At 36.3% G+C, this 72,089-nt stretch overlaps 1 protein-coding gene across 4 annotated transcripts; it reads left to right on the top strand.

The window, feature by feature from the left end:
- The first annotated feature begins 33,531 nt into the window (after positions 1 to 33,531).
- LOC18445708 (lysine-specific demethylase JMJ29) lies at positions 33,532 to 44,971 on the top strand. Of its 4 annotated transcripts, none has more exons than XR_002282937.2 (15): positions 33,532 to 34,976; positions 35,139 to 35,252; positions 35,514 to 35,632; positions 36,866 to 36,965; positions 37,209 to 37,341; positions 37,689 to 37,752; positions 37,861 to 38,599; positions 39,857 to 40,186; positions 40,697 to 41,434; positions 41,515 to 41,587; positions 41,739 to 41,824; positions 41,983 to 42,102; positions 42,184 to 42,254; positions 43,237 to 43,548; positions 44,265 to 44,971. XR_002282937.2 is itself a non-coding variant. In XM_020674495.2 (14 exons), the coding sequence occupies exons 1-14, from the start codon at positions 33,981 to 33,983 to the stop codon at positions 43,319 to 43,321; spliced, it is 3,768 nt and encodes a 1,255-aa protein (XP_020530154.1). In that variant the 5' UTR covers positions 33,532 to 33,980; the 3' UTR covers positions 43,322 to 43,785. The 4 variants fall into 4 exon arrangements, 2 of the variants coding, with proteins under 2 accessions (XP_020530154.1, XP_020530157.1); XR_002282938.2 differs by having other exon boundaries at positions 44,203 to 44,879; XM_020674495.2 differs by lacking the exon at positions 44,265 to 44,971 and having other exon boundaries at positions 43,237 to 43,785.
- The last annotated feature ends 27,118 nt before the right edge of the window (positions 44,972 to 72,089 follow it).

The raw sequence follows: 72,089 nt of genomic DNA, 5'->3' as shown, positions 1-72,089 counted from the left end.
GCTTTATTCTGACCGATTCACCCGATTCCCGATCCAGATCGCCGATTCGCCGATCCGGATCGGTTTTTTGAAAGCCCGATCCGGGTCACCGATCCGTTTTTTAAACCATTGCTCCGACCCCAAAACCCCATTTGTAGAGAGGGGAGAGAGAGAGAGATGGAGGCCGCGAAAAAAAACATAACGGAAGAATAAAAAAAAAACCTGTCCCGTATTCAGTTAATCGGAGATGAAAATAAAAAAAAAAAAAAATGCCTTTGGTAAGGGGTGTGCCACCCATAACTTGGGACAAATGTGATCTCATTCTGTAATTGACCCTCCCCAACCCAATAAAGTTCGTACGTAAATTTCTCCAAAATTTGTCCCAAGAGATAAGGTGGAACATGTGAGTTATGGAGTCATAATACAAAAAAAAAAATCTGCAAATCACTTTTTCTATCATGTCGCATACTGCTGCAAGCATACGAAATAGGGACATCTAGTATACAGGGATGTTAGCTAGGATGGCTTTAATAAGAGTAAGCCTATTAGCTAGAGAAAGAAACATGCCCTTCCATCCCGCCAATTTACGATCTACTTTGTCTTGGATGTGAGACCAAAGGCTCTTTCTAGGTTTGCTTACACAAAGAGGAAGTCTGAGATATATTGAAGCAAGTTCTTCTGCTTCACATCCCCAAAGATCAGCGAAGCCCTTTACTGTAACCAGTTATGTTGCCACCTCTAACATTTTTTACTTCTTAAAATTCACCTTAAACCCAATAGCGAATTCAAAACATTTGAGGAACCAAAATAAATTATCCACCTCTTTTGGTATAGCATTATAAAAAACCAACGTGTCATCGGCATATTGTATGTACGAGACTATAGGGCCATTTCTTCCTCTAGTGAAGCCATTCATCATGCCCGTCGCAAATATTCTTCAAATAGAGCAACTAAAGACTTCTGCCGCAATGACGAAAAGGAATGGGGATTGAGAATACCCTTGTCATTGTCCCCTAGAGGAGGGGAAGAACCCTTTTGGTGCCCCATTAATTAAGATGGAAAAATAAAGCTGAATAAAACAAACCATCATCCATCCTCTCCACTTACTTACAAAACCATTATAGATTGGGTATCTTCCAGAATAGCCAATCCACATGATCATAAGCCTTTTCCCTGTCTAATTTGACAATTAACCCTGGGTTTTTTGTTGCATATCTAGAGAGGATGCATTCATGGGCCACTAAGTCCCCGTCCAAGATCTAACGATCTTTGAAAAAAGTGCTTTGAGCGGGTGAAATCACCAAAGAGAGTACTTCCTTCAAATGAGAGGCTAAAACTTTTGCAATGATCTTATAAGTCGAATTGATCAGACTTATGGGACGGAAATCCTTTAAGTGTTTGGCCCCTTCGATCTTAAGGACTAAGGCTATGAAAGTAGCATTCATGGTTTGGTGAATCACCCCTCACGAATGAAATTCAAAAGAGTGCTAGGAAGTTAGGTTTGAAAGAGTCCCATAACTCTTTGAATGGTGCGATAGGGAATCCATCTGGCCCGGGAGATCTATCCGCTGCCAAATTAGAGATGGCAGATAAAATTTCTTCTTCTGAAAATGGTCTCTCGAGCTAGAGGCCTTTGTCATAGGGAATGGTCCGAAATTGAAGGTCCAACATTTTTGGTCTAGGTCAAGAGGGTGCTGTGAATAGGTTTTTGAAATAGGAGATAACTGCATCCTCTATCTCTGAAGGTTGATCAAGGATTATGCCCCCCACTAAAAGATGCGAGATAGTGTTATGCCTTTGTCTGCAGTTGGCTATCCTATGGAAGAACCATGTGTTAAGGTCCCCTGCCTTGAGCCATTTAACCCTCGACCTTTGTGACTGGCAAATCTGCTCTTTTTTCACTATGGAATGGTAGAGAACTTTGAGATTGGACCGCCTTAGAGATTCAGATGAAAGGAAGATTCTGGATTCCTCTTCCACATCTAAGTGTTTAATTTCCTCTAAAGCTTCATTTTTTTGGGATGAGAAAGACCTAGGGAGGGTCCTGCTCCAAACCGTTAGGTTTTCTTTCAATAACTACAGTTTCCTTTACAGCCGAAAGCTTGGCCACCCAAAGTTTGAATTTGATAGAGATGTCCACCAGGTCGGTAAAAGGGAGAATAAAGAACTTTCCTAAAGCCAAGAAAGTTCGAAGTGGAACGGTTTCGGACCTCTGAAAGAAGGGTTTGTGTTAAGTAACAAGGGACAGTGGTCTGAAGTGGGTTTGGGTAGAACCACCACATGGGTACCAGCAAAGGTGGTATCCCAATCGACTGCGATCAAGAAGCGATCTAGTTTACAAAGAGAGGGAGAAGATGAGTGGTCAGACCAAGTAAAATGAGCACCTTGGTTTAGAAGGTCCAATAGGTGGTGGTCTGAGATGAAGTCAAAAAAGAGGTTCATTGCAGGAGAAATTCTAGACAAATAATTTCACTTATGTGACCATCTAGTAACATTGCAGTCACCCCCTAGACACCATAAAGGATGAGGGAGCGATGCTATATTGTTTAATTCGGTCCAAAGCTAGGGTCTAAAATTGTCTTGAGTAGGTCCATAAATCCCCAAGAATTTTTAAGGGAATCCATCAGAGACCCTGGTTAGCAACACTGAGACTGAGATTTCAATTTAGTGAGTTTTCGGTTGGGTCCTAAATAACCCAGATGCCACCCCCCTGAAGCCCCATCAACTGGTAGATTTTCCCACTGACGAGGCCTCCTACCCCAGACTTGTTTGACCTATTGAAGGGCGGTAAGGGAGTTTGGTTTCGATGAGGACGAGGATTGCTGGGTGGTGTTTTTGACAAGGGTCTCTATCATATTGTTTCTTAAAGGTAGATCCCAGACCCTGAATGTTTCAAGATAAGATCAGCATTAAGACTTAAGAGTGAGAGAGTAAATCCTACAAGAGCATCGAACTACTGAGCCCCTTGGGGAGAGGGCCAAGGGAGAGCTCGAGATAGCAAGAGGTACATAAATAGGGCGATCTAGGTTGGTCCCTGAAGTAAGATTAGCAAGCTCACGATTGCCTTTTCTACTTACCTTGAGACGAGATTGGATATCTGCCTTGAAAAATTCTTGGAATGGGCCATCTGTACCTTTGTGAGGGAAACCCATAATCTGCATGACTTGTTGAATTTTTCCTTGAGCTTCAGTTACATCTATACGATCTACAAAAGAAGATGTCACCGACGGAGGGGAGCGATGGCCTTCGGATGAGTCTAGTAAGGACCCCAAAGTTGAGTCAGTTAAGGTCTGCCCTGACCCTGTGGGGCCGTGAGAAGCCAAAATCTTAGAAGAATGTTGGAGAAGGCCTAATGGAGGAATGTCATCAACTGGAGTTGGTTGGAAGATTGCCACCGTTGAGTCAAAAAGATCTTCCTTGGCCTGGCTTGGGGTAATGTCTTCATATTCATCATAGAATCCCAGAGGATCTTAGGGCTCTTCCTTTACTGGAGATGGCTTTGTTACCGCAGGTAGAGGGGCTACCGACGGAGCAATGGCAAAAGTTCATGATGGAGAAAGGATTAAGGCTAGCAAAAGGGGAGAGCCCTGAGAAGGAAGCGTAGAGGGAGGCAACTTCTTTTGGGGTAGAAGAGAGGTGAGGGGCAAGGACCAGAAAGATCGCCACAAGAGGAGGAGCCTCAGGTAACAGGGCATAACCCGAAGGATGATGGTAAGGCCAGAGGGGGAGGGGAAAAAGATACAAATGCTAAACCTTTCATCGAAAGAGATGACGGGAGGGGAGAAGGAAGAGGGGACTGTTACAATGACTAGGTCATCGCTCTAGGGGTCAGTGGGGATTCCTACTTAAATAGGGATGAGAGACGGTTCCACAGGGAAACGAGATCCATAAAAAGGGATTGCTCTTTGGGAGGTGAACAAGGGAGATCTTCCTCAGCAAGGAGAAGTTGAGGATTTGAGTGGAGGAGAGGGGAATGAATAGGAACAGGGGGGAAGTGGGTCAAAGTCAAAGGGGGATCAGAGATGGAGAAGGAGGAGGACACGGAAGAGGGGGATAAGAAGTAGATGGAGAGGAGATACCAGGAATAAGGGGGATCTTAGGATGAAGAGTTGGAGGAGGTGACGACGGACAAGGCAAAGACCACTGAGCCAGGTTACCGAGAGATGGCAGGGCATCAAGCACCAGAAGAGACCTGAAGGAGATGGCCGGGAGAGGAGAAGAGAACGAAGGAAAAATAACCACTGGCGGTGGAGGAGGAAAAGTTGAGGGAGCAAGGCGAGAAGAGAGTGACCAGGGAGACGGAGGAGGAGGAAGAGAAGAGGAAGGAGGGAGGAAGGGAATGGAGAGGGGGTCTTCATCAGACGGCAAAAGGCTGCAACCTTCCGTACCAGTGAAGGAAGGGTCAAGGGGGAAGGGCGGCTCTGTAACTACAAGTTCGACGGCAAGAACAAGAGGAGATCGCAAGGGGACAGGGGGTATGGTTTCAGGGATGGGAAAAGGCGGCGACGTAGGTGGGCTTGCCTCTCGAAGATCTGCAAGATTGGCTGAAGGCTGCGAAGGTTCAATAGATGCGTGGGGAGTGTCGAGCAGGTGGAACGACATGGTAGGTCGGCTCACCTCACGGTAAGCAGTATGGAGGACAGGTGGCTGAGAAGCTACTGAAGAGGAGAGGAATGTGTCAAGAAGGTGGAAAGGGTTTGCTGAGGATCCCAAATCCCGAAGGGTCGCGAATCTCTCCCGAACAGGTCCTCGATGGAGACGCGGGTTGTGGCCGAAATCGATGGCCCTCCTTTTTCTATCTCGAAACCACACTCCACTGATTATGTCTCTTCAAAAGTTGTAGCTCCAACTTTTGAAGATTGGGTTCCCCCCTAAAGACGTCTACGAAGCAAGGAGAGGAGGAGAGGCAACAGACCAAGATAGAAACATCTGATAAAAACAACCTCCAATCTCCAACCAGAGAAAAGAGGGATCGAAAGTGGATCCCAAACATCAATGATGATGAGAGTAAAGCCCAGCAGAAGATGTTCCAGGGACTTCTAGTGTACTACAACAAATAATCCACAAGCATTACCGATGGCCTGAAAAGTTTCACAGCTCCAAGAATGAAGAGAATGATGGAATTGTAAGCCAAATATTTTGGCTCCTAAAAGAACCCAAACCTGCAGATCATCTGGAGAGCGAGAGGGAAGCCCCACAAAAGACAAGGGGGGAAGAGTGCAATGCATTGAGAGCACTATCTTTAGAAGAGAAAGAGAATAACAACGAGCCATCATATTGTTTCCTGCAAAGCAAAGAAGAGTCTCCCCAATAACCTTTCCCCCATCTCTCTATACCACAAAGGTCATCACGTTGGAGATTAAAGACCCCAACTACAGAGGTTTTGAGCTTGTCTACAAGAAGAAGAGTGGGATTCCGAGAGATTGATATCAACCTCAACAAAGGAGAGAGGGAGCAGGGGAAGGGTTTTGGGAGGTCAGAGGTTATAGGATCCATTCAAGTTAGCTTGTCTTGGACAATGATGACTCTTAGGACTAATATTTCATGTAAGTCAAATGAATCATATTGCGATTCCCCATTTCTCTCACACATAAACATGTCGATGAATTCCATTTGTGCTTGAGAAATTGAGGATATATTTGTAGGTCAAACGAGATCCTACAAGAACTCCTTAAGTAGCATTCTAGTGAAAGAACTGAATATACTAGCTTGAGTATGTATTTTTTATGGATTGCCTTTTTGAAATGTGCTTTTCTCATGTACACATGACCAATAACACACCATTTCCAGCCTCACCAAACATCTATCTCCCCTATAGGTGCCAATATCGGATCTTACGGGCAAGACCGTGTGCCTCTAATTTGTAAGGGAAACTTGACAGGTAGAGAGGTTGATATAGTCAAGAGAGATAGGCAAATGTAGAGGAGAGACTATGAGCAAAGAAAGAGGTTGACGAGCGACAGAAAGAAAAGGAAAGACATGAGAGATATAAAAGAACTAAAAAGAAGGGAGATATATCATGATGGAAAAGAGAGCAAGAAAAGAAAATAGACATAAAAACTTCTAAGATATTTCCCTTTTTTTTTTTCTTTTTTTCTTTTTGTCTTTGTCCTTTTGATTTCCCTTATTCCTTGAAATCCTCCCTTTTCTCAGTTTTTTTTTTTTTGGTGGGGGGTGGGAGGGGGGGGGGAAGAGAATGGAGAGAGGGAGTGAGAGAGACATAGTGAAAGGAGAGAAGTAGAAACTAGAGAAAGAGGAGGGAAGTAGAAAGGGTCTAGAGATAGGTGGTGCACCTGTTACATTGAGAGCTCTTTCCTTAGTTAATATGTCTACCTAGCTGTTGGCTTCTCAAAAAATGTGCTTGAAAGTAACTTGGGGAATGAAGCTGCAAAATAAGACAAATCTTAAAAAATGGGGGAAAGTCTCCAAAGGGGTCGATGCTGTTGAGTAGCTCAAACAATCAAATTACAAGAATATGATTCTACGATCAAACCTAGGAATTGCATCCCCATGTTAGGCACCAGCTTAAGGCCTTCTAGGAGGGCCTTAGCTTCAGAAAAGGTTGAGTCTTGGATTCCAATGAAGTGGGAGAAAGTAAGAAAAATTTCTGTCAAACTCGCTAAGGTACCTCTATTCTTGAGGGCCCTGGGCTACCAAGAGATGAGTCATTAATGTTAAGCTTGAGGAATACAAGTGGTGTGAACGTCCACACTGCTTTAAGACAAGAGTGTGGGAGCGAGAAATGGAGGTGAAAGATGGAATAAGCTTAGCCTAGAGAGAAATTAAGGCGAAAATCAAGTCTAAAATGGACTGATTACTTTTAAAAGTGCCTTTACATGTTCTAGAGTTGCTTTCTAACTAGATGCTCCTAGTTGTAGTAGTTGCTGACAACTGCCACTGTTTCTTGTTTGGTTTAGTGAAAGGTGGGGACAAGATGGCTAAGAAGAGGCTATCTAAAGAGGGGGGGTTTATCCATTGTAAACCAAAAAGCTTGAGGACGGAAGACCAAAGGTGTGAAGAAACCTCATAGTGAAGAAAGAGATGGGGGATGGTTTCCTCATGATGGTGACAAAGGATGCATCAGTTGCATAGGGAAAGCCCCCTGCGCTGCAATTAATCTAAGGTAAGAGTTCTTTAATGAAGAAGAATCCAAAGGAAAGCCTGTGTGAGGAGTGGAAAAGTACTAGATTTTATTCAAAACAAGGGTAAGGAGTAAAACAAGGAGCAAACAGGGGTAAAATGAGGAGACGGTGAATGATCCTGAATGGTTGGGGCACCAGATTATGGAGTCTTAGAGAGAGAGAGAGAGAGCTTAATACATGGGTTAGAGTCTGGAGGAGAGATTGAAAAGAGTGAAGTTTCTGGTCTGAGAGATTTCTCTTGAAGGTGGGAGATCAAACCAGGGAAGAGGCCTTTAACCTCAATATAATCCACAATCAGTGCTTCCTGATTGAGAGCCACAAGAAAAAGAGAGGGGAAGATTAGGCTGAAAGGGGATTCTCCCTACCAAAGATCTAGCCAAAATTAAATTCTAAGACCATTGCCCAATTTGAATCTAACAATATTAAGGAAAGTAGCTTAAATTGAAGAAATGCATTTCCAAGCCCCAAACAATCTATGTGTGGGGGTACGAGACCACCAGCCCTTATTACCGATGCCATACTTGGCCTAGATTACTTGTTTCCACAAAAGAGGGTGGGGGGAGGAATATCGACACCACCATTTATCTTACAAAGCCAGGTTCATGGTTCTAAGTCTTTTTATGCTTAAAACCCCAACACTTTTGGGAGTGCAGACTTTAACCTAGGTTACAAGATGGAATTTATGAGTTTCTGAAGAACCAAACCACAAGAAAACTCTCATGAAGTTTTCAAAGCGGTTGATAGTAGAAAAATGAATAAGAGTGACATAAAGTAGATAGGGATGCTCCCTATGGTGGCTTTAATGAGAGTAAAGCATCCCCTTAAGGATAGGAACCTACCTTTCTAGCAGGCAAATTACCAGTTAAACTTCTCAATAAGGCTATCCCATAGGTGTTTTTTAGGTTTTCCTAAACAAAGGGGCAAACCAAGGTACGAGGATGGAAGGTCATCTTACAAACTAAATGCTAGGAAAGGTTGTGGAGTTCCGAAGAATTGACCATTATCTCTCTCCTGGTTATGAGCTAAATTAATTTTTGAACTTAACCCACCCTATGATTAAGCTTACATTCTCATGTCATGAATGACTATATGTTGAATAGAGACGGTTGGATACGCCTCTTGCAGTCTCCTTGAACCTCTTTCGATTTGAATATTTTCAATGTACCTCATGTGTTTTCGCCTGCAACTGAATCTTCTATGCATCTGCATTGGTTAAACTAGAAAAAGGATATCAAAACTTAACTCTCAATGAAAAACTCTAATAGAACTATTTCTAATAAGAGACCTTACTTAGAACTTAAGAAATCTCAATTCTAATTGAAATAGACGCCCCAATTAAAATAAAATTCATATAATATTTTGGGAAAAGTTTATATAGAGCTGAGGCTCTAAACAATTAAATTTGAGCCTACCTTAAAAAATTTACTAGAAGAGGTTGTTTTGATGTCCAAATAGCATCAAATTGATTGTCTCAACATCAAGATGTATGGACATGAGAAAAAAATAGATTTCAAGGTTTGAAAACAGTGTATTGTGTACTGCATTTTGACCTTTAATTTTCAAGTTTTCATAGATTTGTTGTTCTACACTATTTTTGAAGCTTTAAACTTTATAAATAAAGATGAAAATATAATTTAAAGCTATCACAAACATTTCCAGTATTGAAACTACATTTCTTAACACTATTTGAAAGTAAGCTCTAATTTGATTGTTTAGAGCCTAGGCACTATACAAACTACACCCTAATATTTTTACCTTTGATAAAAACAAATACTTCTATGAGCACTCTAACTACTTTTCCATACAATTCTTACGATCCTAAAAACCCTGAAAATCCAACAAAAAAATACAGACCTAAACTTAGTAAGAAAACTTAAAAACTAAGAGGTATTTTATCCTGCATCATCCACCTTGTATGGTCTCACAACCCCTCGCATATCTTCTTTGCCTCTTGCTTTATGACCACTATTACATTAACACCAACAGACACATTGGTGTCTAACATGTGTGAGAAGTGTCTAGTGCAAGAGGCAAAAACCCATTTGTCTTTTCTTTATCATTTTTCTTCTTTTTTTTGCCATATGATTGAATATTCAGGCTTTATACAGCTTTTTTCAGCCTTTTCATGCATTAAATGATGGAAAAATTTCATGTTTTTGGATCATGAAAGTTGCAGGTTTTAGGGTTTCCGCTTTTCCTTTTGTTTCATGCCAAATAGGACATGAATCTGTGAAAAGTTTGAGGCATATTGATTGTAAATGTGTTCATTAGAAATTTCTGTTACGAATTTGTGATTATCTTTGAGAAAAACAGATTATTTTGGAAATTGAAGCCACGAGTTCGCGAAACCAGGTTAGAACTCTGCGTTTTTTTTTTTTCCGCCATTTGATCAATTTCAGTCCATATTTTTAAAATAATCAGTTCAATTTGTAGGGTTTTAAATCTTTATTGTGTCTTCTATCATTTACCATATTCAATTTTATTTAATTTACTCAATTACAGCATAAGTTTTTAGCAAAACACAGTGATGTCTGTGAAAACAAAAAATCTGCTGTTTTTTTTTTTTTTTTCCACCTTTTGATCTATTGTTCATGATATATTATAAATAATGTGTTAGATTTCTATGGTTTTTAATCGTTATAGTCTTGTTTATAATCAGATGTATTCAATTTGATCTAGTTTATTCAATTTGAGCTTCATTTTCTAGATTCAATGATTGTTGTCTGTGAAGAACTGTGTTTTTTTTTTTTTTCGCTTAATTTAATCGATATGATTTGATTTATTGATGATAATGTATTCGTAATTTAGGGTTTTGATTCCTTATAGTGTTATTTATCAAAATATGTACTCAATTTGATGTAATTTATTCGTTTGGAGTTGCATTTTTTAGTTGAAATGGCTGATGTAAGGTGGCTCTGTGAAGAATAGAACTTCTTTTTCTTTTTTCTTCTTTTTTTTTCTTTCTTTTTTTTTCTTTTTTTTTTTTTTTTTTTTTTTTTGTAATCCATGATCGAATTTGTTGAAAATTTGTGATTTTTCGAAAAGATGTGAAAATCGTGACAAGGTTTTGATTATCATGAGGTATTAAACCATATTGTTGATTTTTATTGTTTGAGTTTGCTGTACTACTTTTTTTCTTTTTTTTTATCCATGATCGAATTTTTTGAAAAATGATGATATTCCTAAAAGATGTGAAAATCGTGACTAGGTTTTGATTATCATGAGGTATTAAACCATATTTTTAATTTTTATTGTTAAAGGTTTTGTTGAAAAAATTGTATGTTGATAGATTATTTATGTAAACAAATGCATGTTATCATATTTTTAATGCAAAACTGTATTTTTTTAATTTGTTGTTAACGCATTTTTGAGTTGGAATGACTAATGTTAGGTGGCTCTGTGAAGAATTGTTTTTATTTGTTTTTTTTTTTAATACATGATCGATTGTTTTTGAAAAATCGTGATTTTCCGAAAAGATGTGAAAATAGTGACCAGGTTTTGATTATCATGACGTATTAAACCATATTTTTAAATTTTTTATTGTTAAAATTTTTGTTGAAAAAATTGTATGTTGATAGATTATTTATGCAAAAAAATGCATGTTATTATATTTTTAATGCAAAACTGTATTTTTTTAATTTGTTGTTAATGCATTTTTGAGTTGGAATGACTGATGTTAGGTAGCTCTGTGAAGAATTGTTTTTATTTGTTTTTTTTTTTAGTACATGATCGATTTTTTTTTGAAAAATCGTGATTTTTTGAAAAGATGTGAAAATAGTGACCAGGTTTTGATTATCATGAGGTATTAAACCATATTTTTAATTTTTATTGTTAAAGTTTTTGTTGAAAAAATTGCATGTCGATAGAATATTTATGCAAAAACATACATGTTATTATATTTCTAATGCAAAACTGTATTATATTTTTAATGTAGTTTTGCATTAAAAATGTATTTTCAATTTTTAAAATTTTGAACGCAAAAAATACATGTTGTTAAATTGTATTATCGTGAGGAATTAAAGTGAATATCATTGTAAAAAAATCGTGGCATGTATGACAATTATATTTTCTTTCATTTTTTCAATTTTATTATTAAATTTTTAAAACAAAAAATGTATGTTCTTGATAATTGAGTTGTAGCCATGTTTGGAGCTTGCATTTTGTATTATATTATCCTGTATGTTTGTAATTGATATGTACGAAAATATTATTGTCAATATAAGTATTTTGCAATAACAAATAACAACAAATATAAATGAACTACCCCAACATATTATCACTACACATGGTGATTATTTTTCTTGTTGAACTGTCTGGTTAATTTTTAACTTTTTACATATTAAAATAGTTGAATCATGTCAAGATCTGCAGAAGACCCTGCATGGCAACATGGGGTCAGACTTGATCCCAACAAAAAAGACAAAATTATTTGTAATTACCGCCAAAGAGTGATAAGTAGTGGGGTATATAAGTTCAAGCAACACTTGACATGGGTTAAGTGAGGTGTTTCTGCATGCAGTAGTGTCCTTAGTAATGTAAAAAAATATATGGCAGCATTTCTTAAGGCTAACAAAGGTAAAAAAATTGTCAAACATAGGATGAATGAGGAGATAACTAGTTTATATATGTCATCAAGCAGGAATGATCCAGAAGAGCAATATAATAATGACCTAGAAGAGCAATATAATAATGACCTGGAGATGGCCACAAGAATGAGTTTACATGAACAATTTCAGAGGGAACGTGGGTTTAGAACTCCTGGTGGTTATGACATAGGCATGCATGGTGGGTCTAGCTCAGACATGCATGGTGGGTCTAGCTCAGACATGTATGGCGAGCCCAGCTTAGACATGCATTGCGGACCCAAGTCGAGCATTTATGGCGGGTCCAGCTCAAATATGTATGGAGGGGTTGGTGGCAGTATGTGTCAACAAAAATCAAACGTCGAAGAAATAGTTCCTAGCTTATCTAGGAGTGCCAGTATTGCAGGTCATGGTCGTATAAACTCATTTCTCTCAAAGCCTAAGTCACAACAGATGACCCTAAAAGGCATCGTTAAAGGTACAAAAAACATGTTGGGGAGATATGTTGGTAAATGGTTCTACGATAAAGGGATTCCCTTTGATGCAACCAATAGCTCATATTTTCCACCTATGGTCAGTGCCATCCAGAGAGCCGGGCCCGAGGTAAAACCCCCGACGGCATATGAGCTTAGTTTTCCAATATTAGATGAAGAGGTGAAGGAAGTTACAAAGTGAATTGAAGAATATAAACAGAGTTGGCCAATGACAGACATTACTCTCACGAGTGATGGTTGGTTGAATAAAGTTAGCAAAAAGGAGTTTTTAAACTTATTGGCCTATTCCCCAAAAGGTACAGCTTTTTTGTCTAGCAAAGACGTATCAGGGACGAAGAAGGATGCAAACTTCTACGTACGACTATATGATCAGATGGTGGAGGAGGTGGGAGATAAGCATGTAGTCCAATTTATTACGGAAAATACGCGTACATGTGTTTCTGCGGTCAGATACATTATTGCAAGGTTGGAGAGAAACCATGGAAACCAAGTAGTAACAATACAAGAGGTATTATTTAATGTTTGGGTAAGAACTTCATTGAGTTATTATATTTGTGAGGAATAATGCACTAAAATGAAATATACTTGTTTTAGCTTGCTATGTATAGGGATGCTATAGGATCCTTTGGAACTAGACTTGCTAGAAATTCTCGAACTAAGATGGATCCAGGTTATCCCCTAGCTAATATTTTGTTCATTCATATATTTAATCTTATGAATTGTTCTTGTCCTTACAATGCTTTTTTGCATTTTAATCCAACTGAATGGTGGAAGATATATGGTACTGATGCACATCATCTAAAGAGGATAGCAATCAAGGTGCTCTCCCAGATATGTTCTGCCACTGGCTGTGAGCGCAACTGGAGTACGTTCCAATGGTTGTACAATACTAGGAGGAATCGACTCGCTTCGGAGAAGCTTCATAAAGTAGTCTACGTTCATTACAACTTAAACCTTCGAGAGCGACAAATAAGAAGGAAGCTTGAAGACTATAGGCCGATAGACTTAGACACAATATTTGTTACAGACACCACAGACCAATGGGTAGTAGAAGAGGAGGAGCCAGTGTTGCACAAGAGAGCGTTCTTTGAAGCTATCGATGAGGAAGATCTTGAAGAAGGTGATGAGAAGCATGAAAGAGGAAGCAGCCAACCAACTTATCCATAATTCGTCAAGATGTCGGTGATATTTCGTCAAGATGTCGGTGATATTGCACCTAATGAGGGAGCGTGGGAATGGGGTCTAAGGGAAAATGAGAGAGATGATGATTCTGAGGCCACCCTATCTCAGCCACATTATTCACATATCGAGTCCCAACAGCAACAGGGTAGGGATGAGCACGACAGTGTAGGTGAACATGAAGGATGGACAAGCTTCGGGGATTTTGGATTGGAAACACAACAAAACACTAACACTCAGGGATTTGGGTATAGTCAAACGCTTGCTAATATCGATGATTCGTTTTTAGATCGAATCAATGAATTGTCAAACGAATTCAATCAATAGCACCAGTGTAACCAAGAAGAAGAACGACGTCGTCTGTCATTTTACTTTTAGATTGTATGTTACTAATTGTATGCTTTATTGTAGTCTGTGTATATTGATATACTTATTTCATGATAATTCTATGTTTATCCTTTTGTGTGATGTAAATTAAATGGTAAATAGTAGTTCATGCAGGTAAAGAACATATCAATATTCGTATATTCATGCAAAGAAATGAAAATTTTTAATGGAGTTCCCTCATTTCTTATTGAATTCCTAAAAAACAATATTTATAATGAATTTTAATAATTTTTTTGGATTTTTTTGAAGCTTTAATCTGACCGATTCAACCGATTCCCGATCCGAATCGCCGATTCGTCGATCCGGATCGGTTTTTGAGGTGGTCCATCGGGGTCACCGATCCGCTTTTTAAAACCATTGGTTTCCATTGATGGCTAGTTGATGGAGTCCGGTAAACCTTACCTAACCATGTGCGTGTTTGAGTGTAACATATGGGGGTATAAATTTATTTTCGATAAATTACAGAAATATTAAATTTGTACTTTTTACGCATCTTTCCTCCAACACTTTTGATACTATATGATTAATCTTAATATTTATTTATTTTTTAAATACTCCCCCAAATCGAAATTTTATTTTTTTGACCAAAATACCCTAAATTTAACCCATGTTTGCACAACGTGACACCCAATATTTATCAGTCCGGCACAAAAATGTGCCTGACTGGCTCTATACAAGTTGTAGAATGTGTCGGACTGGAACAACGAGCCAGTCCTGCATAAAAATTGTGCCAGACTGGCTCTTGTTCACATCGCACCGGTCCGACACATTTTGTGAGTGACCAACGTAGAGAGAGAGTGAGAAATGTAGCAAAAGAGGGTATTTTAGTTCAAAAAAGTGTCAACTTTTGTACTAGGGGTGAGGGGTTGTGAAAAATTAACAGTTTTTGGGTTAATCGTGTTGTATCAATTTTTTAAAATGTGGCCTATTAGGCTTTTTTCTCTCTCGATAATTTTTTTTCAATAATGATACAAAAGCCGTATTGTAGTAAATGTGAAATCCCATGTAGTTTAACATGAAGAAATACTATATACTTTTGTCCATTGTTTAGGTTTAATAAGATATTGCATTGGATGGAAAACCTAGCGTCACTGGAGCGAAAACCAGTGGTGTGGTTGGATTCCTTGTTAGAATTGTTTTTTCTAAGGAAAAAAAAAAAAAAACCCAAAATGGACTTTTTCGCACTTTACCCCCACCCAAGTTTTCCTAGCAAATACCCCCATACAAAAGTTCATTTTTTTTGGACAAAAATACCCTTCCCTCACATAACAAATTATTTTAGTTGGAGAGGGCGGTCCAGCATTTGAACAGACAATCCGGCAATTATTTTGCTGGAATGGCCAGTCTGGTGTTTCATGGTGGCGCTCCGACGTTTCATGGTAGCGATCCGGCGATTATTTTTTGTTGGAATGGGTGGTCCGACATTTTGTAGGGGCAGTCCAGCGCTTTGATATGGCGGTCCGGCATTTGAAGGGGCAGTCTGGTGTTTTGAAGAGCAATTCAACATTGTATAAGTGTGGTTCGACTTTTCCTTTTATTGGGATTCGAAAATGATTTGTTACATGAGGAAAGGGTATTTTTGTCAAAAAAATAAATTTTTGGATTGGGGGTATTTGCTAGGAAACATGATTTTTTGTGGCAAGTTGCTAGGAAAAGTTGAGTGGGAGGTAAAATGCGTAAAAAGTCCATTTTTGGGGGGAGGGGGGGGGGGGGGGGGTTGGTTTGCAATGTCTCTTTTTTTCTATACAAAGCTTATTGAATTTCTAAATATCTTTATCAAATCGTAGGAATGTTTGGACGACTAATGACAGATTTAACTCATTACATAGTATTAACAGTTTGCTAGAAACCTTTTAATCCTAATTAGTTGCACTTAAATAAATTAAGGTAGGATATACACTTCTCAACTCCTATAGACCATGAATGTGAGAGTTACAAAGGAAATTTGTTCTCTATAAAAAGAAGTTAAGTCCTCTAGAAATCATAGAGAAAAAATGATAGAGAATGATGAAAAATAAATAAGTAAGGTGAAAGAGATTCACCAAGGGGATTTTCAAGGTTGCCTGTCACTAGATAGCTTGGTCTATTGGATTTGGTATGGAACCTTAAGTCACTCGTGTGATTTAAAGATATATTCAAGTAAGTTATATATTGATTTATTTGTTTAATATTTTTTTGGTATTATTTGTGTTGTTGTCTTTTTTATTGGGTCTAACATTGGGGAGGATGCTTTTAAAGTACAAATTGAGGGTATCCATAATTTTTCCTAAATTTTTTATTAATAATTTACCATGTCAAACGACTCGAAGAATATTTTTGAGTACTTAAAAATTACACTTTAAAATATTTTATCTAGAAATGAGGCATCTTCAATAATTGATGTCTATAAAATATACAACTAATTACAAGGGATATTACATAAATTTTTTGAATTATAGATGAAATAACCAAATTTCAAATCATATAGTTTAATTATTAATTTTTTAAATACTACTAATTACAAGGGTTAAAAATCCTTGTCTTGAACTTAAAATATAAAATTCATATTAGAAATTGATTTGGGAAGGAGATCCCGGTCGCTTAATGTCGGGAAAATATGATTCAACAGCAGAAGCGGAAGCAAAATAAAACAACCAGAAATCGGGTTTCATACTTGAGTGCTCATACAACAATTTTGATGAACGAATGTGGAGATAAAACAATGAACTCACGTAGGCACGTTCGACAACTACTAGAGCTACCGAAATCTATTCCACACCGTAAATCCCAAGAGATGTGGAAGCTCATGAACACTCTCACAAAATGCGATATGAGCCGTACAAGCTCAACTTTTCGACAACTCTTTATCTCTCAGGGATGGATCTCTCCTTAGATCTCAAATGGGAGATAGATTGTATTCTCTCTCTCTCTCACTCTTTCTCTCTCTCAAGAGTTTAGCTCTCACACTTTCTCATGTGTGTTGTAGTATTAGAGACCTCCACCCCTCCCCCTTTTATAATGAGAGAAATGGTCATCTCATTCATGTGGGAGTAACCTCTTCATGAATGGGCACCCTTATGGTGCATGGTGCATATCATTCATGGGAGGGTAACCCCCTCATGAAGAGATGCAACCTCTCCCCACCTCCCTTCATGTAATAACGTAAGTCAAACATGAATGGATGTGGTCCACTTGAGTGTACCTTCATACTAAGGATACACTCTCATGTCTACATCTCTCACTCATCTCTCACTCTCACTCACCCAAATAAGAATTGTTGTTCGTTATCACATCGTGAGTAGTCTTTTATAAAAAGGGAAAATGCGGTGTGCGACCTACTAGAGCAAACATTATGTTAAAGAGAACCATACCAAGTTTTCAACCGATTGGCATGGAATACCTCATCTCTCCAATACCTGCAAAACAAAAACTTCTCCACTTGCCTTAGACCCGATTTGACCATACCGGACTAAGTTCTCAACTAATCCCTCAAGAGCCCAGTTCAAAAGATTACTTAACCCATCCGTACACAATTAATTTCAATGCTCGCGTAATGTGTACTATTTTTTTTGTGGCACCAAAACAGAGTGTGATATCAACATACATTATTCTACTCTGACCTTGACCATTGTCTCAACAACGTCCTAGACAAGTCTCATACTTGGCCCTAAAGAGTACATGTCAAAGTGAATAATCAAAATAAAGTTTTCTTATACAGTCTAAGGTCTATGAGGGCATCATGGGTCACCTACTTATTAGCTTCGCACAGTGAAAAAAAGGAAGATGATCATCTTTTTCGACACAAGCAGGTGTTTTTGGTCACTAATATAACATGTGTGGTATGAATCACACGTTATGGTGGATTACATCAAATGTGCGTAGGAATCTACACCATGCAGGTTATTGTCTTTTTGCAGCCATGCAACTGATCGGCACTTAGCACCCCACAGTCACATATATGCGTCAACTTGAACATCCCTAATGTTCATCCCTGATTACTTACAGACTACATGATCTTCGGTATATTAATTTGAATTGATCATGTCAATTCCCTTATAGAATTTCATCTCGAACCTTTGGTTGACGCGATAAATACACCATGTGTATATTTCATCATCCAATATCCCAGATATTGAGGGTAGCTTGTGCGAGTAATAAGTTGTGACCTACCGACGAATTAAATGATAATCTCACATTATTGCACACCTGTGTGCATTAAAGTGCACAAACCATGCATTATAACATAAAATAACATTTATATTCAATATAATAGGGTACCAAGATCCTATAGTGTAACATAAACTCATAGGGTCCTGAGGCTCATAGTTCTTATATAAGTTTGATGTGTGCCCTGACAATTGCCTTAGTCAAGGGATCCGTCACCATTTTAGTTGTAGAAATATGAGTTAACACCACCTGTCGATGTGAAACAATGTCTTGAATATAGTGATATCTAACATCAATATGTTTTGACTTTCCATGATACTTTGGCTCTTTTGCAAAAGCAAGTGTCGTTGTATTATCACAAAATACATTGACAGACTCATTGCCAGTCGCGACAACACCCAAGTTCCTTAGGAATCTTCAACCATACGGCTTCTTGTATTGCTCCACTACAAGCAATTCATACCCCATAGTGGAGAGAGAAACACATAACTGTTTCTTGATACACCATGAGACTGCACCGCCTCCTAGCAAGAAGACATAACTTGAAGTTGATTACGATCATCTAGGTCTACTGCCCAATCAGCATCACTATATCATCGTAACCGCAAATCGGTTCATTGGAAATATAACATCTAACTCGAGGTTCCCCGAAGGTATCCAAAAATCCTCTTCACTGCTTGCCAATGAAATTATCATGGATTACTCAGGTACTGGCTAACGAAACCCACTGCATAGGCAATATTTCGACACGTGCAGAGCATCGCGTACATCAAACTACGAACTGCACTTGTATATGGAACACGAGACATTTTGTTCCTCTCAGCTTATGTCTGTGGATACATGTCAAGACTTATAATATGCCCTTTTTCGGCTAGAGTATCTATGGGTTTTGAGTCTTACATATGAAATCTCTGAAGAATCCTTTAGATATATGCTTCTTGTGACATAGTAAGAAACCTTTGAGAGGGATTTTGATATATCTTAACACCGAGTACGTAACTCGCCTCACCCATGTCCTTCATCTCAAATTTGGCGGACAACCCCTCCTTCATGATAAGAAGTTGCTCCAGATCATTCCTAGCTAATAAAATATTGTCAACATACAAAGACAGTATCTAGATGGTTTTCTTATACTTCTTAACGTATACACAATGGTCTTCTTGAAGCATTTCAAAATCATAAGTCATTATAGCCCTATGGAGTTTGATATACCACTGTCTTGATGACTCTTTGAGACCATATATGGACTTATTGAGCTTGCACACTTTACGCTCAAGGCCAAAGGCTATGAAACCTTTAGGTTGCTCCATATAGATATCTTCCACCATTCAAAAAAGAAGTCTTCACATCTATTTGGAAGAGTTCCAAGTCCATAAGTGTGACGATTGCTAGGATTAGGCGAATCAATGTCATTCTCACCACCGAGGAGAATGTCTCATCGTAGTCCACTCCCTCAATTTGGGTGAACCCTTTTGCTACTAAGCGGGTTTTATACTTATCTATAATTCCATCTGCCTTCTTCTTGATTTTCAAGACCCACTTGTTTCTAATTAATCTTCCATTACGCGGCAGATCCACAAGTTCCCAAACTTGATTTTGCTCCATAGAACTAAGCTCGTCTTTCATAACAGACATCAATTGGTCCATAACAAGATAATTCAAGGCCTCTTGGAATGAGCTAGGCTCATAAGCATCAAGTGAAATGCATATGAGACCATCTACTTAGAAGTCTCTACGAGGAACTTTCCCACATTGACTCCTTTGAAGTTTGACCTACGATTTATTCTCAATATGTGTCTGTAGCATAGCCGGTGACTCAATATGGGTTGTAAGCTCATTCTCAACCAGTGGCTCACTCCCACTATCATTGGTAAACATGGGAAAACTCCCACTGTTACGCTCGAGTAAAGGAACTATCTCAATGTCTGTCTGAGATTCAAGCTATACATAGAACTTTTCAGACATACGAGACCGCTTCCTGTTAGGGAATTTCATCTCTATAAAATATACATTGTGAGATTCTATTTCATTCATCTTGCCACCATCACGTTTTTACAGAACACATATCCTTTCAAGTGCTCAGAATATCTGACAAATACATACTCAAGAGACCGCCTGTCTAGTTTCCCTGTCAATTGAGAAGGGATATGAACATGTGCAGTTGACCCCTAAGGATGTAAGTGAGAAAGATCTGGCTTTCTACCTGTCCATAACTCATAAGGGGTCTTGGGAACGAATTTTGATGTCACTCTATTTAGGACATACATTGCAGTAAGAAGTTCATCTCCCCAAAATGATATTGAGAGGTTGGCGTGAGCCATCATAGACCTCATCATATCCAACAGAGTACGATTCCTTCTTTCTGCAATACCATTTTGTTGTCGAGCGTAGGACATCGTCTCTTGTCTTCGGATTCTTTTATTCTCACAAAGCTTCTTAAGTTGATCAGATAAGTATTCACGCCCTTGATCAGTGCGAATAACCTTAATTCTTTTGTCCAACAGATTTTCAACCTCTAACATAAAATGGCGAAAGCAAATATTGCTTGCGATTTATGTGAGATTAGGTATACATACCCATAACGAGAATAATCATCGATAAATGTGATAAAATAATGGGAACCGTTACAGACCATCTCATTAAATGGACCACAAATATTAGAATGTATTATATATGGAAGATCGGGTGCTCTCTTTGCTTTAGAAAATGACTTTCTAGTTTATTTTTTAGCTATGCATGATTCACAGATAGCCATGTCTATTTTGGATAAAGGCAACAATCATTCTTTGGCTAATCAGATCATTCTATCTTTTCTTATATGAGCAAGCCTAGCATGTCACATTATAGAGTTGTGTGTAGTAGAAGAGGTGGAAAAGGATGACAATGTCATATACATAGAAGGAAGGGGAAAATTAACATCATCATTATCCAAAATAAACAAGTCATTAAAAATCAGGTCATAACAACGAAAGCCATCTGGAAATGTAAATGTAGAATAATTAAGCATGAAACTGATAAAGTAACCGTCTCTAACAAGATATAGAATTGAAAGCAAACTTTTTCTCATTCTGAGAACATAAATGACGTCATGGAGAAGAAAGGTCCGTCTACTTTGGAATCGGAGTTGGTAAGTTCCAACCCTTAGCACATCCTCTGATGCGCAATTCCCCATGAAGATCTTCTTACTTCCAACCGGTAACGTTTGGAGCTCACTTCTCGATCCCTTGTTGTATGCCTTGTCGCTCTTGAATCCATAATCCACCCAATAAATTGTGAATGAGAAACAAGCACCTGAGTGTAAACATTTGCATAACTAAGAAAATCAGTTTATACATTTTTATGTTCAGGGCATTCACGTGCATAGTGGTCTTTCTTCTCACAATTGTAGCAAGTTATTTCAAATTTGTCCCTTGTGCATCTCCTGTATCTATACCTTGTCTTTTTTATTTCCTCAACATCTTGCTTAGGTTGCTCCTTCCTTTGAGGTACCCAATTCTTAAACTTACATGGAGGTTTACGGCCTCGAGGCTTGCTTGTTTAGTCAACTAGAGCGGTTCCAACTCCAAAAGATGAACAGAACTCAGCCTTTATCTCAAAGTAATAAGAAAGTTGGGAAAAAGTTGTTACAGTTTCATTATGCAACATCAATGACTTTATGTTTTTCCAAGATTCTGGAAGAGACCTAAGCAATCCGAGCATCTGTTGCTCGTGGCTGAGTTTGTTTACAGCTGCCTCTAGGTCATATATCATTTGAGACATTTTTCAGACATGGTCTATCATTGACACATTTGGAGGCATTTTGTATGTCTCAAAAGCCATAGATAAGATACGTAATCGAGCAGCGAAAGTACCAGCAGACTTCTGCTGAAACGCATCCTACATGGCCTTCACCGTGGTGAATCCCTCAAATTCATGAATGAGGTCATCAACCATAGCACTTAGCAAAGTAAAGTGAGTGTTACGGTTAGCATTGTCCCATGCCTCATACTCATAGAGAAGTTCTTTAGTGACACCTTGTTCAGATTTTTGCTTAATAGTAGTTAGGCGTTCAAGAGTACCTTCTCATTTAGAAGGTATTGCATTTTCTTATGCCACATAGGAAAATTGCTCTCACTCAACTTTTCACCTTGAATGAGATCCGCAATCATATTTTTAGAAGCCATTCTCAGTTAAAACAATAAAACTACACCAATTAATACAGATGTCTCATGGTTTGTTTGATCCATGATTACACTTAGATTATCATTTTTATGCGTGTTCTACTTGAAAAAATAACTTGACCCTTAAAAGTCTTGATATGAAAATTTTGTGTGGTCACATTGACCTCTTGCTTGAAATTAATACCAAGTTTCTTTCTTGGATCTAGCTGTTTGAGGTTATTTTCAATCACATTATCCCCGATACGAATAAAGAGAGAGCAGTTCGCGACCTAGGTCTGCGGGTACCAAAATGCATGTGGACTATGGAAGTTGTAGGTCAATAAGCCCTGATCTAGAAGTGAAACTTTCAACAGTCTCAGAATGGTCCAAGAAGGTTCAAGATTGTCCCAAAGAGTCTCCTAATAACACCTGCCAAGTTTTGCCACGATCCGACAAGTTTAAGGCAGTGCAGACGACAAATAGTTTGGGAAATTTTGCCTCTTTCATGCTGAAAATTGAATTTGAACTATAGCACTATTATCAGAGCGTCAAATGATCTCCAGACCATCGTCGTTGGATTCAAAACACTTGAAAACCCCTGGGTACCAATTTTAGATACATTTGGACGCTTTTGGAGCAAGATGGCCAAAATACCCAAAATGGGTAGGTCGTACGCTATTACGATGCACCCTCAGTGAACCGGTTTTCATTAATAGAAACTGTGCTTTACAATTTCAAGGGCAAACTTTTAGTGGTCGTTTCTCCCTCATCCCGAGTCGGATCGAACCTAAATTTCGAAAGCATGCTCGTCTCATCAACCCGGTCGATTTGATATGTGGTACGCACGATGACACGGTCCGAGCCGAGAGAAATAGAAGAGATAAGTTTTTTGGAAAGTTTCAAAAGTAGTAAAGAATTTCCAGCAGCACATCCCTTCGATTGAACGGCCACATCACGACGCTCGCGCGTCGGATCGACCTCAAACCATACCCATTACGAGCACGAGGTCAAAGGCTTCATCTGAGCAAAACCCCGCACATGATGGACGACCAAATTTGACGCATGATGAGTACGAAGTTGCTACAAATTCCAGCCACCGGAATCCAAACTCCGGCCAAAGTTTCCAAAATTTGGAAAACGGTCGTCCGGGCACCAAATTGAGCCGTTCTTTTTGCAGAATGATCGTGGCAACTTGCTCACCACACTATAGTGAAGAAACGACGAAAAACATGAGAAATAAGCTTAATCCTAAATCTAAGGTCGCACATTTTCCCATGTTTTGGTTGCATTATGATCATGGCCGAGAGTTCAATCCATGGCTCGAAGTGGGTATCAAAACGACTACCTTCCCGAGTCGATCAAGAAAAGAATAATCTTTTGACTAGATGAAGACCAAAAGGACCCCGAACGGATCCCAGAAGCTCGTGAAGATTGCATGGCCATTACAGGGACTGATTTGAAATTTCACGGATTGTTCGTGTCGGGCCAGAATCATCATTTCGCCCTATTTTCTTAGAATTTCTTTAATTTGTCTTGGAATTTGGGTATCCACCCATGTTTAGACCTAAAATCTATATAAGCAAGTGATGTGCTCATGTAAAGGACCTTCTTTCATCCATTAAAAAGTCCCCTTTTTGCTTGAGTTTTTAGGTCACGGCTTAGAGAGAGAGAGGAGAGAGAAGATATTGATGGGTACCTTTGGGCATCACAGGTAACTCTCTCTCTCCTCTTTTCTTTCTCTCTCTTCTTTTTTTTCTTCTCTCTTTTCTCTCTCCTCTCCCCTTTCTTTCTCTTTTTCTTTCCTTTTTCTTTCCTTTTTCTTCTCTGTTTTCTCTCTCCTCTCCCCTTTCTTTCTCTTCTTCTTTCCTTTTTCTCTCTTCTTCTTTCCTCTCTCTCTCTCTTCTTCTTTCCTTTCTCTCTCTCCTTCTTTTCTTTCTTTCTCTTCTTATTTCCTTCATCTCTCTTATTATATCATCTCTCCTTTCCCTTTCTTTGTTCTCTACCTATGTCTCTCTCTCTTCACATGGGCAGCGATGTGGGCCTACCCTTTTGGCGGGCTTCATTGTAGTCTATGTATTCTCTCTCTGTCTCTCTCCTCTCACAGGGACAGCGACATGAGCCTACCCTTTTTGATGGGCCTCGCTGCTATCCCTGAATTTTCTTTTATGTCTCTCTCTATTTTGTCTCTCTTTCTTCACATACGTGTCTGTGCACTCTCTTTTCCTTTCTTCATAGATGGTCGCAAGCCACCGTCTGTGCTCTCTCTCTCCTTTCTTCACAGAGCTTTCTCTATCTCATCTCTTCACAGATGGTAGCAAGTCATCGTCTGTGTTCTCCCTCTCTCCTTTTGTCACAGACGACAGCAAGCTGTCGTTTATGTTCTCTCCCTCTCTTCAGACGACGGCCAGCCGTCGTCTGTGCTCTCTTTTCCTCTGTCTTCTCTCTTCACAGATGGCAGTAAGCCGTCGTCTATGCTCACTCTCCTTCTTTCTTCGTTCTTTTCATAAACGGCAGCAAGCTGCCATCTGTGCTCACTCACCTTCTTCCTTCTTCCTTCTTTCTTTACTGATGGTAACAAGCCACCATTTGTGCTCACTCTCTTTCTTTCTGTTTCTCTCTCCAGAGACGACAGCAAGTCGTCGTCTGTGTCTTCCCTTTCTTTTCTCTGTCTCTCTTTTCTCCTTCTCTCGTCTCTTTTTAATGTTAAATGTTATTTTTATTATCTTTTAATTGAAGGAGCTAGGTGAAAGCCAAACTAGCCTTCTCTCTTTATTTTTCTTTATTCACTTGTATTATGGGGGACTAGGTGAGAGCAAACTAGCCCTCATTCTTTTTTTAAAAATGCGTTTATCTCTAAAGGATCTTGGTGAAAAACAAATCAGCCTTCATCTCTTTTTTCTCTTTGAAGTGTTGGGTGAAAGCCAAACCAGCCTTCATTTCTCTTTTCTCTTTAAAATACATATTTTCTCTGAATGACTAGTTGAAAGATATACTAGCCCTTCGTTTCGCTTCTCTTCACTCTCTCTGAATAACTAGTTGAAAAGCATACTAGCCTTTCATTTCTCTTTAAGAACCTTCTCTTTATTCTCTTTCTGAAGGACTAGTTGAAAGACATACTGACCCTTCGGCTCTCTTTTCTATCTCTGCTTTCTCATCTCTTTCTAAAGAATCAGTGAAAGTCAAACTGATATTCGTTCCTATATTCTACTCTTTTCTTTCGCTATCTTTCTTTGCCTCTCCTTCATGTTCTTTATCTCACCCCCTTTCGCTTTCACTTTTTGTTAAAAAATAATGTTGCGAATATCTTGTCAGAAGACACCGAAAGGTTGTTCAATTGAAATGGACTCGATAACATCATTTCCCCATTTTTTCCTTTCGAATGTACACGCCTGTATGCATTCACCTAAAGACAAGGCGGGGCCTTTTGACTCACTTGTATGTATCCTAATGTATGTGAATGTTTACAGGGAAAAAGAAATAAGCCAAGGGAGATGACTTTGAACTGACCACAAGGCATTCCACGTGATCTACGAGGGTGCCCATGCGAGTTAGCCCGAGCGTGTCACAGACCTACGTGAGGTAAGTCTCGGCTCACGACTTAATTCCTCTCTCATGGATTGGTATTTCTGCCCACGCCCTCCATACGCGGTTCTCGAGAGGGTGGTCTCAAGTCCCGGGTCCATCTCGAATCCAGAGCCACACCACCAGGTCATTCCAACTCGAAGGGTGAGATCGACGCACCTAACCGCTAGCATCTCAAATGCCTCACAATTTGCAAGCGGTGCACCTTCCTAAATGCACTCCCACAAAAAAAAATGTCATTATATGCGGCCTTAAAATGTCAAAAAAAATGAGTAGGGCCCACTAAGCACGACTTAGCATATGAAGCCTATCAAGATTTAATGCTTATGGTCTAGGATGCCTCAACTTGCATAGACCATGCATAAGGCCAACACGACTATGTGGTCGGCACATAAGGTTACATAGTTCACATGCCTGTGGTCTTAATATAACCATCATGTGCACTTTGCAACATTATAGGCCAACCATAGCCAAGCCTTCACAAGTAAGGCGGGAACGATACCGTGGACACATTCGAAAATTCGATTCCACGATGGCTCCACTACCAATGTCAAGAAAATACGGTCCAACGGTCGAAGCGGAAGCAAAATAACAGAACCAAAAACCAGGTATCATACCTGAGTGCTCGCACAACAATTTTGATGAATGAATATGGAGATAAACGATCAACTCACGTATGCACGTTCAACAATTACTAAAGCTACTGAAATCTGTTCCCCACCTCAAATCCCGAGCGAGGTGGAAGCTCATGAACACTCTCACAAAATGATATAGGAGCAGTACCAGCTCAACTTTTTCGACAACTCTTTATCTCTCAGGGCTGGATCTCCCCTTAGATCTCAAATGGGAGAGGCATTGTATTCTCTCTCTCTCTCTCTCTCACTCTTTCTCTCTCTCAAGAGTTTAGCTCTCACACTTTCTCGTGTGTGTTGTAGTGTATATAGACCTCCATCCCTCCATCTTTTATAATGAGAGAAATGGTCATCTCATTCATGTGGGAGTAACCTCCTCATGAATGGGCACCCTTAAGTTGCATGGTGCATGCCATTCATAGGAGGGCCTCTTGAAGAGATGCAACCTCTCTTCATTTCCTTTCATGCAGTAATGTAAGTCAAATATGAAGTGGTGTAGTCCACTTGGGTGTACCCTCATACTAGGGATGCACCCTCATGTCTACACCTAATTATTACATAGTTTCGACCACAAAATCATGCTACAATGAATATGCATGTCATCTTTTATACAGGTCCTATGCTAGTTTAAAAAGAAAAACTGAACTTTTTTCTTGAATGTTAACTGTCAATTAATGCACTATCTTTTTTTTTTTTTTTTTTGAAGATCAAATCTATCTTATATTTTTGTTTTATCTAACTTCAGGACCTATCTAATCAAACACAAATGCAGCCATGTAGCAAGTGTGAAATAAACCTTGTGCTTCGCAAGAAAAGAGCTTGGGCATATTGTTAGCGCATGACGATTTGCAATGCTACATCCTAAGCTCAATTCCTATTAAGGGTAGGGGCCCTCTCTTTGGTGACTCACCTAAAAAGAAAACTAGCGTGCTTCCCCTCAAAATACGAAAATGGCTGCCCTCACTCATATTCTTGCAGGGGTACAAATTTGCTCTTCATATTTGTAGGGCTTGAAACCTAGATTTTTCTCACGTCCATAATATTCAAGGTCGAGATGATTATGGAGCAACAAATTTTGGTGAGATATGAGGTTTATTTTAAAATTTTCTTATTTTAAGACCAATTTCATGTAACTTGGGTTTTTTACTAGGAAAAAATATATATAGTATCATCCTTATACTGTTGAAGTAAGGTGCTTCTTGAAGGTCCTCTAGAAGAGAGTATGCTGATGTTAGAAAATCCTCCAATTTGGTCATCTTGACCTCAAGATGTATGGATATGAAAAAAAAAAAGAATCTCAATTCCTAAACATAGTGCATCTTACAACAATTATTTGGACCATTTATTTTCAAGATTTTGAATTGTTTATAAGACTGCACAATTTGTACTACTTTGTGAACTTTAAATTTCATCATTAGGGATGAAATTTTTTTTCAATCCATTATAAGGATTTTGATGCTAGAATTATATCTCCGAGTAAAAATTAGAGGTGTACCTTACTTCTACAGTATAGGCGGGTGCGTTATACAAACCTTACCATTCATAATATTTATTACGTACTTATGGAAAATTCAAAATTTTATTAAAATGGAGATTTATCAGAGTAACTTGTCAAGTATTTCCAACTCGTGACAAATTGAATTGAGATATATTATTAATATTAATATTTTATCTCTTACATGGACTTTGATGAATTTCTCATATTAACTACACTTAACTCAAATCATTTTAGCATTTTTCCAAAACGTAATTTGATAGATTTTAAAACGCAATCTAGTGTCATCAAACCATTTGAGATTTCATCAAAATAACAATGGACTATTTGAAATTAGATAAAACCCATAGGCGAGATGTGAAATAGCCCAAATGATGAGTGTAGTCTACTAAAATTCTCAAAATTCAAAAAAAAGGGAAAATCACATGAAAACGAATGATTACATTAACTAAAGGACACGGTTTATGTGAGTCCTAGAACATCATATGTAGAAACGAGTCACCTCTTAAAAAACTATTCTTGAGATGGATTTGGACCTAATCTTTAATGAATATATAACGTTTAACATGGAGATCATGAATATGTACCAAAACAAAAGTTGATTTTATGAAGAAAATATTGAAACCATTGGCTGTAATTTTTTCTAGAAGGACCACCAATTTTCATACATCTTTAAGATGAATGTTTTATGCTTAAGGAAACATTGATGTAAAAATGCATGCCCCAACTCATACAACAATTTTCATTTATCAACAAATTCATTATTTCTATGAACCTAATAGTAAAAAAACTCCATATAAATTAAAAAAAATATGTCATTTAATATCTCAAAACTCACTGCAAATTTATAAAGAAAGTCATAGGATCCCAATTAAAACTAGAGGCTTTATTTTTAAGTTATTATTCACTCATGTACCTCCTCAAAAAAAAATCTCCATAAATGCCCAAATTTCTCTTTTTCAAGGTTGAGAAAACTAAACAAGGACGATGATTCCTCTCATTTAGTTGGGGCCTCTTAGATGGGGCAAGTCACTAAAATGTCATTGCTTGTACTAGGTTCCCAATTCAAATGGAGACAATTTGGGCATTCATGAATATATTTTTTTATTATGTATTATGCGAAACAAAAAAAAAAAAAAAAAACTTCCTAATTTTTTGACCCCCTTGAATTTACTTGTAGCCCCTCAACTACGTTACAAACCCACAACAAAATGCCCAAATTTCATTTGTTTTGAGTTTGAAAAAGTTGAACAATAGAAGGTATTTTGTTAGTCAAGATACTCGAGCCAAACGACTTGATGCTTGTTCCATATTTCAAACTTAGAAAATATTTCCTATGAAAACTCATATTCGATGTAAATATTTTCCATGAAAAAATCATATTCAATGTTTGAAACTTTAAATAAGCACTGACGTTTACATTTTGGGGAAAGTTTTTATATAGCTGAGGTTCTAAACAATCAAATTAGACCCTACCTAAAAGCTCACTAGAAGAGGTTGTTTTGAAGTTGAGATATCCTCAAATTGATCATCTTGATATCAAGATGCATGGACATGAGAAAAAATTGGATTTCAAGTTTTGAAAATAGTATATTTTGTAACGTATTTTTGGACTGTCAATTTTCAAGATTTTCAAGTTTTTATCGATAAGTCTATATTATTTTTAAAGCTTTAAACTTTATAAATAAATATAAAAATATATTTTAAGGCTATTGCAAATATTTCCAATATTAAAAGTACATTTCTTGACATTATTTGAAGGTAGGCTCTAATTTGATTGTTTAAATCCTAGGCTCTATACAAACGGCACCCTTACATTTTTTGGACAGGTTGACCTAAGAGACTCAAATTACTAAAATACCCCTCTTTCCTTGTTTGTGGCTCAAACCTAAAGCAACATTTTTTAATGAAAAAAGTGTTGTGTGTTTGGAAAATGGAGCAAAGTGTTTGTGTCATTTGCATTAAGTCAATGAGTGAAACTGCAAAAACCCCCTCCAACAATCCCGCTTTCAGGTGTTTTTAATGAAATTATTAACAGGTAAATGAAACATTATCTAAAGGTAAGTAATTGTTCATTGATTTTTTAAGGTGATTGTGCATTTTAATGATTTTTCTTTTATTTGTATATATTTATTTTTTCGTCCCATATTCGGACAACATAGAAATTACCCTTCCTCCTTAAATGGGAGCATGGGTAAGTCCAACCCTAGTTGCGGAGCCTAGCTTGAAATTCATATTTAACTTTTTTAAAGCGATGTAGAACTAACACTATTTTTGGGAATTGAAAATCTTTTTTTTTATTTATATCCATACATCTCAAGGTTTAGATGGTCAATTGAAACCTCATATTAACTTTTTCCTCTTTATATAGGAAGAATTTTATATAAAGTTGACACCTTAAATTGTAGAATTAAGGTGCACCTCAAAACTTGATTGGAAAAAGCTATTTTAACATTGAAAAACCATTCAAATGATCATCTCGACATATATATATATATATATATATATATATATATTATTTTATTTTATTTTTTTGGAAAAAATAGAAAGAAAAAGGTTTCAAGTCTCAAAAATAATACATGTTATAATAAATTATTTGGACCATCCATTTTCAGGATTTTTATGGCTTTATAGATTTGCTGGATTCAAACCATATTTTGAGTTTAAAATTTCAAAATTAGAGATGAAAATAGATTCTTGGGTCGTCCTAAAATAATTTGACAATCAAATTGTATCTTATGACGAAGTTCAAAGGTGCACCTCACTTTGATTGTTTAAAGTTGCAATCTTATGCACGCATTATATATAACAAAATAGGGTAAGATTTGTATAAGGTGCCAACCTTATACTATATAAACAAGGCACACCTTTTTTCGTACTTCTTTTATTGTAAACTTTATGACAACTTGAAAATTCATATTCTGCTCTAATTACGAAATTTATAATTCCAAAAACGATGCATATTGATCAAATTCACAAATATTGAAATACCTTGAAAATAGACGATCCAAATATCTTGTTACAAGATGCACTTTTTTTAGAACTTGAACTCTCTTTTTCTCCCCCTTTTATACCCATCTATCGAGGTGGATACGATCAATTAGAACATATAACTTTCAAACACTCTCCCACTTATTTTTTATGAGCGCTTTACTTTTACAAGAAAATCAATCGAAAGAGGCTCTTTTGATGTTGGAAAACCATCTAATTGATCATCTCAGTATCATAATGTATGGATGCAAAAAAAATAAAAATGAAAATTTCAAGCCCTAAAATAGTATATTTTGTAGCATATTATTTGGACCATCCATTTTCAAGATTTCACACCTTATAGAGATACTTGATTTGAATTGTTTTTGGAGTTTAAAAGTTTATAATCAGAGAAGAAAATAGATTCTAGGGCCATCCTAAAATATTTTGACTCTATAATTGCACATTATGACGAAGTTTGGAGGTGCGCCTTATTTTGATTGTTTAAGTTGCAACCATATGCAAACCTCGCGTATATTATTGAGGGTAAGGTTTTCATAAGGTGTTAACCTTATACTAGTCAATTAAAATGCACTTTAAAACAATTAAAAAATACATAGTTTTGGTACCAAAAAATCTTGAGATGGCATGAAAATCTACTACGACCCTTAATTATGAAATTTAAAGTTCCAAAAACTGTAACCATCAAATATATCTATAAACACTTGAAAATCTTGAAAATGAATGGTCTGGATGATATATTAAAAGAAACATTTTTAGGGTTTGAAATCATTTTTTCCCATATCCATGAATTGCGAGTTAAGATAATCAAATTGAGGGTTTCTCAGCATCAAAACAACCTTCTCTAGTGGGCTTTTTAGGTGCATAATATTTCTACCATACAAGGTTGCCACCTTAGATAAACTTTCTCATATTTTTTATATATAACAACAAGGTTATGTCAAAATACTTAAAAAATCCAAGTAAGGCACACGTCCAAATGATGCTAAAATATGTTGTTTTCAGTGCCAAATTCTTTGTGATGGTCCAAAAATATATTTTTATCTCTAAATATGAAATTTAAAGTTAAAAAAATAGCATGGATCTAGTTAGGGCTGGCAACGGGTCGAGTCTAAGCCATTCCATTCTTGGCCCTAGCCCCATAGGGCCAATCCAGGTCTTGCCCGGCCCAGACTGGGCCAAGCCAGATCGAGCCAAACAAAATCGATAAAGAGTAAAGGAGTAAAAAAGGTTTGGGCTGAACAGAGCTGGCCTTGTCATGGACCTAAGCTAGGCCGGGCACTTGGGCTATATTTTTGTGACCTAGGTCCTAGGTTTTTTAGAGTCGGGACAATTAGGCCTAGTCGAGGCCATCCATTTCCACGTTTGGATCTAGTAGTTTTACAAATACTTAAAATAAAAAAAATAGACAGTTAATAAAAGCATTACAAGATGCACCATATCTAGGACTTGTAATCAGTATTTCCACATGAGAAGGGTTTTTTTTTTCGCATCGGTATGGAACCTTTCAGTGAATTTCTTGAGTTGCGCCTTACTTCATTGAGATCTATTCCATGTTGGAAAAACAGGGCGATCTAATCGGTAACTGTCCGGTTAGATCAGAACCGGTTTGGGGTGGTTTGGTGATCAATCGATATTTTTTTTTTAAAAAAAAAGCATATAAAATCCCGAAAATAAAGAATTTGGTTTGTAATACATTTTTATGGTAAAGATTATAAATTTATTTTGGTAATTTTATATTTTCCCATTTTTTCAGAATTTTTTTAAAATACCCCCTGGTACAAATCTATTAGTTAAAATCCATTTTTTCATTAATTTTCCACCTTATTTGAATGTGTTTTGTTTTAAGGGTGTAGTTGGCATACAAATGCACCCGTAGCTGTAGAGGTAAGGTGCGCCTTCAAACTTTATCATGGTATATAATTTTGACGAAAAATATTATTAGGATTATCTCAAAATCTATTTTTATATCTAATTATAAAATTATAAAATGGTTAAAATCAAGTAGATCTATAAACAAATGAAAATCTTGAAAATAGACGGTGTAGATAATATGTTGTAAAATGCATTATTTCTGAGACTTTCAAATCTTTTTCATTTTTTATGGTCATACATCTTGACACGAGATGATCAATTAAAGGGTTTTTCAACATTAAAACTATATTTTTCGATGGATTATTGAAGCGCATCCATAGTTGTACATTATAAAGTTGCATCTTTATATAAACTTTTTCCTTCGTCTTAATCGTTATTTATGTGTTTTTCATATTTTGTTTGTATCTTTTTAAATTTTTTTTAGCAGTTTTTTAACCATTCGGGACTTTTTCAATTAGAATGGTTGAATCGGCTTCCGGTTAGATTTTGCTAAGACCGGGTCTACTAATCGCAACGTGAACCGGGTCTTGGTTCAAAGGCCCAGCGGAGTCGGGGTCAAACAGACCCAACCCGACCCAAACGCTCCTACCATGTGTTAAATCAGGGAGTCGCAGACGAGGACTAGGTATGGTGAGATGTGACCCGCTCTGACAAATGATAACATCGTAATTAGAAAGCGAAAGGACACATACTGGCGGCGGCCTCAACTTGAAGTGACAGCTGGCTCGCTCTCCTGGGGCACCATCGAATAAAATATTCAATATTTACGGAGAGAGAGAGAAAATTTGAATTTGGCGCCAGACTAATGGTTAGAGGAGGGAGAGAGAAAAAAAGTAGATGAGAGAGAAAGAGCAAAATCCATATCTCTCACGTCAAGTGAAAGCCAGAAAGGGCCGGCGCCTGTTTCAACTTTCAAAAAGTAACCGCTTTTAGGAGAGAGTAAAAGTGGTTTTGTAAGCTCCGAGGACATGGCCCCTCTTTTTACCGCTAATGCGGCCTGCTCACTCAGCTGTCAGCTTTGGCGGGATTTTCTCATTTAAAAAATTGAAAGTTTGAAAATGCACCACTGTTGTCTTTCCTTTCTCTCATTCATTCTCTTCTTCTCTCCTCTTCGAAGCTCTGCTTTTTCCTCTGTTTTCCATGTGTTTTTCGCTTCTTTATCCTCATTGAGCTCTGAACCCCTCTGTTTTGCCCTAATCTGATCTTTTATATCCCCGTTTTTTGTTCTGGTTCTCCGTTTTTGGTTCCTTTTTCTTGGAGCCAAGAGTCGGTTTGTATCTCTCGTTCCTCAGGCCTGTACTTTGGTTTTATTTTTTTAACCCCCATTTTTGCTGGTTTATTTTCAGTAGCTTGATAATGAAGGAAGATGCGTTCTTTGTCCCTGCTCCTAATGACCTACGCTGCGAAAAAACCATTGGGGTGGGGAGGTGCAAGAACTGGCGCGTTCATGATATGCTTATTTGTGAAAAACATTTAAAGATGGAAATCAAGGCAAAAGTATCCAGAACTTCTGCAAAGAACAAGGGCTCACAATGCAAGACCAGAGACCAAATGGGAAACGGATGTGCGGATTATGTTTCAGAAAAGCCGAAAAAGAAGGAGGTTGTGCATCAAAAAAACAAGCAAGAGGAGGAGGTTCTGCTTGAACATGGCGCTGGGAATTCTATATCAGGTCCTAAAGAGAAGCAGGAGGTAAAGGTTCTACTCGAGATCAGTAATGGAAATTCTCTCTGCAGAAACAGGTCAAGGGAAAGCGAACAAAGTTCTGATGAAGAGAGAATGGCTGAGAATATGGCATCTGCAAAGAAGAAGCGCAACAAGAAGGGGTTCAGTAATGACGATGGTGGTTTTAGGGCTACCAAGATATCAAAGTTAAAGAAGAAGATGACGCTGAAAGAACCAGATGAGGAGGATGAATTGAAAGATGACTTCATCGAATCAACTAGTAGAAATTCTCTCTCTAAAAAGAGTTCAAGGGAAATTGATCGAAGCTCCGCTGAAGAGAGAGTGGCTGAGAATATAGCATCTGCAAATAAGAAGCCTAGCAAGAAGGGGTTCAGTATTGACGATGGTGCGTTTAGGGCTCGCAAGATATCAAAGATAAAGAAGAAGATAAAGATGAAAGAATCAGAAGAGGATGAATTGAAAGATGATTCCAACAAATCAACACGTAAATCTTTCACTCCTAGCGATGGAGTTGGGGCTTCTCAAATGGAGCCAGAAATTTTGGGCTCGGATAATGGAGTTCTGGCTTGTGGGTCTGAGCCAAAGATGGAGTTTGCAGCTATTTCTTACTCTAGACGCAAGGTTAAGGCACTAAACAATGGGCAATATACAGTAGAAAACCCCAAGGTAAACTGTTACCTTTTTTAAAATGATTAAGTAGATTGTTACTTGGCATTATGAAATCTGGGAGATTTTGAATTTCTATAAGTTAGAAGTCCTTTTGTGTTTTGTTTGGTCTCTTTTTTTTTTTTTTTTGGTAATGATTAATGTTATGTGTTGTTCCTCTAGGAAATTGCAGAGATTTCTCAGGCAAAGCAATTGCGTAAACTCAGGCCAAGAAACAATGTATTCAGCGAGCGTAGGCCACAAAAGAAAGTACAATGCACAGTTGAAAAACCAAAGGTAAATTGTTATTTGCTGTGAATAAATTAGGTGAACTATAAATGTTGTTATTTGTTGTGAATACATTTGGTGAACTACAAATATTGAAAACTTAGAATCCCTTAATATTTTCTCTATTCTTGTTGCAATTCTTTTGTTTCTGTTCCTCTATGGAAACTCTTATGAATTAATTTTCTTACTTTGGTGATTTATTATTTATCAAGTCGGAAATACATCCCAATAGTTTTTGAAAGCTGCTAATATTTTTGGTGAAATTTTTAGAAGGCACTACCGGGTTTCAGCAACATGTGCCATCAATGCCAAAGAAATGACAAGGGAAGGGTGGTGAGGTGCACCAAATGTGATAGAAAGCGCTACTGCATACCTTGCATAACGAGATGGTATGTTGGTATCTGCTATTTATTCTTGTACGTTTAATTTACTTTGACAGGTAAATATTTCATGGCTCGTTGAATTGATTATGTTACCTCCTACTTCAACCTTTCTTTCAATTTCTTTCAAAACTTGTTAATTGCTTTTTCTTTTGAGATTCCTGGTACAATACCATTGAACATCAAATGTCAATTAGTTAATTAAAACTTTTTTTATAAGTGGTGAATTTTTCTTGATTGTGAAATTGGTGCAGCAGCATGAGTACAAATGGCATACATTAGAAAAAAGGTGCATACTGTGATGCACAGATGCGGCTGTGGACATGGTTATGTATAAGTTTTTGGTGATCTTACATATGTTTTTAATTGCCACAGATATGACGCGCATTTTGACGTATTTGTTTGTCATGAGGTGCATATGCATGTGTTTTAACTTTCAAGTTAATTCAAGCCCAGTTTGGATGGTTTCATATGTCCAGTAAGGAATAATAGTGTCTTGAAACAAAGCATTCCAATTCCTTTTTTTTCCTCTTCTGATTGATAGAGAATGTTCTGTGTCAGTTTCTTAATAATTGGGGGTGTGAAATGTCATTTACCCTTGAAGAGCAAAGCAGATTAAACAATGCTATTCTTACTCATTAATGGGTTGGGGAGAGAAATGCGATTACTTGTCTTTCTTTTTTTTTTTTGTGAGAATCGTTCACTTTATAAAGTAGGAAAATTACATATTTTTTAATAAAGATAGAGGCACCCAGGTTGTCAAAACTGGGCCATGTATTGTGCTGTTTGGGCAATTAAAATTTTCAACAATGCCACAAATATTAGTAAAACCAACTATATTGTAAGAAGTCTTAATATATGACGAAATTTTGGAGCTACCACTATAAAAAATGAAAATTAAATGTCAGTGGACAAATGACTGAGAAGTTTGGACATTGTTGTTGAGTCTGATTTACACATGTTATCATGGAGTTTTGAGTTCTACCTAGATTACCGCTTGCAAAATTGGCAAGACTTAGGAAGCTGTTTTTTGTCCCTTTCTTTATTTTATTATTTTGAATTTTTTGTTGGTTATGTAATGTAAGTTTTATTTTGCATGAAAATTTGAGGGTCTTATTTGATTGTGAGCTGCATGCTAGTTGTCATAGTGTTTGTCTATTGTTGGAGTGTGAGCATTCTTGATCCAAGCGAAACCTTTTCTTTCTTTTTCATTTTTCATATTTCTTGGTTGATGAGCTGCAGGTACCCTCTGTTGTCGGAGGAGAGTATAGCGGAGGAATGTCCTGTCTGTGTTGGGAATTGCAATTGCAAGGCATGCTTGCGTTTGGATAAATGCCAACAGGTCTGACTTTTAGATGCAAATGTTTGTTTACTGCTTAAACAAAAACTGCATGGGGTCCTTAAGTGTTGCTGGTTGATATTTTTGATGTAATCACGTTTTGATTTTATCATTTCAGAGATTTTATTTAGCAAACCGATGTTGCTTATAATTCATTTTCTGTGATCAGTGCCTGTGAAATGTAAAAGGTTCACTGTCAATTGGCAGAATTGTTATATTCACTTCTAGCTTCATGTTTCCTTGCAGAGTCATTCGAAAGAGATAAGTAAAGAGGAAAAAATTCGTCATCTTCAGTATTTGATACACAAGGTCTGTCCCTTGCTCAGGCAAATTCATCAAGAACAAGAAGCAGAGATGGAATTAGAGGCTACCATTCAAGGTATGGACCAATATCATATAGATAGGAAGGTCATGAATCGGTTCGGATGCTGATCCATTCCAAACCTCTCCGACGGGGACTCTAGTCACCAATAGGTTTTTAAAAAATTGAACTTAATGGTGTATAAAATTCTATTCAATGGAAGAAAAGTTTGATTTGTTGTTTAGTCTGCCTGTCCAACTGGTTTGCTAATTAAGAGTGGGTTTTGACCTGGACCAAAGGGCTTTGGGACCCAGAGTCAAGGTGAATTAGCAAGATTGACCCGTCAACATCTGCCTTTATAGTGTTTCAGGCTAATTGTATGTTTTTACCTATTTTTTGTGCCCTAATAGTTTCTGTATCTGCAGGAGTACCTCCATCTGATATACAGGTTCAACAGGCAGTTTGTTATGATGATGAGCGTTTGTATTGGTAAGCTTTTCGTTCCTCATTAATGATAAGGATGGTTCATTTTCTTGATGCATTCTAGTTCTTTCCTCTAAAGTGTTTTGGAACTTGATCCTTTCGGATTTGAAACAGTAACAACTGCAGCACATCCATTGTGGATCTACATCGGAGCTGTCCAAACTGTTCATATGATCTCTGTCTAAAATGTTGCCAAGATCTACGCGCAGGCTTCAGCCTTGGAGGTGGTGAAGAAGTTCATTTGGAGTTTGTGTCAAGAGAGAAAACTTATGTGCATGGTGGGAGGCTTCATTTGGGCAGTGAGAGGAAAAAGGAGTCTAATGGCATCAGGTCTTCTTCATGCGAAGATGTGCTGGCCTTTGAATGGAAAACTGACAATTATGGCAACATCTCTTGCCCTCATACAAAGATGGGAGGATGTAGTGCTGGCCTTTTGGAACTAAAGTGTATATTTCAGGGCAATTGGTTGTCCGAGCTGCTAGTTAAAGCTGACAAAATGGCTAGCATATTCAGATCTTCAGAGCTATCAGATAATTTTGATCCGTGCTCCTGTTCAAGTGAAATAATGAATGGAGTTAAGGAATTGCTTCGTAAAGCAGCTGATAGAGAAGAATCTGACGACAATTATATTTACTGTCCAATTGCTAGAGATATTAAAAATGGAGACCTTGAGCACTTTCGAATGCATTGGACTAATGGTGAGCCAGTGATAGTACGCAAATGTCTTGATAGTAAACTGGGTCTGAGCTGGGAGCCAATGGTCATGCATCGTGCATTTCGTGAGAGGACTAACTCCAAAATTGGAATCGAGTTGCTCGAGGTGACTGCCATTGATTGTATGGATTGGCGTGAGGTCAGTTACAAAATTAACCGTGAGATATGATGTTAAGTTCCAGAATGCTGGTTCCTGAAACATCAGGTGCAGAATTATCTTGGTTTAATTTTCTGATAGGCACCTCTACTGATCCAAAAACACAGGAAGTTCAACCCCAAAAAAAAAAGATTGAGCAAAGAAGTAGTTTAAGGAACCTCTAATGCTCTTTTACACATAAGACTTCTGTGTGGATTTGTTTTTGGCATGTAGGCTTGGATAGGGGCATTCATGGTGTTGATATTCTTTTTAGGATTTCCATCAAAGTTGCTGCCTTTCATGCAATTTTGATCACCTAGTTTAAGTTTTGCATGCATTGGTGTCCTTTTAAATGCTGAATGATTAGTAAACATGTTGGTCTGTGCTTACCAGTATCACTTCTTTGTGTGATACATTAGATTCCTCGTATTGAATTCCCTAGGTGGCGTACTCTAAGTTGCACAGGCCTCTAGCCTCAAATCGTTCTTGGGTCGTCGCCTCCTTGGGTGATGTATTAAAAAAGGATTAGAGAGTCTTGAATTATAGTCACCTGTTGCTTGCTAGGTGCTACCTGTTGCTTTGCTTGCTAGGTGCTACCAATGGGTTTTACAGATTAGTTAAGGTTATAACCTGGGTTCAAGTTCAGACTTCTTGGATTTGCTGCTATGATTGGAGTACAAACAGTTAAGTAATAATTATGTATATGCTATGTTTATAGTTATGGTTGGGGAGATTTCTGCAGTAAGCCTTGTCTATGATCGTCTGGTCCATGGCCAGCAAGTTTCTGAGTTCTGTCTGTCATCACTAATTAAGCTCATGGCTAAAGTTGCTCAATTACCTATAAAGAATACTATAAATGATGCATTGTTTTCTGATAACAAACCTGATATGTCTTCACAACATTTATCTTCAATGGTTGTGGCTTCCCTGCATTTGTTGTAAGTGACTTGCATCTCTTGTGAAAATCATGTGGTGAACTTTTTGAGTGAGATGACTACCATGCATGCATGTGCACTCCACAATAATACAAACAACACACAATTGTACAGGCTCATCTTTACTTGCTACCCACTGATTAGCTGAGACATCTCTGGTTTCTGAAACTTTCCATGATTTAGGAGTTGGCAGAAAGATCATTATTTTGGGTGTTTCATATTGTAATATATATTTATTGATGTAGATAGTGCTTAGAAATCTATGTTTCTGAGTACTTCTGTAGTTCTGCATATTGTGAGAGTGATTGTCTCTTTTGATATGCAGGTTGATATTAATATTCATCAGTTTTTCAAAGGTTACATGGGGGACCGTGTGCCTCGTGGTGAGCAGCCAGCAATGTTGAAGCTGAAGGATTGGCCCCCATCAAATTTCTTCAATGAGCTTTTGCCTCGCCATGGTGCTGAGTTCGTTAGTGGGTTGCCATTTCAGGAATACACAAATCCCAAAGTCGGTGTCCTTAATCTTGCTGCAAAGCTTCCTGAGAAATTCCTTAAGCCAGACTTAGGACCAAAAACTTATATTGCATATGGGAATGCAGATGAACTTGGCAGAGGAGACTCTGTAACCATGCTGCACTGTGATATGTCTGATGCGGTATGCTTTCTTTTTGCAGAATTGAGTACTATTTACAATTTTCTATTGTGTTATAGTTGAGAGTATTACAACAAAAGTTCTGGATGGGTACTGCATTGTGAGTTATTACATAGTCGCATTTGTACCCTGCTATAGGTTGAGTTTATTTTATTGAATGGTCTGAAATTTTGCATTTTAGATTTTTGACTTGTTGGATGGATGAGTTTTTAATTTGTCTGTTCTCTTGCACTGAGATATTGATCTGCATATTCTTGTAATGTAGGATAACTAATGAGCATGTTATCAACTTCTTTTTTGTTATGAGCTCAATAAAAATCTGAAAGGATGAAGAGTGGGATTTCTTTGTTTGTCTTGGTTATTTTAATCTCTCTTCTGTTGGATTACCAAAATCCTCCTTATTGGTAGGTTACTTCAGTTTCTTTACTCATTCATTTTTCAATTCATGAAATGTATTCCTTTCCAGCGTTTTATGTTCCTTCAGTTTTCTATTTATTCGCTTTCTTGGCTCAGGTAAATGTGCTGACACATACAGCAGAGGTTGAGTTTTCTTCTGAACACTTGACTTGGATAGAAGAGCTAAAGAACCAGCACAACACCGCAGATAAAATGGAAGCCCTTAATGCCTGTGGAATGAATAAGAAAAGGGTTAATCCGGGGCGCAGAAAAAGGGAAACACTTTCTATAGATGGGAAGGCCATAGCGACTGGTTTATCTGATTCCAAAAGAAGAAATGGTTCAAATCTTGATGTTGGAACTGGCCAGGAGGAAAACATTTGCTTGCATGAAGTGAAGGTTGAAACTTGTGAAGAGCACTGTATCAAAACTATGGAGATAACAGGGGATACTGGCTTTCCTGACTTTATTTCTACAGCAAAGAGAACTGTTGATGTTGCAATTGTGGAGAGTAATGGTTGGGAGACTGGTTGCCCTGGCATCAAACATAACGGTAAGGATGGCGAGAGAAAAGGCGATGCTGGTGCATCTGTTGTTGGGCGAGAGGTGATGGAGGTTGATGAAGATATGGATGATGAACATAGTTGTTCCAGGAAGTCTGAAGACTTGAAAAGAAATCCTCAGATGAAGGACAAAGAGCGGCCTGAAGTTTCTGCCAGTGAATTGAAACTAAAGCGTGAGTTTGGTGGTGCTCTATGGGACATATTTCGAAGGAAGGATGTGCCAAAGCTGGAGGCATACCTAAAAAAGCATTCAAAGGAATTTGGACATGCTTCGGATTGCCCACTTAAAGAGGTATATGGTAAAATTGTGAAGAGTTTTTCTAACAGAGATAAATTCCTATAATTTTCACATTTACATGTTTTATGTGCCAGGTTATTCATCCCATTCATGATCAGAGATTCTATTTAGGAGTGGAACACAAAAAGAAGCTTAAGGAAGAATTTGGTTAGTCTAGATTCTCAGTAGGATAGTTAATGGCTTTGTGATTATGAAAATGCCTTTAATTATGGACTTTTGACTTGGAAAGAAATATTATATCACAAAATATGGGACTGATAAGATTTCTTTTTTTTCTTCTATTGGGGTGTTTCTGTAGGAGTGGAACCTTGGACCTTTGAACAACATCTGGGGGACGCAGTCTTTATTCCTGCTGGCTGCCCTCACCAAGTTCGAAATGTGAAGGTAATTGTAGGCTTTTAAAGTGAACTGTGGAATGTTAATTTGCCTTTAAAAAAAATGAGCTGTGGTGTATTAATTTTTGTCTCAGTGGAGGTATTCTACTCTAGGGCTTTTGCACTGAAGCTTTTCACCTGTTTTGCTCTACTTTCTTTATGCTGCAGTCTTGTATTAAAGTTGCCATGGACTTTGTGTCGCCGGAGAATGTCTATGAGTGCATTAGATTGACTGACGAGTTTCGGTTGCTTCCAAAGCACCATCGAGGCAACGAAGATAAGTTAGAGGTCAGCATTCTTTATTCTTGTGTCCCTTGCCTTTAGTTTTCTGAAGCTCATGCATTTTGTAATTGGTTTTATATTGTCCAGGTTCGGAAGATTTGTGTCTATGCGGTGAGCCATGCATTGGAAGAGATCAAGAACTTGAATTCCGCCACAGAGTGAGTCATTTTAGATTTCAATTTGGTTTTGATTGTCTGGTTTGTTGTGCTGTATGTAATGTAGTCTGTAGCTTTATGCATAAGTGTTTTTTTGGTTAATATAATTGTACAGTGCAGTGATGCATGAGTGCAATAGTACTTTTTATGGCGTGTGTTTCCTTCCTTTGTTATTGAACACATACCACCTGTGTGTGTGTGCGTGCATGTGTGCGTGTGTGACTGACTGCCTCTATATATCTCCTTTTATCTTCTCTATTCCCTTTAGTTTACCACTTCAGTGGAGGAGGCTCAGGTAGCAACTGGGCCTTGAGCCTACATTGCATCGAAAGTTTTCTTGCTAACTTGATTGTTGGCCTAGTGTCTTTTCTATCACCATGAGCATGCCTTCTTAGAAAAGTTAAAAGGTTGTTGCTTTGGTGTTTGTTGAACTTATAATTTACTAAATGCTGTTTGTTTGGGACTTTAAGTTTGTCTTTACCTAATTGATGTTTGTCCATTTTTAAAGATTATGATAGCTGCATGGGAAAGCATACCATACACCACTGGCATTTGGCATGTTACAACATAGGGACGTCCACTGTCCATTCTCTACAATGGAAAATGGGTAATAACCGTTCTAAATGACACACAACATTGAATATCCTCCATCCGTCATCGAGAATGAGCAGATGGTACCCCATGGTGTACCATATAACACATCCGTGGTTTTGCTGTGTTTCATGTGTTCCTTAGTCTCTTGTCTTGAATTCTTTGACAAGTACATTCCTTGTGGCATTTTATTGGTTGCATCGAAAGTAGTTTCCAAGCGGATTCTGGTGAACACTGGTTTTGGTTTTCTTCTAGCAGATAGCCATTCATATTCTTTGTCAGGCAAGTTTCAAAGTCAACAAATGCGTGCCTTAAAAAGTTCAGTATGGATGACTCTTTTGACTTTTATTCAGTTATTTATTTATTTACTTTCTTTTTCTTCCCTACTATTTAGATCTGAACAAGGATATAAAGAGGTGCAGTCAGCCATGCACAAGAAACAACAGTCGAAGCGCAAGAGAAGCACGTCCAACTGTTGATCCCAAAGAAATCTCCATTCCCAGCAAATGGAAACCCAAGGACTACCTTCCTCCCATATTTGAAGAAGCTGAGACTACGATTGACGAAGTGTGCATCTAAGACTTGGGGTGCCAGATTTTGTATGCTCTCTCATCCTCCTAATTGAGGAACACTGTGCATGCCAAGGAGGTGTCTATGTTTGTTAGGCCTCTCTAATTTTGGTGGATTGAAGAGTGTGCCAAATTCTGTAAGCTCTCTCGTATTCCTAGTTAGGAAAAAATTATGCATATGGAGGGTGTTATTGGGGTTTGATTGTGGGTGTGGTCATAACTGCATCTCTAATTTTTGGTGGCTTGTGCGGTTTTCTGTGTTATGTTTTTTTGGAGAGATCGGTCTTTGTCTTTGTATCTGTTAGCTGATCTGAATACTGTTTAAACCTTATAAAGGTATATTTGATGTATGTATTGGGGGCTCTTATAGATCATCACGGGCGTGCTTGAATGGAAGCTAGTTCATTTAAGAGTACTAGCAGAAGCATGTGTTTTGCATGTAGTTTTGCATGTGATCTGGCAGCGCTAAATAGAATAATATGATAGCAATTGACAGCAAAGATTTCCTACCCCATTGGGCAAAGCACATGCTAGTATATTGTTTTTCTTAACTTTTAGGAATGTAATCTCTACTATCCATGGAATAATCTCAACAAAAGAAATTTATAAAATGTACTCTTTGTAGTAGAAAAAAATAATGCCTCGAGATTGAATAGAAATTGTTCAATTTTTTAAGGGCTTGATCTGTGTCATGAAACTCAAAATTTAAGGTTTTTTTATTTTAAGAATAATCATCTAGTAATTCTTATGTGGTCCCCAAAACTTTGGACTAAAGGAATTCTCCTATGTAGGTGTTTTTAATTTGAAATCAAATCTCACAGTGAATCCCTCTTTTCTCGACTCTAACCACCAGGCTCTCTCCATGATAACCGTGGGCTGCTCTCTCAATTCATTGTGACCACCAAGGGATCACTCTTTGCTTGTCTCTCTCGAAGGGGCTACACGCTACTGTTACAGATATTCACTTCCTTTCTTTAAATGCGCTCTCCACTTGTATACTCAATACTGTTGACATTCTTCATGGGCATTCTTGTATGATTTTAGGCAACTTTTGAAGCAATGAATTGAATATATGTGCATGTGGATTATTCACCCACTACATCTCCATCTTGCATATGGGTTTGTGGATCATTTACCCTCTCTATCTGGCTCAACACTTGGCGTGGAAATGATTAGGAAGGTTTGAAGGCTATATATTCCATCACTAATGAAACTCTCGAACTTGGAAATGGCAGTTCAGGCATCCTTTAGTAGTTTTGGAATTGGTTCTATCAGAAATGTGTTTTGTCATTGCATCTATCAGCATCTTTGGATCAGGAGACGATGCATCTTTGTGGGGGATATTTTCGTTTTTTCTTTTGGAATGATTTAGTTCCACATGAATAGGAATTCCCTGTATATGTAATACTTGAAAAGCATGCTTCCTTGAATTGTGTTACTCGAATATAGTATTTTGCTCTTCCTTGAATTGTGTTACTGTGGGCTCTCTCAAAATGTCATTCATTTACAGACCTGTATATTTTTTTGCTTGGGCAGCATGCTTCCTTGAATTGTGTTACTTGAGTATAGTCTTTTGCTCTTCCTTGAATTGTGTTACTTGGGGCTTACTTTATGCAAAAGGCAAGAAATTTGAAAAGAACACTAATATTCTCATGAGAATTTTGAACATTGGAAGTACGAGTCCAAGAATTCAAGGCTGGTGTGTAGTTCCCAACTACTTTTCTATTACTGAAATGTATCATTATCAAGTTGTGTCATTTCTACGTTGGAACTTCTACGATTCTGGTTCATAAAATTGCTTTAAACTTTGGTTCATAATTAACTGTTTTAATCTAGATGATCAGATTGATTAGAGTTCAGCCATGAATATTCTATTGATCCTACTGAATACGATCATAATTTGGCTGACGTCATTCAAAAATGAATTTACAGCAACATCAAACTAAATTGTGCAAAAAATTGAGCCATTGTTTATATTTAATTTGTGTGTTTTTCTGATAGTTTTTCTCAACAGAAAACCAGTGTTAAATATGATTCTTTAATCTTAATTTCTTAATGACTTTTGAACAATAATAGTTGTTGGATCATTGACAATATGTTTCCAGCTAGATTGAAATAGTTTTTTGACAAATCTAATTGTGATTCATGATAAAAGAGTGAACTACTAGGTTGCCGATTTTTATAATCAGCACTGTGTTATCAGTTTAGACACAACTTTTGATGATTCTTGGACGGAAATTGCTATTGGGTGATAAACAAATTTAATGAGAATGTTGTGAAATAATCTAGAATAGATTATTTCTAAAAATCTTCATAAAATTAATCATTATCTGTTTTCCACACAACAGAGGAATGACAACAAATGTGCCATGGTCTTTTTATCATTGCGTCATAAGTTATTGGGTCTCGATATACCATTACACGCCCTTATAATGTTTCGACTTTTGTTTGTGAGACAATTGATCAATTTGAAGTAGTATTGATCAAAGAAAAGGAGATCATATTATTTGAACAAACTGCTAAAATTGTTCAACCTCAAAACCAGTAAAGTATATATCATACTAGTTTCGATCTAAAAATTCCAGCTTTATTCATTTATCTAATGTCCATATCTTGCTGACTTTTGTTGTGAGTTTCAAGATCTTAATGTACCGATACAATTAGATGTGAATAATTGATTTTTTTTTATATATATATAGATAATATATATATATATATATATATATAGAAATTGTTGAGATTAGCCCACTAGTTCATATGTTCACTATATGAGCTAGTGGGCTAATCCCAACAGCTCAGATTGAATCTGGACCAATATGACGATCACAGATGTCCGGTAGTGTTTAAATTTTAGTTTTTTTTTTTACAAATCCAAATCGTTTGAAGTTTTAGGCATGTGTTCATCAAAAATAGGTGAATCTTCGAAAAATATAAAAAAAAATTATCCGTGAAAAATAAAATGACCAAAATACCTCTCGAAACTTTTCAGGGGTATTTTGATCAATTTATTTCATATAAATTTTTTTTTTGATATTTTTCGAAGATTCACCGATTTTTGATGAACACACGCCTAAAATTTCAAGCCATTTGAATTTGTAGAAAAAAAAAAAATCAAACACTATCGGACATCTATAATCGTCAGATCAGCCCAGATTCAATTTTGGACGGTTGGGCTCATGTGTTCATATGAGCTAGTGGGTTAATCCCATCTTTTCTCATATATATATATATATATATATATATATATATATATATATATATATATATGTATGAGATTTTTTAGGATTAACAAATCCCCAAAAACAACTAGTTCAAGTTAGAGAACCCTTGTGACGCACATTTTTACCCCCTTTGCCCTCATGTTAATAAAACCCAAAGCATACACAAGGGCAATATGAACCTTTGCAGCGAGAGATTGGGAGAGAGGGGATGTAGCAGCGAGAGATCGATAGAGTGAATCTTTCCCTCCACATTGCTCTCTATCCTCACCCAAACACCCCTCATTACCTCTCTCTTAACCTCCTCTGCCCCTTCTCTCTCTCTATCTCTACACCTCATGCTCCCCTAATCTCTTGCTGCTACTACACCTCTCTCAACCTCCCTCTTTGCCCCTTTTCTCTCGCTGCTACTGCCCCTCTCTTTCAACCTCACTCTTTGCCCCTTCTCTCTCTACACCTCACGCTCCCCCAATCCCTCACTGCTACTGCTCCTCTCTCTCTCAATCTCTCGCTGCTACTGCCCCTCTTTCTCAACCTCCCTCTGCCCTTTCTCTCTCTCTCTCTCTCTTTACACCTCATGCTCCCCCAATATCTCACTGTTACTGCCCCTTCTCTCTCTCTCTCTCTCTTCTCTCTCACTGCTACCACCCCTCTTTCAAACTCCCTCTCTGCCCCTTCTCTCTCTACACCTCATGCTCTCCCAATCTCTCATTGCTATTGCCCTTCTCTCTCTCCTCTCTCGCTGCTACTGTCCCTCTCTGCCCCTTCTCTCTCTCTCTCTCTCTCTCTCTCTCTTCTCGCTCTTTACACCTTACACTCCCCCCAATCTCTCGCTGCTATTGCCCCTCTTTCTCTCAATCTCTCGTTGGTACTGCCCCTTCTCTCTCTCTTCTCTCTCTTCTCTCGCTGCTACTGCCCCTTCTCTCTCTCTTCTCTTCGCTGTTATTGCCCCTCTCTTTCAGCCTCCCTCTCTGCCCCTTCTCTCTCTTCACCTCACGCTCCCCCGATCTCTTGTTGCTACTGGCCCTCTCTCTCTCTCAATCTCTCGCTGCAAAGGTCCATATTGCCCATGTGTCTGCTTTCAGTTTTATTAACACGAGAGCAAAGGGGATAAAAATGTGCATCACAAGGGTCTCTAACTTAAACTTGTTTGTTTTTGGGGGGTTGTTAATCCTAGAAAATCATATATATATATATATATATATATATATATATACACACACACACGTCCATGTGTGTAGGACCCTAAATGATCACCATTAAATTTGGCACAGAATCTCTAAAAAAGTTATCACATGGGTGTGTGGCTTGACTTTTTTATAGATCTGTGCCAAATTGAATGATGATCCTACACATATGGGCCTGAGAGAGTCTCACAAGGTCATTTCCATATATATATATATATATATATATATATATATATATATATATATATATATATATATATATATATATATATATATATATATATATATGCATATATATGGCAAAAGTTTATATAAGGTTGCAACCTTAAAATGTAGAATTAATGATGCACCTAAAAAATCCATGGGATGAGGATGTTTTAATATTAAAAACCCTCTAATTGATCATCTCAATACCGAGATGTATGAATATGAAAAAAGAAAAATATTTTGAGTCCCAGAAATAATGCATCTTGCAACCCATTATCTAGACCGTCCATTTTCAAGATTTTCATATGTTTATAGATTTACTTGATTTTAGTTATTTTTAGAATTTTAAAGTTTATAATTAGAGATGAAATTGATTTTAAGATAATCCTAAAAAAAATTTACACCAAAATTACATGTTATGGTAACATTTGGAGGTGCACCTTAATTGGATTGTTTAACGTTGCAACCTTATAGGAACCACACCCTATATATATATATAAAAGAAAGTCTCCCAATGCTTACATGCGAAATGAACAGTGATTTCACATACCCTTATCACCGTCCAAAGTTCATCGTACGATCACGATTATCCGATAGTAGTTCATTTTTTTTTCTACAAATCAGAATGATATGAAATTTAGAGCCTATGTACATCTTAGTGAGGTGCACCTAATAAAAATATAAAAAAAATAATTCAAAAAAAAAAAATAGGCCAAAATACCTCCAAAACATTTTGGGGGTATTTTGGTTAATGTTTTTCATGTAAAATATTTTTTTTATATTTTCCGTAGATTCACCTATTTTTTATGTGCAGACGCTCTAAATTTTATGTCATTCCTATTTGTTAAAAAAAAAAATGAAAAATGAAACACTACCGAACAACTGTGACCGTGTGATGAACTTTGGACGATGATATGAGCATTGGCAAAAATGAGTGATTTCGCTTATAAGAGAAAATGAACAGTGATTTCGCCTATACTCATCACCATCCAAAGTTCATCGCATGGTCATTATTGTCTGGTAATGTTTAAGTTTTTATTTATTTTTTCTATGAATCGGAATGATCCAAAATTTAGAGCATGTGTACATCTTAGTGAGGCGCACTTAATAAAAATATGAAAAAAATATTTCATAAAATATAAATTGACCAAAATACCCCCATAAATTTTCAAGGTTATTTTGGTCAATTTATATTTTTAAAATTAATTTTTTTATTGTCTTATTTTTGATGAACACACACTTCAAATTTCATATCATTCTGATTCTTAAAAAAACGAAAAGAAAAATGAAACACTACCGGACAATTGTGACCGTGTAATGAACTTTGGATGGTGATATGAGCATCGGCAAAAATGAGTGATTTCACCTATAAGCGTTGCGCAATGTTTTCCATATATATATATATATATATATATATATATATATATGGCAAAAGTTTATATGTAGTTGAGGCTCTAAACAATCAAATTTGACCCTACCTCAAAAATTTCACTAAAAGAGGTTGTTTTGATGCCTAAATATACTTAAATTGATCATCTCGACATCAAGATGCATGGACATGAGAAAAAAAATGGATTTCAAGTTTTGAAAATAGTGTATTTTGTAACGCATTTTTGAACCATTGATTTTCAAGATTTCATAGATCTATCGATCTACACTATTTTTTAACCTTTAAACTTTATAAATAAAGGTGAAAATAAATTTTAAGTCTATTACAACTATTCTTAGTATTAAAACCACATTTCTCGATACTATTTGAAGGTAGGCTCTAATTTGATTGTTTAGAGCTTAGGCTTTATACAAACCGCACCCTATATATATATAGGCTTAGGCTTCAAGAAGAATCCATTTCCAATAGCGAGCTCAATGAAATGGAACAAGCTTTCAAGACAGAAAGCCCTGGAATAAACAGAATAGATTATGGCAAGAAAGTTAGGCCAACTTCACAAACCCGAATGTATTACTCAAGGCCTACTCCTGTAGATCTCCAATTTGAAGAAGATTTAATCACCAGCTCCATATCGTATTCAGGAAGATCCATTGTAAATTGAAATATTGACGGAAAGTCAGAAAACCAAATACTTGATCTAATGAAGCATATGACTATGTACGCAACTGCGTGCAAGATAAGTGGAAATCAAGACCAAGAGATAGCCAAAGCCATTATTTGTAGATTTACAGGATGGCTACGGGGATGGCGGGATTTCCATATGGAAGAAAATACAAAAAATGAAATACTAACTGCCACAATACAGTGGGCGATTAAAAATGAATTTGGCCAGGATATAATAAATAATAAAAGTGATGCAGTGAATACTCTAATATATACTATCACTCTCCACTTTGTAAGGAGTACTGCGTTACTCAATGCTAGATCAGAAGACCTTCTTTCTAATCTTAGATGCCCAACACTATCCTATTATAAGTGGTATAAAGATGTGTTATGCTCTAGACTCCTTTCCAGGGAAGACAGTAAATCGGATCACTGGAAAGAAAAGTTCATTGCCGGTTTACCCCATCTTTTCACCGAGAAGATTAAAACACGATTAAAGAATAAGCATGGAAGAATAATCCCATATTCTTTATACACATTAGGAGAACTATCAATCGAAATTTGTGCAGAAGGCCTTGCTCTCTGTACGGATTTAAAGCTTAAAAGGCAGCTAGAGAAACAAAGAATGACCGGAAGGAAAAAACTAGGAGATTTTTGTGAACAGGTTGGATTCACTACTCTGCCTTCCTCCAAAGATTCCAATAAGAGAAAATATAAAAAACGGTCCAGCAACAAATCAGGATCCAACAGAGAGGCTATCAAAGATAAGATTTTTAAGAAATTTTCCCCCAAAAGTAATTTCAAGAAAACCAGGGGAAAAAGAAGGATTCCTGTTTGTTATAATTGTGGTAAGGTAGGGCATTACAAAAATAAGTGTAGAATCAAAAGGAAAATAGATGCCTTACAATTAGATGATAATACCAGAGATCAACTATTTCATATACTACAAATAAATGAAGAATCTTCTAATAATTCTTCTAGTTCTGATTTAGAAATGCTGACTGGAGAAATAGAAAACGAAGATTTAATTCTCAGCAGTTCAGACTCAGAAAATGATAATACAGATACTAATTGTTTCTGTAACACCCTTACCAATGAAGAGAATCTAATCATAGATATAATAGATAAGATAACTGACCTTGAGACTAAGCGAGAAGCTTTAGTCCAACATATAAATATAGCCAAAATGAATAAAAAACCTTCTCCTCCTTTAGTTCGCACCCAAGAGGATTATAGTTTTGCTAAAATCCTTAGGAGAGTCGAGGATAAAAGTAATAATCATAAGGAACCTTCTATCTCTGAGTTGAGACAAGAAATTAATGAAGTTCGAAATGAACTAATAAATCCAAATAATAGAGTACAAGTTTTAGAACTAGCCTCCAACACCGTGGAGGATAGTCCTGTAAATTCAGATGATGAAATAGAATTTGATAATATCATAAATAGTTATAAAAAACCTTTGCCGCCTAAAGCAGAAGAATTTCTCCCTAAAATAGTTAAGGATGAACCAGAGTCCTCTAATACGACACATGATTGTAATTATGTCAGTTTCCTTGACAAAGTAATTACTCAAAAATGGTTCACCATGATAAAAATTATCGTCCAGAAAGAATATAGTTTCCAAACTCTTGCTTTAATAGACTCAGGGGCAGACCTAAATTACATAAATGAAGTGCTTGTTCCTACTAAATATTAGTAAGACCACACAGGTCTTAAATACAGCTGATGGCAACAAAATGATTATAAATTATAAACTTTCAAATGCTGCAGTATGCAATAATGGGAAATTGCTTTGAGTTACCCTTTATCATATGGTAAAAGGATTAAGCCAATCTGTAATCCTAAGAATTCCTTTTTTAAATATGCTCTACCCAATAAAAATTGATAATACAAGGATTGAAGCCAATATAGAAGGGCATAATGTGAAATTTGAATTTTTTGAGGAACCTAAAGTTCGAGAAATCAACAATATTAAAGAGACGATTTCTAATAAAGAAAAATTCTTATATTACCTAAAAGAAGAAATAAAATATAAAACAATAGAGGCCAAGCTCTTGCTCCCTGAGAATAAAAAGATAGCATAAAATATTAAAAATAAAATTGAAAAAGAAATATGTGCAGAACTCCCAAATGCTTTTTGGGATAGGAAAAAGCATATTGTTAGCTTGCCTTATGAAACTAGTTTTCACGAAAATAAAATCCCAACCAAAGCTAGACCAATTCAAATGAATCCCCGGCTTTTAGAAATTTGCAAAAAGGAAATTATTGATCTACTACAAAAAAAACTCATTAGGAAAAGCTTCTCTCCTTGGAGTTGTTCAGCGTTCTATGTAGAAAAAACTTCTGAAATAGAAAGGAGAGCTCCACGATTGGTAATAAACTATAAACCACTCAATAAAGCCTTACGGTGGATAAGGTATCCTATTCTCAATAAGAGAGATCTGCTGGATAGACTTGTGAATGCCTGCATCTTTTCCAAATTTGATCTAAAGTCTGGTTATTGGCAGATTCAAATTGTTGAAGAAGACATGTATAATACTGTTTTTAATGTTCTTCCTTTTGGGCAATATGAATGGAATGTTATACCTTTTGGACTTAAAAATGCCCCATCAGAATTCCAAAACATTATGAATGATATCTTCAATCCTTATACCAAATTTATGAAAATCCCACCATCCCCTTAGCCATCCTGTAAATCCACAAATAATGGCTTTGGCTGTCTCTTGGTCTTGATTTCCACTTATTTTGCACGCAGTTGCGTACATAGTCATATGCGTCATTAGATCAAGTATTTGGTTTTATGATATTCCGTCAATATTTCAATTTACAATGGATCTTCCTGAATATGATATGGAGTTGGTGATTAAATCTTCTTCAAATTGGAGATCTACAGGAGTAGGCCTTGGGTAATATATTCGGGTTTGTGAAGTTGGCCTAACTTTCCTGCCATAATCTATTCTGTTTATTTCAGGGCTTTCTATCTTGAAAGCTTGTTCCATTTCATTGAGATCACTATTGGAAATGGATTCTTCTTGAAGAACCATAGCTCATTGACTAGAATGACTAGAACTAGTCTTAAAAATTACTCCCTTTTCTTTTAGATTTAGTTTTCCTAGTTTTTGGACTAGCTTATCCACTAATTCATTATTGTCATCTTTCTTTTTTATTCCAAAGTGACTTGCTCAACCAAAAATTCCTAATACGATCTAATTGTAAAGCAACCAAAGATATACTCCATAAGGATGTAAAAAACCTTGTCTCCAAACCAATTTTTGCACGCTGGCAAGATATCCTCTCTTCCTTTGAATTTGAGATTGAACGCATTAAATGCACCACTAATTACCTTCATGATTTTTTAACCCGTGAGTTTTTGTAAAGGGGACAGGAGGTTGTTAGAAGCAAACAAGGGAAAGGGAAAAATGGAAATGGTCCCTGTGCCGGGCAAGGCCTTGGTAACTCCACCAATATAGAAAAGCAAATACAGAATTGGAATATTTCTAAAGTTCCGGCTTCAGATGTTTACAAAAAAGGAACTTTAGAACATAGCATTTTTATCACCAATGAGTAAAATGGTTTCCAACTTCTTTCCAATAGAATGATACAAGACCATAAAAATAAGAATTACAAATATCTATATATAGGACTTGTCCAAATAGCAATAAAACCGTTAACCCGAATCGGTTTAAATAACTTGGTCCTTCTGTGCTTAAGGGATGAGCGTCATAACAAATTTTCTGACTCTCTACTAGGAATAGAGAGTCCCAGTTACAATCACACATAAATCGCTCTTACAATCACTCTTATAGAGACAAGATCTGGTTGGCTGGATACACCACCAGATATACAGTAAATAGAAAGAAAGTAACAGTAAAGTTGCAGAGACAGAGGGTAACAGAGAGTAACAATAAAGTTGCAGAGAGAGGGTAACAGAGAGCAAAAGTAAAATTGCAAAGACAGAGAGAGAGAGAAATATAGTAAAGTTGCAGAGACAGATGGAGACTGAGGGAGAAAACTCACGGTGGTTGATGAATGAGCTTCTGCCCCCTTTTATAGTTGGCGAACGCCAAAGATTTATTTCAAGTCCGCTGAGGGATAAGACCTAAAGAAAGTCGGTAGAGCTAGATAGGGTCCACAAGTGTCGGTAATAGGATAAAAAAGGTGTCGGTGATGAGACTAAAAGGTATGAACAAAAAGTAGAAAATAGGGTATCGATGATGAGATTAAAAGGTATGAACAGAAAAAGTAGAAGATGCTGTTGGTGGCTTTTTACTATTTTGTCGGCAGGTGTATTTGGCAGGACTTGTGTGCTTTTGGAGTGCAGTCGTTCCATCCTTAGTATTGAGATAATCCGATTTTCATGTCTTCATTTTCTTGTGCATAGTCCTCTTCATTTTGTGTAGACGTAGACATGACCTCTTCTTCTGCATCAAATATTTGTAATACTTTCTTCTTAAGTTCTTCCTAGTGGCAATAGGGTTATGTAGGCGGATCTTATTTATATAATCTGTCATATTGGGTTCTGTTTCAGGGGGTGAGGATGACACCTTTTTCATTTTTATTTTTTCTGGATTCAGGGCTTCATTTTCGTAGCCATCCCACCACTTGATATATATTTGCTTACCCAATTCTGGGATATATTCCCAATTATTCGTATAATTATCTGAAACATGGTAGGACCATTTCATAATCCAAGGAATTTGATATAGGACCATAAAATACATATGAAGGTCTATTTTGGAATTATTATTATTATAGTCTATAAACTTCCTTTGAGAGGCTTGGATATTGGGCGGCAGTATTTCATATCATGATCTCCATAGTTGGAACCAATTCGGGAATTCTCCTATTATTGGTATTTTTATTTGTATGAACCATGTATGAGAATTATTATTAGTTTGAAAAGCAAAGGCTTTATGCCACGCTTTAATATATTCAAAATATTGAAAATATTTATTGTTGAAACCTTCTGATTGCATCTTTTTACGTTTCAAAGGATCCATACCCCATTTTTTATATGAAATTATCTAGCATATTTGGAATTTTGAGTATGCTATTATATTAGTATTTTTCTTATAAAAATGGACCATGGTGATTGACCCTGTTTCAAGAAGGATGGCTTCATACCATTTTAGGGTTTTATCACCATTATTTGGATGTAAATGTTTATTCAGATAGATAGTTGCTATTTCATATGGGTCCTTTATCTTTATAAATATCTTATATTATAATAGTAGGTATGAAAGAGGTTTCTATGAACCGCGCGTTTTCTCCCTCAGTCTCCATCTGTCTCTACAACTTTACTATATTTCTCTCTCTCTTTGTCTTTGCAATTTTATTGTTACTCTCTGTTACCCTCTGTCTCTGCAACTTCACTATATTTCTCTCTCTCTGTCTCTGCAACTTTACTGTTACTCTCTGTTACTTTCTTTTTATTTACTGCATATCTGGTGGTGTATCCAGCCAACCATATCTTGTTTCTATAAGAGTGATTGTAAGAGCGATATATATATATATGGAAAACACTACACAACGCATATTGGCAAAACTGAACAGTGATTTCGCCTACCCCCATCACTGTCCAAAGTTCATCACGCGGTCATGATTGTCCAGTAGTGTTTCATTTTTCATTTTTTTTCTACAAATCGGAATGACTTGAAATTTAGAACGTGTATTCATAAAAAATAGAGGAATCTTCGAAAAATATGAAAATAATATTTTACATGAAAAGTACTGTCCAAAGTTCATCACGCGGTCATGATTGTCCAGTAGTGTTTCATTTTTCATTTTTTTTTCTACAAATCGGAATGACTTGAAATTTAGAGCGTGTATTCATCAAAAATAGAGGAATCTTCGAAAAATATAAAAATAATATTTTACATGAAAAGTATTGACCAAAATACCCTAGAAAAGTTTCGGGGGTATTTTAGACAGTTTTGTTTTCGCGGATAATTTTTTTTTTTATATTTTTATTAGATGCGCCTTAGTAAGATGTACGCACGCTTCAAATTTCAGGTCATTTTGATTTATATAAAAAAATGAAAAATGAAACACTATCAGACAATCGTGATCACGGGATGAAATTTGAATAGTAATCAGGGTAGGCGAAATCACTATTTATTTTTGCCTACTCTAATCACCGTCCAAATTTCATCGTGTGGTCACAATTGTCTGATAATATTTCATTTTCGATTTTTTTTTATACAAATCAGAATGACCTCAAATTTGGAGCATGTGTACATCTTAGTGAGACGCACCTAATAAAAATTTTAAAAAAATAATTCGTGAAAATAAATTAACCAAAATACCCTCAAAACCTTTCGGAGGTATTTGGTCAATTGTTTTCATGTAATTTTTTTTTTTTTAATAGTTTTTCTTAGATTCACCTATTTTTTATGACTACACGCTTCAAATTTCAAGTCATTTTGATTTGTAGAAAAAAATGAAAAATAAATACGATTGAACAATCATGACTATGCAATGAACTTTTGACGGTATTGAGGGTAGGCAAAATCACTACTCACGTTTTATTTTTTTATATATATATATATATTTATATATATATATATAAATAAGAACAAAAAAATATCCAACAATCATACAAAATGGTGCAATTTCAACATGCAAGACAAAATAGGCATTCGAATAAGCTCAAAAACTACAAATCCCAGTATAAAATTAAGAAAAAAGAAATGAAGAATCTTAGAAAACATCACAGAGCATATGGAAATTCATAGAACAACACCAAAAAAAAAAAAAACTCCAACAATCATACAAAACAGTGTAATTTCAACACGCATGACAATAAATAGGCATTCAAATAAGCTCAGAACTACAAATCCCAATATAAAATTAAGAAAAAAAAACAGAATAAAGAATCTTAGAAAAAATAACAGAGCATATGAAAATTTATAGAACAAAGCCGAAAAAAAAGTAAAAAAAATAAAGAAGCGCACCTTGTGTTTTTGCCAAAACGGCAGTTTCAGTATCCAATACCAGATAGCTCTTGCCAAAATCACAGAGCACCTTGTGTTACGAACTTTATCTCTAAAACCTTTTCACCCTCGTCAAAACTGCAGTTTCTGTCTTTAAATCCACAAAAACCTAGGTTCCCAGAGCTTTGAACCAGTTTTTCTTCAAAACCGTCTATTTCTAAGGCATCGGGATCCAGAGTTCGGGATGAGGGAATACTTATGAGAGAGAGATGTTTTGGCCTTTGGATAAGCAGAGAGAGGTATACTAATGAGAGAGAGTTTGTTTTGGCTATTTGGGTAAGTAGAGAGAGAGAGTTTGAGAGAGAATATAAAAAATAAGTTGAAAAGCAAGGAGAGAGAAAAAAAAGAAAGGGTATTTTAATTTCAAAGTGGTTTGACTATTTGACTCATATAAAAGAAACAACAGTTTTAGGCAATGGTTTAAAAAACGGATCGGTGACCCGGATCGGGCTTCCAAAAAACCGATTCGAATCAGCGAATCGGCGATCAGGATCGGGAATCGGGTGAATCGATCAGAATAAAGTTTAAAAAAAATTATTAAAATTATTAAAATTCATTATAGATATTGTTTTTTAGGAATTCAATAAAAAACGAGGGTACTCCATTAAGAATTTTCATGTTTTTGAATGAATATGCGAATATTGATATGTTCTTGCCCTGCATGAACCGCCATTCAGTATTTAATTTACAGTATTTCGTGCTCATCCCTACACTGTTGCTGTTGGGACTCGATATGTGAATAATATGGCTGGGATAGGGTGGCCTCAGAATCATCATCTCTCTCATTTTCTCTTTGAATAATATGGATTAAAAAAAAAAAAAACAAATTTTCAAAAAAATTGATCATGGATTAAAAAAAAAATCACAAATTTTCAAAAAATTCTATCATGGATTACAAAAAAAAATTCGATCATGGATTAAAAAAAAAAAATCACAAATTTTCAAAAAATTCAATCATGGATTACATAAAATTCGATCATGGATTACATAAAATTCGATCATGGATTACAAAAAAAAACAAACAAAAAAAAACAAAACATTCAATCGTGGATTACAAAAAAGGAAAAAAACAGTTCGATCATGGATTACAAAAAATTCAATCATAGATTACAAAAAACTCTATCATGGGTTACAAAAAAAGCAAAAAACAAAAAATTCAATCATGGATTACAAAAAAAAAAACAAACATTTCGATCATGGATTACAAAAAAAAAACAAACATTTCGATCATGTATTACAAAACATTCGATCATGGATTACAAAAAATTCTATCATGGGTTACAAAAAAAACAAAAAAAGCGATCATGGATTGCAAGAAAAGAAAACAAACATTTCGATCATGGATTACAAAAAATTCTATTATGGGTTACAAAAAACCAAAAAATTCGATCATGGATTACAAAAAAACAAAAACAATTCGATCATGGATTACAAAAAAATCGATCAAGTATTACAAAAAAATCTATCATGGATTACAAAATAAAAAAAAAAAAAAAAAAAAAAAAAAAAAAAAAAACCGTACGGACTCGCCGATTCCGTACAGTGAATCGGCGAGTCGCTGTACGGAATTGTCCGGTTCTCTCTAGAACCGGACGATTTCCGATTTTTCAACCAATCCGGTCCCTTTTTGCGAATTCCGAGTCGAACCGGGCGAGTCCGGTTCGACTCGGCGTTTTTTAAAACGCTGGTTTTAGGTTTAGGTTACAATGTAAAAAAGTTTTGAGAGTATAATGTGTAAAAAATTGAAATTGAGGGTATTCATATTTTTTTTAATAAAAAAAATGAAACAATAGTATTAGATTTAGGATACAATATAAAAAGTATTGAGGATATGATGTGTAGAAAGTTGAAATTGGAGGTATCTATAATTTTTTTTAATAAAAAATATGTAATGTGCAAAGGTAGTGGTCATGATAACAGGATTTGCCGTACTTTAAGGGGTACACTGAATATTGAAGGATGCAAATAAAATAATAATGTTACTTTTTTTTTCTATTTTTCTCAATGCAACAATTATAACATATTTTCATAAGCAATATCTTGTAAGCATTGTGGAGCTTTTTTAAGCATCGCCTTGTAGGTTTACTGTATGTTAACTATTATTGTAAATTGATTTTGTCTTTAGTGTAAAATCCAATGGCTTGCACATTGCAAAAAATTGGAACATATAGCCTAGCTTGAAGAAGGGATTTAGCAGGAAGTTGATTTGCTTTTATTTCATCTAATGTTATATCAACAAGAAACCCATTTCATCAATAACAAAATTCTAGGAACCAATTTTGTGTTGTTATAATTGTTGGTATGCTTCACCAATTAGAAAAGTTGAAGTTGAATCAATTGTTATTCTCTTGAAATTCAATTTATTGAGAAGAACTCAGGCATTTTGGTGAAGCTTAATCAAACTTTTTGTAAATGTGTCCACATTTTTTGTTTCTTAACTTGTTGGTTTATAATGTACTCTCATTAGCATTTTTTTTTGGTATAAAGGGTTGCCTCAAGCACCATTTTTTGTACATACAGCTATTTTCCAAGGGATACTATTTTTGTATAGAGTGTTGCCTCAAGCACAATTTTTCGTGCATGTGCCCTTTTCCTATGAGCTTCCAACAACTATAATTTTGGACAACAATCCCTTTTAACACTCCAAGAGTTGAAAATTCATATCTTTTTGGTGTATTTTATCTTTGGATTTTTGGGTTTAGATCTGAACCATCACCTAATTGGGTTTAGATTTTAACCAATCACAATTTGATGATAGTGAGGAGCTTTGCATAATTTTTGGTGCATTTTGTCTTTGGATTTTGGGTTTAGATCTGAACCAATCATAATTTGATGATGGAAACGAGCTTTGCATGATTTTATTAGGATAGCAATGTTAGGATGTTGCAATGCCCAAATGTTGACTGCATATAAAACCTTGACAATATGGTGACTTTCAGACTAATTGTTAAATGTTTGCTGCATTGTTGACTATTATTGAAAACTAATTTTATTTTCTCAAGTGAAAAATCCAAATGCATGTTGTAGGAAATTGGAATCTATAGCCTAGCTTGAAAAATGGCTTTAGTAGAAAGTTGGTTTACTTCCATATTACGTTGGTTTATTTCCATCTTCAACTTTTTTTTTTTTGGCTGAACTCAATAGGCTTAGTTAGTAGCTCAAGTTAGGAAATACTGTAAAAACCTGAATTAGAAGAATCCAACATACAATATAATGATAAAAAAACTTTTACAATGAAGAAAGCCTCTTTACAATGAAGTATTGAAACATAGATGGGTGTTGATACCTTCTAATTAGGATGCAATAAAAAAAAAGGTAAATTTTTTAATCATTTCTCTTAAATACTACAAATGTAAATTTTCAACCCATACTTCTAGAATCCTCCCTCAAGAGATAATCCTTTGTACTTGTGCTCTGTTTCTTTTTCTTCCTCCTAAAGAGAAGCATGAGGGCAATTCAACATCAACAAAACTTCTGACGAAGCTTTGCTTTAGCATCGACAAAATTCCTTAAGATACTTGCTTGATGTACTGGTTAGCAAGAGAGCTAATCAACTCATGATTGTCAAATACAACCACACCATTGATATCATCATCGAAAGAACAATTGATAGCATTTCTTAGTTGCTACCTTAATGGCTTCCACGGTGAGCAAGTAAAGTACTTGGTCTCTTTTCTTAGTTGCCACCTCGATAGCTTCCGCCTCTTTGACATTCCCTACCACTATGAAAGGAATTATAACTTAAATTCCTATATAAGAATAATAGTTTTTTTTCATTCTTTTACATTTAGGACAATCATACATGATCCAAAGAAGTTTGATAATGAAATGTCTTATAATTTCATAGGGTATGAAACTCGAATCTATGCTACCGCTAAAACTCATAGCTCATGGCATCAACACATTAATGCTTATATCCCCTAACATAAGAAAAAATACAACGTAATTTGTTAGAAGTTCCTAACAATGTAACATATCTGGACTAGAAATGACATTTTGTGAGAATGAAACAACGTAGACTTGATGATAGAAGACAGTGGATTGGATGGGCAAGAGTGATTCTAATCAACTAAGAGTTAACAATGAAACAAAAGCAGAAGACAATGCCTAAATTCATACATGTGAACAAGAGTGGGAGATAGTGTAAAATGGGGGAGTCAATTCCTCTTAGCAGCAAAGCAAAGAAAAAATCACATCTAGAACTCCAATTAGACTATGAGGCACTGATGAAGTTGACCCAACTGCAAGTTTTATAAGCCTCTAGGCACACCTAATGTGTACATTTTTGTTTGAAGATAAATTTTGTTTCCGCTTTTGGGTTTGATAGTAATATGTAATTCAATTATTAGAAAATATATTATTGTTTTTTTTGTTTTATGTACTGGGTAATGAGAAGCATGAGATTGGGACCCTTAATATAGAGTGTTTGGGGTTCACCCTACTTTTTCCTTCCCTTTAAATAGTAATAGAACATCATCGAATTGTAGCATATGCAACCTACCGATGCAAAGACCCAAAAACATTCGACCACAGCTTTAACACAAGCCAAGCCTACCAAGCCTAAGCACTACCAAGCTTCTTGCACGTTCAAGGCCCATGGTGTAATGTTATAAATGTAAGGTGTGGAGTTGAAGTTAATACAAATTTTTTGCATGGGGAAAAAATGGGTGATGACTGGTTGATTTATTACATTCATGGTGGAGAATTCTGATGAACAGGAGGGGCACTTTAGATCATATTGGTGGTGATGCTTGTACTTATTCTGTTAATAGTAGAACTAGGTTAGATGACATGCAAAAGTATTGTGCACAATATTTCTCAATTGATGTGCACAAGATAACATATAAATATTTTGTCCCAAAGAATAGAATTCTTGTGAACTTATTTATTGATGACGATATTGAGAGGATGTTGATGAACATGAAGGTGGTAAAGATGTACTCATTTATGTATGTGATGGAAATAAGTGTAGGGATGGAAGTACTTCACATAATCCTACCCCGAGGTACAAATAGGTTTTTGTTTCATTCAATTTGTTTCGTTACATATATTTGTTTTAGTTATATTCAATTTCTCACATGTGCATTTATAAATATATTAGGGTAATTCAAGAGGACAAACCCCTCTAATCCTCTAATGTTCTAGACTATAATGCTGAACAAAGTAATGCACCAAGGTTGTTGAGTTCATTGGAGGATGCACTAATTGAGATAAGGCATGAGTTTCAATCACTCGATGCCTTCCGTGAATCCCTTAGCAAATATGCTATAGCACACTAATTTGCATACCGTCTTGTTAAAAATGAGGGGTATCGTGTAAGAGTAAAATGCACAGGTCAGAACTACAAATGGGAGACATATACACGTAAAGTTGGCAGGACAAATATGTTTCAAATCAGGTCATGGACAAAAGAGCACTCATGCAATATTGAGATAAGCAATAATGTGCAGAAGCGAGCGTCAGGGCACTTTATTGCTTCCGTAATCAAGGATAAATTAAGTAACACTAAGCACTATAAGGATAAAGAAATTATGAATGATTTGGCTTGAGACTGTAGGTTAGATGTATGGTATCATAGGGCTTGGAGAGGGAAGGAAGTAGCCATCAAAGAAATACATGGGTCAGAAGAACAAGCATACAACCGGTTACCGGCATATGTAGAACGTGTGTTGGAGACAAATCTTGGAAGTTATGCATACGGAGAAGTATTTGAAGATGGTAGATTTCATTGTCTATTCTTAAGCTTTTATGCCTCAAAATACAGCTCCAAAAATGGATGTCGTCCGTTTTTTTTTATTGATGGGACGTACTTGAAGGCGCGATACCGAGGTACTCTACTTGCTGACACCTCAGTCGATGTGCAACGACAAATGTTTTCTATTGCCTATGTTGTTGTCGATGCACAAAATGGTGATAATTGATTGTGGTTTCTAGAATGTCTAAAGCTTGCTATTGGGACAGAACGATCGTTCACTTTTGTGTCAGATAGACATCATGGTATGGTTGAAAATGTCTGTCGAGTTTTTGAGAATGCTGATAATGCCTTTTGTGAGCATCATTAAGATGAGAATTTCGAGAGGGAAGTGAAAACCATACCTAATGAGGTAAAAAAAACAATTGTAGGTCTTTGAACGAGCATGTAAAGCGTACAAGCAAGAAGAGTATAGAGACTTCATGTCAAATATTAGATCATATTCGGAGGATGCATATGCATATTTCACAGCATGACTAGAACATTGGGCTACACCACTATTTAGGGGTAAGCAGTGTGGCAAAATGTTAACAAATATCGTAGAGTCATATAATAATTAGATCCCAGAAGCTCGAGATTTGCCAATTTTGCAGTGTGTTGACTCGATTAGGAGGCAAATAATGAAACTATTTGTATATAGTTTGGAGGTTGAAAGCAGGACACTACAAAACTTACCCCGCGTGCCCAAGAAGAATTGAAAGCAAATATAAAGAGCTCACTTTCTGTGAGGGCCCACGTAGCAAATGCATGAGGAGGGTATTTGAAGCAATAGGTGGTGACCTGAATTTCACGGTTAATATACCTGCACAAGAATGTGAAAGCCGAGCTTGGCAAAGTTTGGGCTTACCATGTAAACAAGCTTGTAAAGCCATTCAATGGCTCAAAAGGGATCCCACTGACTTCTGCGAAGATTATTTCACGGTTGCAAGATATCGTGAAACATATTCTCGAACACTCATGCCAGTTACCTTGATAGATCTTTTTGGGTGTGGGGCGAGACAACGTCCTGAGATTGAATTAACTGTGCTTCCACCTAACTCAAAATGCCCTCTGGACATCCTAAAAAGAAACACATCGTGTTGCAATTGGTTGAAAAGCATCCTATCCATTATAGTAGGTGCAAAGAAAGTGGTCATAATAGGGCGACATGTAAAGGTAGTATTTGAAGATGGCTTCTTTTTTTGATCTTTTTTTTCCCTCCCATTTTTTTGTGTTCCGTTGTCTTTTTTTTATCTGGGTCATTTTTCTATTAGGAATTAATGTAAAGGATTCCATTATTAAGAGAACAAGTTTGGCATGTTTCTTTTTGTTTTCAATGTGCATATGCCTTTTAGTGAATTTTCCCTTTTTCAATGCACATGTTCCTTTATATTTATATATGAAACACTCATAATCTAAATCTTAGATTTAGCAATGCAAGGCACGAATGCATCTACCCCGTATGCTCAAGGGATAGATGTATGATACATTTAAATATTGTTTTATTTCTTTAAGTTCATGCTTATGTAATTGAATGATTACTATTTATTTTACTTTTTAATTTCATTGTAGGAAGAAAAGATGCTCTAGGTTGATGAATCCACTACGCTATGGGAGATCGATCAGAGACAAGTAGAATTGGTCAAGAAGACCAATCTTGGATCATTGATGGACATTGGGGTCTCCCAGATTAACAATGGTCTATTGATGGAATTTATAGGCACGTGGTGTAAAGATACCAATATAACACGTCTAAATGTTCGAGAGATGGCTCCAACATAGTATGATGCTTGGAGGATCTTATAGAAACTTGTTATAAACGAGCCCGTAACAGGTATTAGGCCTGGAGGCTATATGACATTCATAAAGATGTACCTAGGGGATTACCCCAATGCGAAGACGCTGAACAGGAGTAAGTATACTTGGCTAAGGGAAAAGTTTGGGTAACTTCCTAAAAATTCTGGCTAAGGAGGTCGCACTGTGCTAGACGTACTTGATATGCTTCAACATCACCGAGTATTACATGCCTGATCGTGTGCTTCGACAGCTTGGGAAGGCACAAGTGATTTATGCTGAGCCTCCTAAGTGGGATAGGAGGAAAAAAGGATGTACACCCCACAAGTTGGGTGCATAAATTGAGTGAGGGGATAAAACAATGACACGAAAGAGCAAATTATATTGAATAAGCTAACCCAGACATGAACAGGGGGGCCTTACAAATGAGTACATGACTTAGTACAATTGTTTCTCACAAATGACTTCACCTCAGAGTTTACCTGAATAACACCCCACTAGCCACAGGGGCCATGATGATGGAAGATGGGTAAACTACTCACCTTATGTATTTATGTAATTTTGATATGATATTGCATATAAACATTTATGTTCTTACTATGTAATTGTTATTGTATATGCAGCAAAATACTTGTATACAGATGCTCGATGCTGCATAAATAGCAAAGAATTGGAAGAATGCAAGGTTTATGTATGTGCAGCTTGTGATTTGATAGTGAAAAAAACTCCAGTAGATACATGCACTGAGGAGTGTGGAGGTGACAGTGAGGATGGTGATGAGAGGGGTGGAGTGTTGGGTTTATGTGGCCTTTAAAGGCCTTATGAAAGCTTGTAAAATAAAATAATATAGTAGAACATGAACTCAGTGTGAGTGTGGTCCTTCATGGACCATACTAAGCAAACGGTGTTGCTGATACCGAACTATGCTTGACGATCTAGACCAGTCGGTTGGAAAAAACCCATGTTACTTGGGCATAAAGAACAAACCGAGAAGGGTTCTAATGGGTCATTCCTTGATGAGGTTGGAGCGTATGTCCGGATGAGTGAGCTGATGGACTGTGTGACGCTTGTGTATGATGGTGACCGACAGATACGGGGGCCAAAGCCTCATCAATGTGCCATCACATGACATGCATATTGATAGATCGTTCTGAAAAGAAAGTAAGCCACATTTCAGGGTGAAGTGTATTCATGTGCGAGAGATATCCCTATGCACCATAGGAGCTGTGGTCACAGCAGGTCTATGTGATATTGACTCGTCTTTTGGGGAGGACCTAAAATCCACAGGCTGTGATTGTGACCCCTTGGCTCATTGGCCAAACTTTGGTGACTTCTTAATGAGCCCCTGCTTGGACTGTGAGTCATGAAAAACATTGGATTGATCTGATAAAGCAAGTGTGGTATGTAGTCCACAGTTGAAGGTGGAGTGCCCCATGATTGTTGATTTAATTCCTAAACCATATGGATTATTTTCCCATCAAATTAATTTAATTGTATTTGTTTTATGATGGAAATTATTTTAGAATTATTATTTGAATTTTTATGAACTCATGGAATTTTATTTATAGTTTTTAGATTTATAAAATTAAAGATATTTGATTTTATAATGGTTTAAATACTCAAATAATATTTAAAATATTTTTATTAATTTCAAACATATAAAAATATCATGGGGGCCCATTGTGCTCATGGGCCCACCATATTTTTAGAAGGTGGGGCCCATGAGTGCCTCCCTTGGGTGGCACCCCCCACCCTTATTCTCTTTCCTATTTTTTTGGTGATATGACGTGTGGCTATATGGTTAGAAGATGTTAACTAAATATTGACTTGATATATATTTGAAAGATTTTGTGGAAAGATTGAGTAGACTTGTATTATTTTATGGTATGAACAATATTTTGATTAGATTTAATTTATTTAATTTCTATTGATGGAAAAATGGTTTAAGAAAGGGGAATAATGGTTCATGTACTTTCTATAATGTTGATGACCTATTTATGGAATGAATGACTCAAATTTCTCACCCCACAAATAACCCAAGATCAATGGTTCATATTTAATCTCACAAGAAGAGGCAAGCTAAGGAAAACCCTAAGAAACCCTAATTTTGTTTAACACCTATAAAAATAGATTGTCTCTATCCAAAAATCTCTACACTTTATCTCTTGTATCTAATTCCATAGTTCTCTCTCTCATATCCCACTTAGAATTTCTCTCACTCTCTTAAGAAAAATTTCTCTCTCTCATAAAAGCCAAAACCGGGGGCACGTCCCACTCTCTCATCTTTGATCTCTCTCTCTCCCAAATAGTGAAAGAACCTAAGAGTTTAGGTTATGGCGTTCTTCTCTCTCCTATCTCTAAACTATAGCTTTAGAGCTAAGGGTTTAGCAAAAAGAGAATTAATCTCTCTCAAACTAGGTTGCTAACGGAATTCATCTAGGGTTTAAGTTTGTAATCAAAGGGGTTCATGTTCTATTAGTGTGGCTTAGCCTAAACTTGCTTTTCAAGTTGAGATTGAAGGTTGATCATTGATCCCGCACCATCAGATGGTGGTGACTCGGTGTGGGGTGTAATAAGCCTGGTTAAGGTAATCTCCGGCACTGTCTTTTTGTTTCTTGTCATATTTAATTATATTGTCTTTATATTCCCAAGCATAAGTATTATGGATATTTTTTTTGTTTAAAGAAAGTTGGTTTAATGACATCAAGGTTTTTTAAGATCTTGAATTTATTAGTTTTATTTTCTTCGAAGCAAGAATTGTTATAATAAGACTACTTATAAGCAATCTTTGCTAAAAGAAAAGAAAATGGGTGAAAAGAAAAAAAATAAAAAATAAAAATTAAAAATTATTTCCCGACAAGATCGCATTAGTCTTTCTTTCAATGGTATCAGAGCTATTGATACTTGATGTCCTTAGTTGTCTTTTCTCTTTATTGAGTCTAGATCAAGCTTGAGAATGAGATATAAGAAAGCTAATGACTTTTGTGGTTAAGTAATACACCACGTTTAAAGAATTATTGGAATATTCAAACACCAAAATTGCACTCTGCATAATGGGTATTCAACACTATTTTCGATCAGTGATATGAAGAGAATAATGATGTATTTTTCTATTGCATACTTAGTAATATTGTGTGTATTTGAAATTAGGATCTACCTGTAAAATTTTAGTGGGAGATCCTAATGGAATTGAGAGTTATGAAATCATCAATGAAGGGTATTAGTTTTGACCCTGTAAAATCCAGAAACTATCCATTGAGTTTCGTGATTTTTCCTACCAATCATATGATTTTATCTACCGTTAAAATTTTACTATGACTTACAAAATTGAGCCTAATTTCAAGAAAAAAATGTTTTATCAAGAAATTCCTTACGGTTTGAAAGATATGATCAATTTATTGAAGGCTATGCAAGTGTCGTTTTCTGCAAAGAAAACCATAATTTGGAAGTCATGATTTTATTTATATTCTTAGCATAATTTTTCATGGCTCACACTAAGTTTTCAGATTTCCATTCTGAGTCTAGATTCTAATCAAATTTATATGAGAGAGAAATATCTATGGGAAGAGAGGAATAAAAATTTTGAATTGAAGATAAGTCATCCTGAATTTTCTGCAATTTGGTATATTCTTCATTGAGACATGAATAACTATGTTTATCATGCCTACTTAACAAAGTGATATGAGGCGTGTGAAAACATATGTGCTACCATTATGTGTCTACTTTTAAGAAAAAATTGTTTCAAAGGAAAACTCTGTGAGGGTAGAGAGAAAATACAATTTTATTAGACAATGTTCATCCTATTAATTCTACAATATAATTTATTTTGTAATGTGTATGTCACTTTATTTATTTCTCTGAAGAAATTTATTATTTGGGATTCACACCATGATGTTATGAATTGGTTTAGATTCTAGTTTTCAATACAAGAGATTTCAGGAAGAAATTCTTTGAGGATTGAGGGAAACAATTTTTTTATTGAGAGATGCTCAACTTGATTTTCTGTTGAAAAAATTACATTATGATATAAAAATCATATTTTTATTGTGGGATGCTCATGTTCTATGCTGCAATAAATTAAAAGATGTGACACGTTAAGGCATATCTTTGGATTCCTAATTATGAAGACCTGTTAGGGCTCATTTTAAAAGGTTTTATATTGTGCTATGAGTGTGGTTTATTATAGTACAACTTCAGAGAGATGTAATACAGAGTTGGCAAGATAAGACACTCTATATGAAGAATGTTTGATTTGGGAATAATAGAAAGAAGAAGAAACACAATACCTATAAAAGTATATTGGTTTCTTCGAAATGAAGGGATATATAGAGAGACTTGGTAGTAACATAAAAACACTAAAGATCAGTGGGAGAATCGAAATTGTGATATTTGAAATCATGGGATGAAGAAGATTATTTTTTTATGGTGCGAAACATGGAGAATCCAAGTGCCAAATAGATGGACACTTCATGATATGTGAAACCAATGACCAATATATTCTCCATCAGTTGCGTGCTCTTCTAAGATCATAAAAGGTTGTCAAACAAATAAAAACAATGAATCAAGAAAACCCAGGTACCACACTACATGGTTTTGAGGTATGAAATCTACCCCACATTACATGGTAAGGTCATATAGGGAAAGAAGATTCAATATCTTTTTATTTTATATGCTTTGATTATATTTTGGCTAATTGTTTTATGGCTATGTATGGACTGTATGGTTATTAGTGCCTCATTGTGCTAGAGTATGAACTACTTAAGGTTGTAATACACATGGAGATGTGATTTGATCAAGGGCTTTGAGCCCTAAGGATGAAACATGAGAGATGTGTGTGGCTCATTCAAATATGTAAGCACGAAGGGAGTGTTCCGATGAAACTCAGTCTTAGTGACCATCATCTTAATAATGTCTATAATGTATTGCATGTGATGATGATCTCTTGATAAAGTCTTTATATTTGTCAAAAAAGAAATATTTTGTCAAGGCTTTAATAGATATTATTTAATCATGCTTTATTTTGGATAAAATTATAAGATGGTATTTATGATTTGTTTTTGTGGCCTTGAACTTGACGTGGTTGGAAATTAAAAGTGAATACAGTAAAATGATTTATGAAGTCTAAGCATGTATTTTAAAATTAAAATTGAATTATTTGAGAAAAACCTAAGTCTATGAATATAGTTTTGAGCAAACCACCTAGTCATGCAAGGTCCACTAAGTCTTTATGAAAATAATTTTAAACTGTTATACTATTATATAACTATTGCTTGTGAATGCATATATATATATACCAAGTCAATATTTTTTTATTAAAGAGAAAAACATTATGTCTTGATGGTATTTATAAAAAATTGGAGAAAAACGGTCATGCACTAGTTTTTAAATACCCATGTGCCTTTACCCATGTTTCTAGTTATTTAAAATCCTCGATTACCAAAGACCTTGAACCATAAGGAATGTTGAAGGCATGCCATCATGCTAAGCTTCATTGACACATGTTGTGTTGATTAGATAGCTTTGTTTGTATGGATTTACTACCAAGATGACTAGTGTAGTTGAACCTTTATGGTTCATGAAGGTTTTGCATATTGTGAAACCAACGGGTATTGAATTACATATTGTATAAGACTTGTTGTGCTACCTCATGTTATATACATAAGAATGTTGAGAATGTATATGTTGTATGTGCAATAAATGAGTGGGAGCTGCACAGTCTCATGTTTCTTTTAGCTACTTGGGTATTTAGATATACAGGTGCAAGTTATCTCATGGATCCAGGTGATGTAAAGTCTACATCTAGATATGTGTTCATGCTTGGAAGGGGTACATATTATTGAAAATAAAAGAAACAGGATATGGTGGAATTATCCATTATGGAGGCAAAGTACGTGACTTGTTGTTTGGCGGTCAAGGGATTAAGAAATTTCTTAATCGACTTGACTTTGACCCCATGCATTGTGAGACAGTAAGGATTTTCTATGACAATACGATGGCGATATGCATGTCAAAGGAGCCACGATTCTATAAGAACTCCAAGCATATGAAACCATGTTTCTATCGCTTAAGGAATGAGGTGAGATTCAGAAAGATCAAGATTCAGATAAATTAGATATGTTAGAGAGAGTACTTGCTAGTATTTGACATGCCAGATGGAACAATAGACTATAATGTTGTTGACCCATGGAACCCCGATGTGTGGTGCTGGTTGTATGGCTACAAAAGGGAGCAGATTATTTGAAGAACTCTTTTGAGCCCATGAACATACGACCCCATGCGAAGAGGGTATGTGATGGTCTTTTGTGGCAACAGGTCCATGATTCGCGATGTGATGTGAAAGATGAGCTACGACCACTTTTGGGATATGATCTGAGCAGCAAAGAGAAAAATTCGTTGCCTTTATAAATTATTTTATGAAAGGATTGATGGAGAAAGCCATGATTAATGTATTGAGAGAAAATAAGTGAAAAATGCTTGAGAAAGAGATTGTATTTGGGAGAGAGAGATGGGGATAAGAGAAAGTGAGGAAGATAGCATGTAAGGCCTTCAAAGGCTAAGTGGGAGATGTTGGGTTTATGTGGTCTTTAAAGCCATTATGAGTGCTTGTTAAATGGAATAATATAGTGGAATATAAACTCAGTAGGAGTGTAGTCCCTCGTGGACCATACTAAGCAAATAATGTGTGCTGATACCAAACTATGCTTGATGATCTAGGTCAGTCCGTTGGGAAAAACCCATGTTACTTAACTATAAAGAACAAACCAAGAAGGATTTTAATGGGTCATCCCTTGATGATGTCGGAGCATATGCTCGGATGAGTTAGCCGATGGACTGTGTGACCCTTGTGTGTGATAGTTTCCGACAGAGACGGGGAACAAAGCCTCATCCATGTGCCATTACACGACATGCATATGATAAATCGTCTGGGAAAGCAAGTAAGCTACCTTTCAGGGTGAAGTGTATACATATGCGAGAGATACCCCTATGCACCATAGGAGCTATGTTCGCATAAGGTCTAAGTGACATTGACTCGTCTCTAGGAGAGGACATGAAATCCACAGAATGTGATTGCGACCCCTTGGCTCATCGGTCAGACTTTGGCGACCTGCTAATAAACCCCTGCTAGGATCATGGGAAACACTGGGTCGGTCTGATAAAGCAAGTGTGGTCTGTAGTCCACAGTTTAAAGTGGAGTGCCCCATGATTGTTGATTTAATTCCTAAACCATATGGATCATTGTCCCATCAAATTAATTTATTTATTTTTGTTTTATAATGAAAATTATTTTAGAATTATTAGTTGAATTTTTATGAACCATGGATATTTTATTTTTTATTTTTGGATTTATAAAATTAAAGATATTGATTTTACAATGGTTTAAATATTCAAATAATAATATAAAATATTTTTATCAATTTTAAATATCTAAAAATATCATGGGAGCCCATTGTACACATGGGCCCATCATATTTCTAAAAGGTGGGGCCCATGAGTCC

This window comes from Amborella trichopoda, chromosome 2 (genome assembly GCF_054954075.1).
Source record: "Amborella trichopoda isolate Santa Cruz 75 chromosome 2, AtrichopodaSantaCruz75HAP2 v2.0, whole genome shotgun sequence".
NCBI classification, from domain to species: Eukaryota; Viridiplantae; Streptophyta; class Magnoliopsida; order Amborellales; family Amborellaceae; genus Amborella; species Amborella trichopoda.
The sequence above is the reverse complement of the archived record's forward strand: the minus strand, read 5'-3'. Positions and strand labels throughout refer to the sequence as shown.

Excerpts from the sequence above, each read along its gene's own strand:
- LOC18445708 (XM_020674495.2), top strand. The coding sequence starts at position 33,981 with ATGAAGGAAGATGCGTTCTTTGTCCCTGCTCCTAATGACCTACGCTGC. Across the intron at positions 37,753-37,860 it reads GATGATGAGCGTTTGTATTG|TAACAACTGCAGCACATCCA; the intron begins GTAAGCTTTTCG and ends GATTTGAAACAG. Across the intron at positions 40,187-40,696 it reads ACTGTGATATGTCTGATGCG|GTAAATGTGCTGACACATAC; the intron begins GTATGCTTTCTT and ends TTCTTGGCTCAG.